Genomic DNA, 72,089 nt, shown 5'->3' on the forward strand with positions numbered 1-72,089 from the left:
TTTTTCTGCTGTGCTGATTCCTTAATGTCTGTGTTCTGTGGGGGATGGCATGAGGAAGAGAGTCACCTTGAAGAACACTAAAAAGACAGAGCCAGGGATTCCTGAAGCAGATTTTTACATGTCTTTTTGCAGCCTAGGGAGTTGTAATAGAACAATTCACCATGATTAGCTGAATAATCTGGAACACTGTGCAGGAGAACAATAAGAAAGAGAGGCATACTGTTATATTGCAGCACTAAATCCAACTTCCTGCTCTTTTCATGAAAAAACTCTTCAGATTCTACTTTATTAATATTCAGAAGATCTTGCAACAGCAGCTAAGGTATGGTATATATTTAATGCTATTATTCCAATAATCTCAACTGTAAAACAGGATTTAAGACATGAGGAAGTTCTCTGCCTCTTACTAACATCTCCTATCCATTTAATAGACAAAATGTGAAAGAACCTAGTTATTTATAGCAGTAAGTAATCATATTCCTTTATATTTTGGTAACTTTTAAGTTGCATTTTTATTAATTGATTTGCTATTAGAAGTCAGTTAATAAATATTTTATTCAAATATGAATAGAGAGCAAGTATGCTAGCTGCCTAAAGCCTTGATGATTTGACATCTGATTGCCTAAATCCTAAACAAGGAGACTTGTTACTATCCAATAACTGATCATGCTTATAAATAATTAAAGAATTAAAGAATTTCAATTTCAGAGATGCAACATCATGCTCCTTTTTGAGCTTCCAGACATGAACATTTGATCCTAATCATCACATAGGAGCACAATTTCCTATATGAGGAATGAGTGTAGAAGCTAATTCTCTCACTGCTATTATAGAAAGAGAGAGGAGAGGAGAGGAGAGGAGAGGAGAGGAGAGGAGAGGAGAGGAGAGGAGAGGAGAGGAGAGGAGAGGAGAGGAGAGGAGAGGAGAGGAGAGGAGAGGAGAGGAGAGGAGAGGAGAGGAGAGGAGAGGAGAGGAGAGGAGAGGAGAGGAGAGGAGAGGAGAGGAGAGGAGAGGAGAGGAGAGGAGAGGAGAGGAGAGGAGAGGAGAGGAGAGGAGAGGAGAGGAGAGGAGAGGAGAGCTTTTTAAAATCAGTTTGAAATTTAAACTCTGCTGCAATAGCAATTCATAACTATCTGCTATTAAACTCTCTTGGCTTTGAGCTTTGACAGATTTCTGGTATGCTGGATGACAGTCATATGAACTCTTAAAATAGTAGCTGAAAGATGAGAAAAAAAGTAGAATCCAATCCTGTAATGGAAACTGAGTGGGTGCAAGGATCTAGAAGGCTATTACAAACCCCCTCTGTCTGCAAGAGGCATTGATGGCACAAGCACTGACAGAGGGGAGAAAAGAATCAACCCATAGTAAGACATTTTCACTCATGATAAAATTAAGAATGGCACTCATATTTTATATGTACCTCATGTATGAAATATAAAAAAGATCCCCCATCTTGTATATACAAACCTTACCCTCCAGGAGTTTCCAGCCTGATTGCATTTCATGCACTCTTTCAGCTTTACAGCCATTGTTTTAGCCAAGCAGAAAAATCCTTTTATTGTGTATTTAACTATTTTCGTATTGCAGGACTGAGATATCATAAAATATTTTCATAATAACTGTTTTGTCTTCCTCCTTTCAGGAAATTCAGCAGATGACAAACTTATGGATGCAGTTGCACTGACTTTACTACAGTTGTTTAATTCATGTCTGTGATTTTAACTCTTACTTGCATATAAGGGCAACTCTTCTATATTTCAGTATTGAATCAGATCACAAGTTTAAAGAATTCTTTATTTTTTACATTGTGAGGAAGAGTTTATGTTGATATGTGTATATTTTTATATAAGTTCTTCTGAAATAAAAGAAGCAAGGTTAAGAAAGAAAGAAAGAAAAAGAAAGAAAGAAAGAAAGAAAGAAAGAAAGAAAGAAAGAAAGAAAGAGAAAGAAAGAAAGAAAGAAAGAAAGAAAGAAAGAGAAAGAAAAAGAAAGAAAGAGAGAAAGAGAGAAAGAGAGAAAGAAAGAAAGAAAGAAACAAAGAAAGAAAGAGAGAAAGAAAGAAAGAAAGAAAGAAAGAAAGAAAGAAAGAAAGAAAGAAAGAAAGAAAGAAATATAATTTGGTTCAAAATCCACACTTATTTCACTTAGAACAGGTCACAGATGAAAATTATTTTGTAAAAATGATTTTTTGAGGAAAACATATAATCAGATATTTTAATCTTTAGATCTATTTTAAATGCCTATAAAATGTGTAAATTGTAAATATTTCCAGCTCATCCTGTGTGAATTGAGTTCCTCATTAACATATGCTTATAAGTTAGTGCTATTCTACTTCTTTTTTAATAAATTCATTTTTCTCTTCATCTGAGCAGTAAGGTGTGTAAGCCTTTTGGGACTCCTTTGTTTGCATGAAACTTGCTCACCAAGTCAAAAAGGGCAGTGCTGATTATACATCATGTATACACAAGTCAGGCAGATGTATGAAAGTGAACAGTTATAATTGCATTAAATGAAGTAGTACAATTTTAGAATGTATTTATATACCTACATTAATCCATCTTTTTCTAGGCAATAAACCATTCAGTTGATAAAATGCAATGGAAAAAACTGCATGATGCTATTTAAATGCCCAAGTGTTAAGAACCACAGAGAATTCATCTTACCATGCATGTGGGGTCCATGGGGAGAACATCTCTCTTTTAACCTCCTCAGGCACCACTGTGGTGGTTCTGAAGTGTCCTCCTGACAGAGTTCAGACAGTGACCAACCTCAGGAATCTATTCCTCTGAGTTCAAGACTTCTCATCCATGTAGACAGAATGAATTTGGAGAATTAATTTTTCCAAACTGTTAGACAGTTTGGAGAAAATAAATGTCTAATCTATTAAGACTGGATATTCATCGAGGGCTTGGGGAGATAACAGTTTTGGTATTTGTCTCAAAACCTGTGTAACTCTTGTTTTAGTTCCCTATATCAATTTTTTTACCTGTTTCCAATGTGGTAATTAAGTCTAGTCCACTCTAATTATGACAGTATAAATAATCATTAATAATTTTACACATTTCATTAGGATCTCTGGAAAATCTTTCATTACATCTTTGAGAGTTAGCATATAGTTCATTTAATTGATGAGATTTCTATATATTTGCTACCAATAGGATGGGATGACATGCACTGGAACAAGACGGTATTGGCTGCTATCCATATATTTAAAATTGGTTGGTAAGGGTTTGCTTCTTATTTTCATTTTTGTGATTTTCTCACAGACCTTTCTCCACATGGAACTAGAGACAGAGTTAAGATTTCTGCATCACTCACATCAGAAATGTGTGAGAATACACTGTAGCAGTGAGGAAATTAGCCTACTGCTGTGGCTGTGCCCCTGAGCTCCAGTGTGGACTGGAATGAGTAAGCAGCTAAATACACAAAAAAGATTTTGAGATGAAAAACTTAAACACTGCTTTCTAAAAAGGACAAAAGCATATGCTCTATAATTTGTTATTTTTCCTGATTTCTTGATTTTGTTTTGAACTTTTTTTCTACTGTGAGACTGGGGAAACACTTAAACATGTTGAGATTCCAGGATGGAAGTCCTAACAATATAACTAACAAATACTAACATTTTCCTTTAAGGAGACTTTGTTTTATCTTTGCTTCCAGGAAAACAAACAAACAAACAAACAAACAAGAACCCAAAACCAACAATTGCTCAAGCCCGCTCTTTCATCTCTAACTATACTTGATACCAACAATGTGTGTCAACTTACATCAATAATAAATGAAATATTGAGAAGAAAAATGAGAATAGGACTCTTGAAGAAAATATGGCTCATCCCCTTTTGGATGCTATTTCTCAAAAGAAAATGTATTTTCATTTCACTCTTGCATAATGGGTGTAAGATCTGATAGCACATTTTAGTACAACTGCATGTTCTGGAGCTCACTTTCTATTTCTCACTTTTTAGACATTTTCTTTCTGGGCCTGCATGTCATGTTTAGGATTGTTTCGTGGCCAACAAAGGAGATTCAGTAGTGTCCAAGGCTGGTGTGTCCACGCTGCACTTGTGCCCTAGCTCCATCTTTACAACTAGGCCAACTGCCTGATGAGGTTGCAATAATGCCATCACTTTACAATGAGATTTACTGCTACATTAGTGAAACTAAAAAAGATATCAACTAACAGTGTTTTTGTCCTTCTGTTTGCCAAATAATAGTAAGGCACAGTTTATGAACTCTGTGGGAGCTTACACTACAAACAGTGCCTTGCACAGCTCGTACAGAGCCATGTTGTCTGTTGATGTAATCACCATGCCAGACCTAATTAAACTCAAAATGACATTTTCTGGATAAGGCTATTGCAAAGTTCTGTAAAGAAGAGCAAACTGTATCTGATCAGAAAACCTCTTGCTCAAAATGTCTTCCCATACATAAGGTCAGATCTGGCTCACTTTTCAGAAGCACAGTATCTGTAATTTTTCCTTTCAGCTATTAAAAAATAAAAAAAAATGCAATCAAAAAAATAAATTGAACAACAATATAATTTAAGAATGTCGTATTCTTAGCTTACCCTTTGTCCTGACATGATGGCAGACTATGGCATGGGCATTTCAAATGCACAAGGCTGGTGGGAGATTTTAATATTTTAAGACATAAAATCATTAATTTTGCAGAAACTCAAGGCGGAAGGGAAATTATCAGTTAAAAAAACTTGTAGCAGTGTCTGTGTGAAAAAAACTACTGGGCATTTGCTCTTCCACCCTGTCAGTTTGATTGTTCATCAATTGTCTAGGAAGCTTGTACTGGTGCAAGAAAGGGACTTTGTAAGAGCCTACAAAAAGAATGTGAGTAAGCAATGCTTGGATTATAGACTGGGCTGGTAATGCATGCTAAAACAGAAAATGTGGTATTTGTATATATTCATGTATATACATGTATTAATACAGAAGTAGGGGAAAAAACCTCCTACTTACTTATGTTGTTCTACAGTGGAAACGGTATAGTTTAAAGTCTTAAAAATTCTTTACAATTTTAATTGAAATGAATTTCAGAGAAGACAGTAGGGAATTCAAGGGCAGCATTATTTTGAAAGTGCTACCAGGCAAAAATCAGATCAATTTGCTTACTGCAACACTATCTTTAAGATTATTAACTAGATTCCAAATATAGCAAACAAACAAAAAAAATGGAACAAACTTAGTAATATATTAAGACTAAAAAAGTCTAAAATCAATTTATCAAACCCTCACCAGACAGTAGAAATGTTGATTCGAGTGAAATGGATTCTGCTGAGCAGTATGAGGGACATACATGGATTTTGCAGATGGCCTGGCAAATGAAGAGCAAATTGGCAATGCTGAAATAAAATCTATCTTAAATGTAATTATGCTATTGATATACACCAATCCTGAAATAGATTATAATGCAGTCATCTACTGCAAGATATTTACTCTGTAGCGATGTTTTGTTCTGAAAAAAATCTTTTTAAGAGCTGATTCCACAAATTCTATCTCCTAATACTTGTGTTTCACTACCCAGTCATGGACAGTCCTTTTGACAGTAAGCATTTTTTAAAATTTTTATTTTATTTCCTCATAAAACAACAAACAAACAAACCCACGGGAAAGTCTATGTGTGTGACTTCCACAGATTATTGTTTGTACCATTATGTTCTGATTATTTCACAAAAATGCCTATTTCCCAGGATGTGCTTTACAAAAAGAAATTGCTTCCCAAGCTGTACAAGCCTCATATATACCTTTTACATGGTGGACAACAGTCACAATCAAAAGATTTGATATTATGCAACTAAAATGATTATTCATGAACCAGTCCTAATGCTCATATTCAATATCTTTATGGATAATATTCAGGTTAAACATTTTTTGCAAATTATTTGATTTAACATGACACAATCCATGATGCTAGGTCAGCTAAGTTCATTGTGTTCTTTCTCACTTCCTAGTTACAAGAAGGAATAATTAAAAAACAGATATGGCAGTCCTTAATAGGTGATTTGCCTGGCAGAAGTTAGATGCTGTGTCTTCTGGATTGCAGATATTTTCTTGTTGGTAACATCTTACAAACAAACAAGGGCTCCCAGCCTTTACCAAATCTAATATTTTATGGTCATTCTTTTTGTATCATTTTTCCAGGTGCCTTTTTTACAGATTTCTGAGTTTGTATAGGCTTTTACTTTTATAGGACTTAATAATAAAATGGCTTAAAATACATGGAACTGAGTATTTACAAATGTTTCTGAAGTGCTATGTAAATGCTAATTCATTTTTATAGCATATGTAATGATTTCTACCAATAACAACAATCTAAACTCTGTATTTCTCTATAAAAATAATAACTAAGAATTAATTTGTTTACCTGTTCAGATACTGTAGTTAAAGTCCTCGTGAACCACCTTTACAGACATTCAAGAGGATATGTTGGTATTAAAAGAGTTTTTATACTTTTGTAACACAAGTTTATTGATTGTCATGAAAAGATATGTGGAGGACAGTTTTAAAAAATATCAGTCAAGGGCTTTCCTCTTATTTTTGGGTCAGGGTCAAGTACAGAGTAGAACAGAAAGAGTTTCTTAGTGAATTTTAGTCACAAACAGAGATTCCAAACAAGAAAAAGGCAACTGGTTGTGTCATTATCTCACCTAGATTGGTTAAATGTGTTCAGGAGAACACTTTGACACAAAATTTGCTTTCTAATATAATGGTATTTTGCTTTCACCTTACTCAAAATTGACTTTCCTTCTGCACCTGTTGTGCTGCTGTTATCAAAATAGAAAATGCCTAAAATAATAGTAAAACTAGATAGCATTTTGAAAGTGGAAGTACCATTGATTGACATCTGAAATATTATATAGAGAAGTATCTCTATAAATACAAATAGATACAAGTCTTGAAAAATATGGTTCAGCTGTGTCATGTCTCTGTGTTTCTATTCTCCCCTAGAGAATGAACTTTGGTTTTCCAGCACTGGAATACAGTGCTGGTAAAGCTCAGCTATCTTCCATCCTGAAGTCCAACAAATTTGTAAGATCCATGAAGCACCGAGGCAATACTTATATGGAAAAATCTGTATTCAGGTGGAAAATTTATTTAATGATTTTTTTTTTCAAACACTGCACTACACAGTTCCCATGCCCCGGTCTGTTACACAGAGGCAAAGTTTTTGAGATGAAAATGTCTGACGTAGTAAAGATCCCTGATCAATATTTTAGAGATTTTAGTGTGCTGAGAATTAAGAGGTTGTATTGGCTAAGAAGGCAGAGCTGTCACTGCCTCTCTTTGCAATATCAGACCATTCTTCAGGCATTCCTTAGACCATATGTGGCTCTGACAACCTCATCTTAATTTAAAAATCTGAGATCACTGAACAAAAATTAGAGTCCAAGCTTAGATAAGGTAATACATCCAAAGAGCAATCAACTAGTACACTGTATATTGTGTAATGCTAAAGAAATCATAGTCAGAGATCAAGGCTGGGAAAAAATGTATTAGTGAATTTACAATGACTGTGGTTGCTAAAAGATTTTTAGAAGCATTACCTAAACAAACACAAAAAAGTCAACTGAACCTTTTTATTTGAATATTAATTTAATATTTCATAAGGTTTTATGCCCAAACACATACCAAAATATTGGCTAACTTATGCCAATATTTTGATATGTGTTTGGGCATAAATCAATAAAAAGATTCTGGGTTTGTCCATCTTCTAGAGCCAAAGATATCATGCTCTACAGGTGTCTTGGCTGTCACAGCATTTCTGTAATTCAGTGCATTTATCATTTTATTCTTCAAATATACAACATGAGAACAAAGTGGGAGAAAATTAATAGGGACTCAAAGAATCTTAAGTTGTCCATGAATAAGTAAAGAGAGAAATTAGTAAAATTCTCATAAGCATCAGAGGGTAAAGTTCTAAATGGTTTTACAAAGACAGCAATTAGAGAATATGATAAACAGTTTTAAAATGTAACCACACAAATTGCTGAACAGGGATGTTTGGAGTGATTGCTTAGATGAAATCACTCTATACAATCCTTTAATTATCTTAAGAAAAAAAAATTGCAAATAGTTCCTTTCTCTTTGTTTAAAGTCTTATAAAAATAACTAGATAAAATGCCTACCCAGCAAACTTTTATGACTAAATAAAGTAGACAGATTTTTTTATGTTGGACACTTTTTCTTAGACAATATGTAAATTCATGATCTGAACAGCTGCATGAAAAATATATCTTTGAATATATATTAAGCCTATATATTATATGCATTATATATATATATATGTGTGTGTGTGTGTGTGTGTGTGTGTGTGTGTACTATATTGTGTGCCTTATATATTATGTATATGACTTGCATGTGAAGGATGAATTTATTCGTAGGAAGACATGTAACTGAGCAGTACAGGTCAGGTAATACAAGAGAAAAGTTACCCTTCTGTGGAGTCTCCTTGCTCATGATATTTTGTCATCTTTTGGCAATCTCTCAGCCCCCCATTCCCAGTCTCTGGCTGTGGAGGTTAGGTGATAAGGCAGGCCATCCACTGCTTTTCTTCAGCTACTTTTATTTTTAAAGCAGTGTTGATAACTGGAGATGTGGGCTATGCATTTGTGAAACACAAAGGAGAGAATTTTGTGCATAGTTTTAACTGCTTGCTGCTTTATTTTTATTTTATCTTTTGTGTATGTTCATATAAGATCACTAAAGGAATTTTAGGCTATGACTGTCAAAGAAATTTCTATTTCTAGAGAGGATGCTAGATATAAGAAATAATTAGAATCTAAGAAAACTAAATTGAAACAGATTCATTTGCAAAGAAGCAACCTAAGCTGTCAAATGGCAGCCTTCACAGAATCATCTGTGAAACATTCACTTTGAAGTTCACCAGAGAATGAAATAATAGTCTGTTAGGGGGATTTTGATTTAGCCAAGGGTGTGCTGCCCTGCTGGTGGCTGACATCTGATAAGCAGTAAAACTTCACTATGCTTCAAGTGTTGGGTTCTTACTTTCAGTCTGATGAGGTCATCCCATAGCCAAGACACCTCATATTTCTCTTCTCTGATACTCTCAGACTTAAAAGCTGCAAGATTTGTTCTTGCTGTCTTAATCCTGGAAACTAAATTTTTGGGGAGGATGTGTAAATGGAACACATAAGAAAGAGTTTTAATTTCATGTAATTTCTTGACCGATCTCTTCTGGCTTTTTGTCAGGGTGAGGAAAAATGATTTATGTGTTTACACTACAATCAAAAACATTTTCATTACTTGTGTAATACAATGTTAACTTGATAAACTAGCAGAAGAACATAGCTTTCAGTGAACAAGTTAGTCACTTTAACCAAGATGTCAGCTGAGATGTCAAAAAGAAAGTCAGGATATCTCTTTTAAAATAACATTGATTTAACTTGTCTGTTAAGTGAATTGGAAGAAATGTATCATTCACAGTAAAAAGGGATTAAATTCTATTAGTCAAGGGTCTAAAACCAAAATCTGACCCAATTTTTGTTTTGTAATTAGGGAAACAAAATTCAATTGAGGGTTTGTTCCACTTGGAACATGGTACCATAAGTCTCATATCTGAAGCTATCCAGGAAGCTCTCATCATTGTCTCTTTAGGTCAACCCTGCAGGACATTTACACAATGTTTGTATCCCTGTAGAAATCTTTTCCTCTTGTCTGAAGTGGTAAAAGTATCAAATTTGTTATCATTAAAAGATATGAATACAAAAATGCAGGCACTTGATGGAATATAAATTGCTGCTGGTGTAAGACACTTGAAACCAGGTCATGTCAAGCTTCACAGAAAAGTTGACCTGTGGGTAGATCTGTCAAATGCTTTAGGTGTGTTCAATTCCTGAATACAGGGGTACTCTGGTATAGACAAAATCTTCATTAGACTCCACAACTTCAACCTCATCACGTACCATTGTAAGGAATAAGAATTTTCTCATTCTATGTTGTTTGCATAATAAAACTGAAAGCTGCTTCTAAGGAGTCAGTGAACATTTCTGGGGAGATAGGTTATCACGTAAGATGAGCTCTTGAAGAATTTTGATGCTAAAATCTCTATAAATGTTAACTAGCTTAGGCTTTTTCATCCTCCACTTAGCCTCCTCTCAAACACTTACCCTGTTGGTATACTTTCTCTCCATGGAGAAATACATGTTTATGCTAAGTAGAAAATTAAACCACCTGGTATAAAAATAATTGTTGGAAGAGCTGTTGATTTATTTCCCACTGCATTCTAGTGAGACAAAAGTAAAAGCACAGATAAAGTAACATTTCCTCCTGCAGATATGAAAACAATTTCTCTGAGAATAGGTTCTGTCATAGAACAAAGATGAAATCTTTCATATTTTGAAAAGTAGGCCCTTTCTCTCTTTTGTTTTATTTGCTGCTATCCTGTTTCCAGGAAAAAAGATGCAAAGTTCTGCTAAATAGACTGGCCTATACTTAAAAAAAACCCAACAAAACAACTCATTGTTTTGGTGTTTTGGCTTGGCAGAGTGTTTTTGTTGGTGGATTGATTGGTTTGGCTTGTTTTTGTTTTTTTTTTAATGCAGGTATTTTACAACTTTCAGGTGGCACTTATGCAGCTTGAATCCAGCTTGTCTAAGATTTTCATCTTCAACTTTAAAACCTAGTCTCAAGACTGAAATTGTTATATTTTTGGTCTGAATTTTTCATCTTAGAACACAGATGATAACGTCATTAAAATTATGCGCTATTTGTGTCCATTTCACATGAAATGTGCCATCTCTAACGTATTGATGAGACCCATCTCGTTCACTGGTGTAGTTCTGTTCCTGCTCTAGGAAAGCTTCTTAACAATAAATTAATTAATATAGATAACAAGTGCAAATATTTAGTCATACCTGCTAAAATGTGCTTGAGTAATAAAATTATGCCAGGAAGTAAACAAGTTAAATTTTAATAAATATGACAGTAGTTAATCTGCACTTTCACAAATGGGAGCAAACAGGAAAGTGGGTAGAGGGAAACACTTGGGGTATAGTTCATGGATAAGTAACATGGAAAGTGTCACACCTTCCATATTACTGCTCCTTCTTTTAAACCTGATTTCTTATTCCTGAACATTTGCTGAAAAACAATTTCTGCAAGAAGTATCTCTTTTAAAAATTTAAAGACTTTATAAACTTTATGAGAAATGATAAAAATAAACAACATCTGTTAAAGAAAAACGGATATTTGTCAATGTGAGCAGTAAAACTTGAATGAATAGCAGTTGAAGTTTATAATTAGGAGCCAGAAGTACTAGATGAACCCAGATTAATCATTATTTCACTTCTTCTGATTTATCTGTTTTGAAGAGAATGGTTTTATTAAATACAATCAAACCTTTATTTGGCCTCATGTAACAACTACAGGAGCAATCAGAATTCAAAATGCTTACAATGACCAAATGATTAAACAAAGTCTCCTCAAGAGTTCCTCAGAAATACTGCTTACTTTTTTCATGGGATACTTTTAGACAACAGCTCTTTTTCCTTCCCTTTGTAAATTTTGTATTTTAATGGAGTTCAGAACCTTAAACAAAAAATTTGGGAATACAGGGAACAAAGAGAAGGTGAAGAACTTGCTATCCAGGTGATATTTCTGCCTGGTGTTACAGCAAGATCTTGTATATTCCATTCAGATTTCAGTACATGCCCTGTGTTCTCTTTACTGGATTTTAGGCTGCTTTTTTTTAAATCTTACATGTTCTACACTTATTAAATCAGTGGAAGAGCTGAAGAACACATTAAGTATGATGTATCAACTTCTCTTTTAAGGATGATATAAGGTCTGGAGGACCACTCACCTTCCATATGTCACTATTTCGGTTATTTCACTTCCCAGAGATTCATTACAAACCTCACTATTGTGCTGGGATCTTCCACAAGCTGTTTAAGTAAGCTATTCCCTTGGGGTTTAGATGTTATTCTATTCACTCAGCACTCAACTACTTCCTTGGTAGCAGGGAATTGTCAGGACAGGAAAGCAAACTTTCAATCCCTTCTTTAAAGCAGACCTGTATTTTTAATAGTACCTTCTCTTTTTATGCTAGTACTTGTACTTTGCATACTATTTGTATTTACTGCCCAGTTAAAGGGTACTAGGAGAGTTTACAGGCTTCTAAACAAATGCATTTAGTTCACGCTCTGCAGAGCACTAAAGCACCTACTTAATGCTAAGTAGCATTACCTACATGACCACATTTAAAGCCTCATAAAATTTGAATATGTCCATAAATGTCTTGTTGTATCAGCACCTTAATTCAGTTGGAAATGTACATAACTACCCTCTATAGAAATGTGTTGTTGATGACACATACAGAAAATTAGATCCTCAAATGAAACCTCTTCAAATGGTCCAGCCTGTCAAACAGCACCAATGAAATCAGAAAGCTATATGATTGACATCAGCTGAGAATCTGGTCTAAGAAAAATAGACAATAAAACTAAAAAATTATAGTTCATAACTAACTAACTCTAGAAACTCAGGACCATAAGAGCAGCCATTCCTATATGTACATCTGGGGATGAATAAGAAAGAAATAGCAAATCATCTGGAAACTTTTTTGTGGAAAGTGCTTACCAAGGAAAAATGAGGTTTACAGTAAGTCAACCAAAAAGTAAATATATGTGAAAAGACACACATGAGTAGGTAAACAGCCTAGTTTATATTTTTTTAGAAGCAATCCTAAAACTGTGCAGTCCCTCTAAAGCCATTGATTATAAAAAAAAATAATTCTTTGATTCAGGTGTATTTTTTTCACTATTTCTTCATTGTGCTTTTATTTCTAACTCAAAAAAAAGATTTATGCTACAAGTTGGAAGCATGTGTTGAAACACAAACCACCTTATGAAAACTATTTTTTTTTAATCTTTGCAGCTTCTCGAGTCATGACCCCTTTTCCTCCTTTTGCCCCACCACAAAATTCATACCAGTTTTATGGGAGTAACCCTTCAGACTGAAGAGACAGCCAGCTATGACAGGGAGAAATCTTGGGTGGTACACAGAGATGTCCAGCAGAATTCTAGGCATTTTAGGAAAGTCTTCTTGGGCTCCAGCTGCCATTTCAGAAGGAGATAGCACTCCTCTTGGTCCTGTGCCACAGCTTCCAGCAGTGTGATATCTCAGACAGCATCAGGAGCATGCACATTACCACCTTGTTAGATAAGAGTTAAAAATTAGTCTCAAACTTTAAGACCTTCCTATAAAACTGCTCTAATGCTGATCATGTAAGGGGTCACTGAAAAAAAATTAGCATAACATCTGGTTTAACATCTGAGGAAATATTTGCAGACTTCAAACTATATAGGGGTTTTAAATTAAAATTAATACCTCAGCCATTACTGGTAGTCAGTCAAGATTATATTTAATAAAGAAATGCATCCCTACTACAGAAAATGGACTGAAACCACTATAAAACTATCTGCATTTGGATAGGGTAGCAGATAGCTCTAAGTAAATGTTCATCTGAAACAAGAGATTGTAATACACAGATAAAAATGTATTAGTGCTCCTGAACTTCCCATCAGTGCATCCACCCATGACTTGAATGTGTCAGCTTGCTTTGCTCTGAGAGACTGAATCAATTTATATCTATAACATTAGAAGTGGGATTAGCATAGTTTAGTCTTCTAATATAGCAGGATTATAACACTCTCTTCAGATTTAGCAGTCTAAATTAATTTTCTTTTCTTTTCTTTTTCCTTTGTCTTTTCCTTTTTGCCTTTGGAAGTATGAGACAAGATATATGATTTATCAGAGTAGAATTTATTTTTTCTCAAAACATCCAAACATACTATCAACATTTGATACTACTAAAAGTGGGTTCAAAGGGCTAACTCTGATAATGAGCTTTAAGAGAAAGTAATGTTGGCTACTAAGATAGGAAGGAAGAAAAATGCATCTTGTGGGAACCTTAAGGTTGGATTAGCTACAATTTTTACAGTGGGGACTACACCTACAATAAACTTAGTAAGAAAGAGTGAATAATTCATTATCTATGTCTTTCACAAGTGATGAATTTTTTTTTGTCAGAAGAGGTTTATGCTTTTCAAACCTTATAAATAAAACAACAGAAGCTTTGACTACAAAGCCCTAATTGGATGATACTGTTTTTAGTAGCAATATATTTAGCAATCTAAAAGAAATAAGGTATTAAAATTTTATCTTTATATATACATGCAAATAATGAAAGAACAATAGCAATTATGATAAAGTTAATAAAGATTTGCCTTGGAATAGAAGGTAATACCTGTGATAATAATAAACTGAAATCTGCCAGTCAAGTAATATGTAAAAAAAGAAATGTTAATAGCAACCTAAAGGATGCAGCAAGACCCTTAAAATTCCTAATCATCTCAGGTTGCATAGTCTAATACTCCCATTTTAAGACACAGTAAATTTGTATTCCAGGAGCTTCAGGTGCAAGACTTGGAAATAGTTAACATAAAATATTATGTTATGGAATTTGTGCCTAAATTGAAATTAGTGGGAAAATTAATCTTTTTCTTGCTGTGGTTTGTAACTACAGTGGTTTTTTTTCTGGATGAACTGAACAAGCTATTTCACTGCAAGAAGACAAGCAGAGCAATTTCCTGGGAAAAGGCTCAACTAACAGTTAAAATCTTGCAGGATTCATCTTTAATAGTGAAATGAGTGAAATGCCTCCAAAGTACAATTATTTTTCATGTATCTCAGACATCTGTCTTTATTCATCTTTAATGTGCTAAATGGCCATCTAGAGGTGTCTATCTCAGCAGTGACTTTACAGAGAGGCTGGCATAGCCAGGATGCTTCCCTGAGGATAGCCAAAGGGAAGAGAAAAGGAAATCTCACTATGGAGGCTCACTTGGGTGCCTTCAGATGCCTGAAACTAGTCATGAGACTCAATCCATCCTTCACCCAAAAGTTATTTTAATTCACCAAAATACGATGCTACTATTTTTATCATGCTGTTTCAGCCTGACTCTGGTAGCTTAATGCATTTATACACTAAAAAATTAACTTTGTTCACAGAACTGTAAATAGTTTTATTTTGTCTTACAGAATATTTAGGTGTCAGGCAAATTGGAAAGACAAATTTCCCTCTATGTTCAAACATTTATTTTATTGTCTCTAGGTAACTAGCAAGGAAGCTGTGTAAAACTATAGTTTTTCCAATTTTCTCATGAAATCAAAAATGCTTTGAATTTGCAAGATTCTCTGATGCTTAGTTGAAACAAAGATTAATTCAACAATGCTGTCTGCAGAGTCTAAGGATACTTGGATACATTTACACTGAATGAATACAGAAACAGCTTTAAAAGTAATTTAAAGTAAAATGAGAACTAGGTCAGCAATTTGTTATAGATTGAAATCTCTCACTGAAAAAGGGAGATATTTTGATATGGCAGGGTGAATATATATATATCTATGTGTGTATATGTGTGTTTACATGTATATATGAGACAGAAATTTGCAAGAGCTACTTCGGCAAAAAAAATAAAGAGAGGAGAGGTTTAATGCATTTCTATAGTCAGATGCATTCTTCCTATTACCAGAATGTACCAGCATCCTTTCAGCAGTTGCACACAGTTATTTAAAAAGAAAATACTGTGAAATGAAGGACCAATGGAAGCTCATCTCTTTCAATTACCTGTCAAAAGGATCATAAAATCAACTGTAATATATATATATTTCTAATTTATAAACACAAACCAAGACGAAAAACATACCCAAATAAAACTGACCTATTGCTGGTAGCTATCAAAAAGGAATATCTCACATATTCATTAAAATTCAGCTCTAGGGATGAACATAAAGACATGCAATAATCAGATAAGATGCTGTGGTGTGGTAGTAGCATTTTTATATGTGAGGAGAGCAAACTATAAGAGACCAATTATTAGCCACACAAGGACAAACATTAATGAGTTAAATGGTTTACTGTTCTGAGTAGTACTGACTGCTTACTAAAATTATGAGCCATCAAAATAATGCTTGGAAAAGCTGACAAGAAAGTGAGATAAGCAAATCTTCTTTTTGCCTCTTTCATGTAGATTATTGCCATTAACATATAAATTAATAATGTACCTAGGTAATTTTAGTCCTTGTCATTAATCACTGTAGACCCTGATGCATGCTTGGCTTCCCTCCAAAAAGTCAGGAAAGTATATTTCATCTCTATCTGCCCAAACACCATTAAGACAGCAAAACTACTTCATCCCTCATGCTGTGAAAAAGCTAAATTTTTAAGTTCATCCCTAGCAGGGACGAAAAGGGAACTTCTTTCCTTCTAGCACTTCTGACTTCAAACATTCATGTGAGTACACAACATTGAGAGCAACTAGAAATTGCCAGTGCAGATAAGGTAGTTCTGACAGTTCCCACTGTGCTTTTAAAATTCATATGAATCTTAAACCATGAGTCAGAAGAGCAGAAGCTGTTTCTCCTCAGCCTCTGGAGTCATCTGATAAAGCAGTGAAAGTGAAAGGTTTAAATATCATGATCTCAGGAGCCTTGCAAGTATCAACTGCTAGTGTTGTTTACACATCCTCCTAATACTGCTATTCATTGGAGTAATTAGTAAGCAAAAATCCTCTTACAGGGCAGACTTTTTTTACAGTATTTCTGCTTAATAGATGTCCATCATGTCTCTTCATAAACTGAATAGTAAAGCTTCCTCCCATCTCTATCTCCTTCCTCTCCTTTCACACCAAAGCCAGGTTTGAGTGGGACGGATCAGTATCACTAGGCAGCATTTTGGGGATGTCACTTATTAGCATGCGGCCACAGCTCTCTGGAATTGCTTCACAATAAAAGATTTTTGTTGCTACACACTTCCAGCTATTGTTGCACTTCCAAAGATTATCAGAAATAACAGGAGGTGATCAAAAAACACGTCAGGCAAGGCTGAAAATTTAGTCAGCATTCATATGAGATTATCTCCAGTTCTTGGTCTTTGCAAAGTACCTCTCTCATCATTTCAAAATGCTCCTGAATGTTTGAAGGACAATAATTTACAAGAAAAGCGCCAAGTTGCTGTAAAAATCTTACAGTTAGCTTCATGGCAAGCATGCATCATATCTCAGCCATCCTTAAAAAAGGAAATATGAGTCAGCGTGTGTCAGCAATCAGACATATTTTTCCGTCAAACAGATAAATGTCTGAAATCTTTCTGTCACTCCTGACTCTCTGTCAGTTTTCTTGGGCTCTGTTTATCTGCTGTGATCCTAAAATTCCTGCAGGCCAGTGTGGAAAATCACAGATCCTCCTGCTGCTTTGGGCTGACCTAATTCCCCAAAAGATTAGGCAGCCCAAAATACTGTCTTTAACTTTCTGGGGCACTTCTGAACAACAATAAGCTTCACAAGGAGGAAAACACATTAACACAAGCTCCAATTTGCATCAGTTTTCTCTCCTGGCAGAGTCTCTGAAGTAGCAGTGTCACTGAGGGGCAGGCACCGCTCTCAGATCTTCTGCTGACTGGTGTTTGACTGGTGATCACTTGCCTTTTAACTGCTTTAGAAAACAGCAGCAAAGCAATCCTGTCAGTGCTGTTTTATTTACCCCAAAAAGGGGCCATGTGGCCTCTCAGTAAAAAAAAACACAAACAAAAATCCTAATTAGATAATGATCAAAGTCTAGAGGACACATCACCTCCTTTGTGCAAAATAGATGCTGGGAAACAAAAGATTCTCGCAATGTAGGCTCTGCTTGCTTCAGTTCACCAAACACTGTGTTCATGTACATAATGTTCCCTATCAATGCAATTAAAGAAAAAAGAAATTAAAGAAAAGTCCCTGAACCTCATTTGTGTCCTTTCTAGGAATCTTTCTGGGGATTCTGCTCCAGATTCATAGGTATGTAGATCATACATTAGGCATATAAAATAAGGGTCCACCTGTGTTACTGGGTGTCAAAGGTCCTTGCCTGGTCATGGAGATCTACTCAAGCTAGTGGGGGAACCTACAAGGCCATCTAGGCCCACTGAGCTCTACCTCAAGTAGACATCTGCATTAAGCCAACTAAACAGCTCTCCATTCATCATATTGCCATATTTTACACTCAGAATTTTTGAAATAAATTTTTCTTCAAACAAAAAACCTTTGCTTCATGTGTCAAGTTTTGAGAAATTTTGGTGATGAGGTGCAGACATGGTGATAGAGAAAAGGAAAAAAGAAGGAAAACTTATGAAATTGTGACATTTTGAAAATTATTTTTCACCTGTGCAAGTTAAAGGAAACCAAGAACAACGTGTTATAAGGAGACTGTTTCAGTATGTGGTAGCTTTCTGAGGCTGTTGTGTAAAAAATTGTGACTAGCAGAAAAATTGTGTTGATATGATTCACAATAATACTTAAGTCATCAAGTTTGCAGGAGATCTTTCTTCACAATATCCTAGTATGATTATATCCTAGTATGATTATATCATATATTATATTATTAGAAATGTAAATGAAAGTGGTACCAATAGCGGAACATGGCATAGAAACACTTTATGGATGAGTGACAACAGACAGGAATTTGGAGCCCTGTGATGGCTGCCCCACCTGAAATTGACTTTCCCTGCCTTCTTCATGAGCAGTTCTAACAGCAAACCCCAAACAGGGAACCAAGCCAAGCACAACATCAGGTCCTAATCAGTGGCAAAGCCTGTAACAGGGTGCTAGCCACAAAACTAGGCTGAGGTGTAAATACCCAGGGATGATATTCATTCTTGCTTCAGTGGTGTCAGGTATTAATGCCTACTTACCTTCTGTCTCAGTTTTATGCTTTTCACTTGATTTATGAATCCCAGTCTTAGCACCCTGTTGTTCAGCACAAAACAATCTGAAGAGAAAAAGGAGTTGCCAGAGAAACTCCAATGATCCTAGGAAATCCTGCAATGCTTTGGTGACTTCAAGATGCTTAGACCGTTATAATCTGAGCAGTATTGAACAACTTTTAGGCTTTTTTCCCTATCATGAATGAAATGAGCCCTAAAACTGTCATAGTCTCCCAAATATTTTTTTTTTTTTTACAAATATGGAGGTTAGTCACAATGAAAGAAGAAATATTCAATTCTCATAGTTTACCAAATCAAGAGTGAAGAGGCTTTTATTTATTAATAAAATTACTACCAACCAGTAAACTATACATTCAAAATTCAATAGCAGTAACACAAGCAAACCCTAGTATTAGATGCTCGCAAATGTTAATAAACAGCTACACATTTCTAAAACCCTTTCTGCAATTAACTCCCAGAACCATACACACCCACACCCATGCTTACAGAGGTACATGCCATCCAAACAAAACTACCTACACCATTGTGTGTCACACACATGTTCCCATTTTTGGGACCATGATGGTTTGTGAGAGATGTGGATTACTCTTTGATAAAATGATAAGCAGACAATGCAAAAGACTGTGCAATATAGATGTTTCAGCAAAGACCCATCAGCATTTAAAGAGGGCTGACAGTAGGAGGCCTGATAAATTTGTTAGAGGAGATTTAATTTGAACGGGGCCTGGGATTGTAAGGGTGAGGTGTGGTACATTAAAGAGTACTTTAAATCTTCTAGAGGTAGGTGGGTTGTAATTTTGTTTTTGCCTTAGAAATCAAACTTTAATTGCTATTAAAGAAGTTACTTAAACACTCCAGTGTTAAATCAGAATGGTTCATAAAAAGATTCCTTTAGGCAAAAATGCATTTCTTGCTACAAAGCTCACTTTGATATTTAATGTTCTACTGATTTCAAAAAAGTAAAAGGGATTGCTGGGTTGTTTTCTTTCATGCCACTCTTCTACTGGTACAGTCTCTTGTACAAAATGGTGTTTTTCTGCCTGAACAAAACTAATTTAACTCTATTGTCTAATATGATGAATCCAGCTAAAACGTATTGTGTGTTGCCCAAGATTTTTAAAGTGGCTGAGCTTTGCAATGTCTTACTTTGTACTCTATGTACTTTGAAAACACATGTAAGGATCAACTGAAGAAAAAAGAACACAAAATTACCTTAACCATTATAAAATACTGCTTTTATGAAAGTATTTCGTTATCACAAACGTCCAGTAGAAAAACATTAGTCAAGGTTTCAGAAAAAGAGCAGGTGTGATAGACATATAAAGATGGTGAATTACAATACCTCTATTTGCTTTGTAGATCTTATTAAACTTACACAAAACTTGTATTCTCTTTCCATTATGAAGATTCTTTGAAATCATTTTAATGATTCAGTTTGGTGATAAGAATTGAACTGAAGTTGATGATGGCAAAAATTTTGAACTATTTAATGTCAGTCAATGCAAAGTCACACTTCAGGACCTCACTACTACAGAATAAATCTGCCTGTAGAAGATAGAAGATGAGGTACCGTAGGAAAACCCAGTAACAAAAAGATAATTCATAAACCTGACAGGGAAAATCTTCCAGTTGTGTGTTTATTGTCTTATAATATTTATTGTCAACATAGAGAGGCAGAGCAACAACAAGGTAAGCAACAGCCATGGGGTAGGTTATGTTCTTACAAAGCAAAGAAACCTTATCTTACTGTGTTCTGAGCAGGCAGTAAAGACTTGAAGTCTCATAAAGGGTTCTTTGATTGCTTTTCATTTTGTACGGCTTTGCATTTTCTGCTGTCTTTTGGAAAAACATTCAAATATTATGAAAAGAAGGAGGTAAAATAAATAAAGATCAAAATGTAATCTGAAATAGACTGTGGCCATGGCATTTCTGTTCTGAGAAGCAAAATATAAAATAATAATAAAAAATAATCAAGAAGCATAGCACCCTATGGAAATTTCAATTTCCAGATGAAAGAGGTCTACAGGTGGGTATCCAAACAAAACAAATATTTTAAAGTTCATTAAGTGTGATGAATGAATTCTTATTATTAGATTGTGTGAGTGCCTATTTTTTATGGTATATAACTAATTTCACCACTGTGTTTGAAGCATGATCCTTTTTTTGAACTTAGCCTCATAAGAAATGTGCTTTTTTAGTGGAACTGCAATTCACTAGGCAGCAGTGCAAATTCTGTAGACATATTACCTGTGTCCTGTAACAAATGTAATGAGGCAACTTCACATGGTTCTAGGCCAAGCAATCAGTAAACACATGGATAAATTAAAAGCAAGACAGTTTCTGGAAAAAGTTCTTGAGGAAGGAATATGGCTTTAAGTTCCTCACTTCTGGGCTCTGACTTGGCATTCTGTTGCTCTTTGCATTCCAAAGGCTGTAGGAAAACTCATGAGACCTCCTTGCTTCCTTGAAAAGGAAAATATCACCTCCATAGAATAGCTATGCCTAAAAATAGCTTCCATTGAAAGATATGTAATGAAACATACAAAACATATCTCACATATACAGTTCATACATCTGCTAAAAATATTGAGATAATTCAGTTTTCCTTTGGGGGCAAAACTAGAAGCTTTTCTAAAATCTTTCAAAGTTTACTGAGTAATAAAGCCTCTTGCAAACTGGATCCAGAAACACATACAACATTAACCAAACTTCATATTTTCCCAGGGTTTGTTTCCCACCCTGCTAAGCCCTTGTTAGAAATGGCTTTGCCCTGTATAAGTCATCTTATAATTTTGATGACCTTTTTCAAAAAACCAATAGCTCATTCTTGAAAATAGAATCAGTGTGCTAACCCAGCTGTCATAAATAAGGTTTTCCTCTAGTTTCCAAATGGGAACAATTTCTCTCGCTTGTTTTACAGCAACATGCAGAATAATTAATGCAGTTTTGTTTAACAAATTAATTGCAAAACAATTCATAACACAAGCATTTACAAGTAGAATATTTAGGTTACAAAATATTTCACAGATAATGGCTACTTTATAATTAGAAATATTTAGCAGTTGCTACTGACTTCTTCCCTTCGTGAATGAAGATATTTTTGAGATGAGACAACCTTTGGGATGCAAAGAACAAAATCCAGCCCCAGCCAGACATGAAAAGCCAAGTTACTACCTGGATTCTCTATCTATTAGTATTGAGATTATCCCTATATGTCCTCCTTATAACATTGCTAGGAGGGTTGAAATCATCATTTAGAAGAATCTAAGTGCAGTTACAAGGACAGGGCTTCTTAGTATTCACTTTTCTGATTGTGTTTATTCTGTCTTATAAATACTATTGTCTGGGCCACATACTGGAAAACAAGAAACCATGTCAAGGAGTAGAGAGTTACTCTTTACTTGGGAAACAATTTTGCAGTTCTAAAATGTTGGAACAACAAAACCAATGAGCCATGTTATAAACAAGGGGCCATCTACATTGGGAAATTCCATTGTTTAGAATACCCAAAATAGATTAGGAATAGTATTTAGTGCACCTAAGACTGTGGACTTTACAAAATTAGACTAAAAATATTTTTTGCTTAGATCTGAACCTAAGTATCCCTGTTGCTCATTAATCTACAATACAGATATTGAATAAAGCCACTCATGCCAGTTTAGATTAGTTTAGATTAGTCCAGATTTCTGTAAGGAATATATGAACTTTTGCAACAAATTAGCATGCACTCACACACACATAAAGGCAAGGAAAGGTCTAAAAGAATAGTTATGGTCTGGTCCAACCTCCCTGCTAAGGCAGGGTACCCTATAGCATGTTGCTGAGAACTAATGGCTTTTGAATATCTCCAGAGGAGAACTTCACAACCACTCTGGGTGAGAAGTTCCAGTCCTCTGTTGCTCCTCTCTCACTCTCAGAGTAAAATTCTTCCTCATGTTCAGATGGAACATCTGTGTTTCACTGTGACTATTCAAGATGAGAAAAAAATCCCAAAACAAATCCCAGTTGTTGCACAGGTGAGCTATGAGCTCCTAAAACTGTATTTCTCAAGGGCACCCCCGACTACACCAGCTGAGCTATTGCAGTCCTGGTGCTAGGCAGTCCGTAGTGAAGCTCTTACTTGAAAAACCTCTTCAAACTTCATTCATTTAATAGACACAGTTGGTGTTTCTTCATTGCCCTACTGCTCATATTTAATACATTTCCTTAAGAATGTCCATGTGGTATCTGACAGCAACAGTTACTGCTTGGTAGCTGTGATCTCTTAACCATTTTACAGAGAAGCACAGATCTTTGGATCTGTCTTTCCCTCTCACAAAATATCGTTTTGTAAACTCTCCTTCCTCCCCTCATTTCTCCCAGCTCCAAATAACCCTGGAGATGAAAGGTTCATTTCCACATGACTTTTAGTCCCTATCAGACTTTTTATAAGCAAAACACTCCCAGCTGTTCCTTAGCTGCCATTCAAAGATGGCAATCTTAACCAGTGATTTTCACATGTTCTCCTAAAGGTCCCATTGCAGTGCCTCTATATGCAGACATCTTTAGGAAACTGCTCAGAGAGCTGTTCCTCACCAGCACATTGTGCATCTTTCTGCATTTGGGCTTCAGGTCTGTTTTTCCAGCACCAAAATCAGCTGGGAAATACAGGGAAGGGCTGGATAAATATTAGTCCTCAAAGGCAAATCCTACTCCACCTCATAATACTGTCTCCAGCAAATGGAGTGGTTTTCAAGACATTCTGAGTGAAAACGTGTAGGAAGCCGTAATTGTTCCAGTGTTTTATGTGGGGGGATTCTTATGTGTTTGAGCATATGTAGTTTAAAGGGTATGAAAATTAATCCATAGCTGGAGATAGCCTACTTTCATTACTGCTTTCTGAGGTTTTCTGGAAATAAACATTTACTTAGAGTTTTAAAAGTCAGCAATTGAATTATGGTAACTGCTCTTTGGATATGCTGTCCTTAATATGTTTGTCCTTTTAGTAGTGGTTCAGAAAAATAAACAAATAAAATTAAAATCCAAAGCCATTCTGTGTTGTCTCACATAGTAGTAACACCACATCACTTCTCTCATCCTATTATTTCTGAAGTAAACACACTTATACAATTACAAAAGGAGCAAAATGTTCAGTGCAAACAAACAAAATCAATCAGCTGAAGCAGATAACTCCTGGTTTGCACTCAGAGAAGGGCACGGAGCATTAGGTCATTTTACAAAGGAAAGATGAAAATAGATAATCACTAATCAGAAGATAAAAGATCACAATAAAGGAGAAATAGTGCTGCTACTGTAGCACTACTATAATTTAATAAGTGAAACAAAACTGCTTATTTTTTCTACAGCAAGAGTATAGATTATTTGACATGAGGAAATGCCTATCTTTTTAAATATGACCAGACTCCTGTAAAACACAAAAACTGTAGGAAATTGCTCATGGGGAGCACGTGGAAGCCCAGGTGCTGTGTTGAGAGGGAACAGGATGAGAGGAATGTGTTACAGTACATCAGCTGGAGGAGCTCACCCTCAAAATAGAGGACTCAAGTCTTGAACCAGGTATGGCACACAGTGAAAGTAAACAGGTAAAAATGCTGCTAAGAAGCAATTACATTTTCCACCAATGTTAAAAGTTGGTGCTTTGTAACATGAGTCGATGTCCTTTGAAATATTTATTTGTACACTCATTAGATTTGTATATGGCTGTTGAAGACACTCCTTTGATCTTGTTTTCTCTGCTTTGAGACTCATAGGTCTGTCTTGGTTCATAGTGGTATGCTTGGGTAGAGATAATAGGAAATATGAAGCAAATAACAATCTCCCATGTAGTCCAGGTCACTGTCTTAAACACATTTGTCAAATTCTTTATCAATGACAGATCAAGCACTCCACCATGAATTTTCAAGGCCCCTGGTAAAGCATTGTAGGTTATGTGGCAGATACACCATGCCAGCAAGAAACAGAGCAGATAAGACTGTGTAAAATTCTGTCACACATGCCAAGGTAAAATGAATGCACTTTAGAGCTAGTGGACTTGTAGTGGGTCATGTGGAAATTCTCCTCTGTCATTGGAGAGGTGGGGCTATCTACAGTATTGTGTCAACTTGCAGAACAGGGTCCTAAGGAAAATAAATTATGAACAAGGAGTGGTTGCAAATTTAGAACCAGGTAATCTGAAAAGTATCTGGTTTTAGGCAGCAAAATCCTATCCATCAACCAGCAGAAGTTTTGCTTAAGCCTTGTTTTAAAGGTAAATTCCAAAGAGTCAGTGGCTAACAAAAACACCACAAGCTTTTAGAAATATCATCTGCATAAGAAAGAAAGTTTAAAAATATCCACAAACTCACTGTGTAGACACTTCTGGTCACTGAATAAAATTTTATTTGCTAATAAATGATTGACCATTGCTAGACAAGCAGTGTGATAAGCAACCATGTTCCATTAATATAATTCATAAGCCAAAGCATGATCAGAGTCCTGAAGCCATGTCCTCTCTAGACACAGACCGTCTAGGGAGGATATTTCTGATTAAAATGGGGATTTGTGGATGAGTATACATACAGAAGCAATGGCAGCAGCTAATCCAAACAGGGAAAGAGAAAATTGTATCAAACCAGAAAAATGTCAAATTCAAAAATGCTGGATTTGTGTATCTGACATCCCTACACAAATTAGAACTAAACAAACTCTTCCAATTTATGTTTGAGTCTTTTGAGTTGCTCTAGAACTCTCTTGTCAAATTTGTACCTGCATAAATAGATCATATTTGCATGAATAAGAAGGTTTTGGTTAATCTCTGCCTAGCTGCAGGCTCATGTATGCATTCAGTCCCTGTTGTCAGTGCTCCAGACGTGAGGGGATGAGCTGGGAGACAAGCATGGCCCCAGGGCCACCTCTCCACAGGAGCAAGGCCAGGGAAATCATAGGCACAGCCTCTCCCAGGGGTCCCAGGAAGGATGATAGAGGAGCCTGGTCCCAGACAGGAATCTCAGAGAAGGAATTAAAGGAGATGCCTGAAAGCAGGAATGGAGTCAAGGGTTCCTAGGTCAGGTCTAGGACCAATCCCAGGAGAGCAGCCAGTGAATCCAGCCAGCAAAGTCAGGACCAAGCACAGGCACTCTGAAACATAGCTTGGGCAAGGTGGAGGGGGAGGCCTGATGCAAAACAGAGACCCTAGATCAATTGGATTGCAGAATCCTGTAGGGATGTTCAGGCTGAGGCCAGCACCTACTGGTGTATTAGGAGCTGCAAGAGTCTTTGAGTTTTACTATTCCTTAAGAATATTACCCTGTGACTAATTTTACAACAGCTGCAAAAAAAATTCTCCTGCAAATCTAAAACTTGTCAAATGGAGTAACTGGACCTGCTTGATCCATCTTGCCTGGACTCCCACAAGGACACCATTTGCCCATGGTGCCAGAGCTCCATTTAAGCTCAACCTGGGCACCTGATGGGTTCAGCACCTTGGTCTTTCTTGGGCACAGTGCCCCTGTCAGAGTAATCACTGTCCCTGCCCTGTTGCCAGCTCCAGGAGCAGCCCACTCGTGCTGCTTACAGACACAAAATCACAGCGATCCACAGCCTGATGTCTGACTGGGAGTGGATATCTGGGTCCAGATATCATTGCTGAGAAATGTAAAAGTAGAGCTGATCCAGACCCCAGGATCTCAGCCAATAGGAGTTGTGGACATGAGAGAGGCTCATTATGTCAACATATAATTTACTTCTACAATTATTAGCCCAGGTAAAACAGAGATCCTGCTAGTCATCAGTTCCAGAAAAGGCTCAAAATAAAATGAAATTAAATTGATTGACTAAAAATTTCAATTATGCCCCAAAATTGTGTTTCTTTCTCTTTCGACTGCCTATAGAGAAAAATTGAGATAATTTCCACAGATGCAGGGATATGTAGTATATGTGTTCTGTAGTATGTTAGAAAGTAATATGGAACAGTAGGAGAAGATTTGTGGACTAAAGCACCTGATGCTGAGGAGTTGATCTGTCCTCTGTGTCTGGGGTATTTTACATGGCTTGGTCCTAGTCTCACTGTCAGGAATGTAAATTGGCATGTCTATCATTAGCAGGTGTAGTAGATTAGGTGCATTCTTGGAGTAATGTTTTATTTTAGCTAAGGAAGTCCGTTTGTGTGCTTTGAGGCTTCTCTGTGATGTTCAGTAAATTCTTGATAACTGGGAGATTTGTTCTAAGACACCAGTATGGATGTTTCCATAGTTGTGTTAGGTGGATGAGATTTATGCCCCTGTTACAGACACAGTGTCACATTTAGCTGATTGCAAAGTAGTCAAATTTCTGCTCTATTGAAGTGTTACCTGCAGGTACAGGTAGATTAGATATCAATGCCTTTACAAAACTCTGTTTTCTAAACTATTACATTTAGTTTAGTACTGCAGTCTCTGTGCATCTGTACAATAGGAGCCAAACTCTTAGAAATAATAATAACAAAAGCCCCAAGTCTATTATTTCTTTCATGCTGTTACTTCAGAGTGAATGACTAAGATGATGAAGAGGTGAGACTCTCATCTTTGGAAAATCAGTTCTAAAAACTACTCTTCCAATATCCTCCAAATATACTTCCTTATTAATTTTCCTAGCTTTATTTTCTTGTTTAATGCATATTCAGGAATGAACACTGTTCCTTTATATTAAATGATTTCTTTTTACCATCACTCCCATGGTACATAATTAAAATGCCCTAATTCTATTTTACCATATTATACTATTCTAATAGTACTTAATGCAATTTTATCAAAGTCCCTGATGTACCAAAACCACACCAAAATAGTCACAAAAACACATCTACATATATGCAGTCAAATAAAAGCGATTAGTCCATACAGGACGATTTCACAGCATCAGCTGCCTGTGCTGCCATGTGAGAGGAGTCCTCACTCACTTGGTGTCTTTGAAGGCTTGTTCTTTTCCATTTGCCTTTCTATAATATAGAAACCCCATTATTATCTGAAAAGGGAAATGCTGCGGTGAAATTACCTTTGATAATCTTCCCAGCTGTCTTCATTTAAGAGTAATTTTGATGGAATGAGTACTTGTTGGGGAACTCCTTGTTTGACAGGGAATAACACAGCCAGGAAGAGGGGAAGGAAGTAATACTTTTTTGAACTAAGGAAAGTGCAACTCTACCTTTTTATGTCATCTCTTCACTTTCACATTTCATACTTGAAGTCTTATTCTGAGGATTTGCATTTCTGGAAAACAGGCCTTTAATACTGACATCCCAAACTTGAAACAATTCCTATTATTTAGCCATTCTAAAATCAGTATTGTGATATCTTAGGCAGTGACTCTTTCCAGTGAGCATGGGAAATAATCCTAAAAATCCTATCACTCTTTATCTTCTAGAAAGAGTGATAAGTGTTTATTTAACTAAATAATAGGTATGGATGTGTAGGATTTTTCTCAAAATAGCCAGATATCTACACTGTGGATTGAAATATTTAGTATTGCCATTGTAAAGTCAGATTTGACATTGAAATCCATGCAGACCAGAAAATGTCCCCTTTAAAAATTTTGGAACAGTTACATTTAGCTTATGTTGACTCTTTTGCACACAAATTACAATCATAAACAGAAATTCAACTCATAAAAATGTCCTCCATGGTTTTTTCCTACTTAGCTAATCTGTTAAATAACAAAGAAATTTAAAATGAAAAAAAAATAGAAAAATTTACTTCCATGAAAACAAATGAAGTCAACTTAGTGTAGCATCCAGCTTAGGAAAAGCTAAATCTTAAAAATTTGAGATCCATTAATATCTTCTCTGTGATATTCCCTAGGAGAAGAAATGAAAAAAAAAAAAAACCAAAAAAACAAACAGAAAAAGTAGTTCTGAAATTCTACGGGACACACAAATTCTGTGATAATAGCCGTCTGATTTTGTTATTTTTCCAAGCTAACTGTTTGAAGGAAACAAGAAACTTCTTACTGAGCCATCCAAGTCCAAGGAAGTGTTTACAACATTTGTTTTTAATTCTTATCATGCATGTGTTCGTAGTGGTATTTCACCAGATAACTAAAGTTATTTATCTCAAAGAAGACAAAAGTGTGCAAAAGTCCCTAATACCATAATATAAAAAGGGAATATTAACTTCATAAGAGGCTTAATACAATATTGTTAAAAGATTAATATTTGCTTTGAGATATGGTTGAGCACAGAATACCAGCCAAGTACTTATCATCTTTACACAGGAAACACAGAGCTGGAATTGTTCTTGGTTAGGCAAATGTTGAAGTAAGAATCATTTGGATACTTAGTCTGCAACAATTCCTATGTGAAGAGGTGGGAAGATTGCACAGCTGTGAAGATGTATCCTCTCAGTTTCAGCCTGGGTAATTGATGGCTTCCTCTGACAGCCCCAGCTATGGCTTTGGAAAGGCTCAGAGGTTGGAAGCTGGATTGCATCTGACCCACCAACTCCTAGGAAAGGATCCAAGGAATATCCTGCTAAGAAACAGAGCTCTTCTGATCTATCATAAACGACAGCAATGCGAAGCAGATATCTTGTTGGAGCTTTTTTGGCTGTGACAGGTGATAGTGAGGCAAGGTCTGTCCATGGCAGACTTACAGGTTAGATGGCATAAATCACCTCTGTCTAAGTGGCTGGTTACAAGTACTTTGTAGCGTAGCTTGTGGATCTCTGCAGCGCTCAGAATGAGAAAAGTCAACACAGAAATGCTGTAAAAACATTTGTAACAAGTTGGAAAATAACTATTTTAATGGAATTATGGCATGATTAACTGGGAAGAAAATTAAAATTTTTCATTGTTTTGATAATTTCTTTTGCAATCTCTTTAACAAATATAAGTATACAATAAGACATTTCTCTTACTCTCAATCTGCTGGTGCAAGTACTCACATTTTGCCTTTATGTTTTTGATATTTCTTTTTAAAGATGAATTACTTTCCTTTGCAATAGGAAATAGAGACAATATAAGCTGTCTGAGCAAACAAACTGGTTGAGTTAGCAACTGGAAGGAATGAAACACTACTAGCACCTAGAGAGATGTGTTTCCAACAATCACCTTAATGAGGTGATTTCCCTTTGAAGTCTGCCTGACCCATGGGTAATAGTTTTATGACAACTCCAACACCAAAAGCAGCTTACCAATATTCTTGTCCTTTAAGACTCACTGTAACAACCATGTTGTGTGTTTTAAATTAATGTTCTACAGATACACAGCTTCAATGCTTCTCAGACAGAAGAAAATTCTTTCAATTGTTTTGACAAAATAGGCCTTTCCCTCTTTATTTGCACATAAGTCAGGGCTTCAGATGTGTCCTTAGTAAAAGTTTGGATTGTGGGGCTAGTAAAGAATGAGTAGAAAAGTAGTGCACCAAAGGCAATGGGAGTCTTCATTCTGATTCATTGGTTCCATCCATGCAATTGTCTGAAAAAAAATAACAATTTATTTGAAGATACTTTCTTTCTCCTCTGCCATGCCTATAGCTATTCTCTATCTCATTTCTCTATCTTGTATACATAAATTTTACATCTCTGGTTAAATGAATAAACAAGATGTGACTTATCTGCAACAACAAGCCATTTACTACTGTGATGTCTAATAAAGTCTAACTCAAATAGCTTTTTGTATGAGAGATGTATTTTTTTCATTTTGTAATTTTCGTTTTTAACTAAGAAATATCTTAGTGAAGCATTTCAAAACAAATAAGTAGAGATAAAAACATACTGCAGTCTGGTATTTTGATTTAAACTTTGATTGAATATATAAATAAAAATGAAATATTGGAAATGGTGACAGGATAAAAATGTTTGTGTTGGACTAAACCATCGAGCAAGAAATTCTTTTAACTTTCGTCCCTCTCCTTGATCTTTCATTCATACTTATCCTACAAATTCAAAAAGGAGGTCTACACCCTGCAAATATTAAGGTCTAACACATGCCAGAGTCAGTGTCAATCTGAATTCAGCTGAACCAAGTATTCAGGAAGTTAAACATACATATGTGTGTGCTAGAGTGGGACCTTCTAGGAAATCTTACTGAGACAAAAATATAACCAATTTTTCTTTTCCAAAAATGGCAAAAATTACTTAGATTAGACTTAAGCTTACAAGTGATTAGCACATTTTTGAAAGTACTTTTCAGTATTTTTGAAAATGTGCCCCCTCAAAATGCCAATCACAGCTTCTGAGCACTTAATTTGCTTGGCAGTTTCAGTACCCTTGCTGCCAGTGGGACTGCCTGGTGTGAGGCTGTGGCTGAACTTCTCACTGCTGCTCTGGCAGGCTTCAGGCATAAGAAAGGTGGCATCACTTCTCTGCAACTGTTCTGTGCCACAGCAATAGTTGACCCAGCTGGAAAAGAAGGTGGGAAAAGGAAAAGATGAACTGAAACCTTTTAGAACTCAGTTATTAAAGAGAAAAAATAAAGTGCATTTCAAAGGCTTGCTTGAAAGCTTCTTATTGACAAATAAATATGTTAAGGAAAAAACAAAAACAAAGGGCTACACCATCTGAAAAAAACCTTTTAAATATTTGTCATTGTTATTTTGTAGAATAATTCCAAAATCAATTTTGGCTTGTTTTTCTAACAACAAAAGATTTACAGCTTCTTCTTTCTTGTTTTCCTGTTTGATTGTTTTATTTTTATTTATTTATTTGTTTTGTTTTGTTTCCCAGATGTTGCAGTAAATTATTTGTAAGAAAGTGTAATTTTTTTAAAAAAAGCTTTCAAGTCAGAAACTTAAATTAAGGTGGGCTTCAGTTCAAAGTCATTAGGAGTAACAAAGATTTTCAAACATGTCTAAAGAAGATGGATGACACAATGCCTTTAAAACAAATTTTTAGTATTCTGGCCAGTTTCTGTGAATCTTAGATACAGCACTATGTGTCATCAGGCAATATGATGCGAAGACAAAACATAAAATTTCAGGGCTGCAGACACTTATACAACAGAGTCAAAGTGACAATTAAAAAACCAACATCTTGATCCTTCTTGTAAAAGCCTAGATTTCCAAGAACACTCACTGCAAAAATGCAGATGTCAATTATGATCTTTTTTTTTCTCCTCAGAAGCCTTCACTTTTTTCTTTGAACAAAAACAAATAAAATCAGATTAAATTTCCTAGGGCTGAAAAGAAGGGCTGGAAAATATTCAGACAGTATTTTTTTTTTTTAAGAAGACATTAGAAATAAAATTTCCTTTTCTTCATTAGAGTTTGAATTTTTGTAACAACATTTCAGCTAAATTTGTTGAAGAATCTCTAAAACCAGTAACTATAGTTTCCTTTTTATTACTATTATTTTTGGTTAAAATTTTCTTTTAATGCTTTCTTGAACCAGCACAGGACTAGCAGTCATATATGTGGTATCACATGGAAATAGCAATTGTTATTGTTCATCAGTTGCCACATCAGCCTGTTTCTGCATCAATAACATTCTGTGCAAGGGTCTGCCAGGCTCCTCGGTGACTCTCTCAGTGAGAAAAGTTTAGAGTTCCAGGGCTCATGAATTTCAGTATTTTTAGTATCCATACCCCCATCTCTTTGCAGAGTGAATATACTTTGAATATTTCAAGGACATATATATATTTAATTAGATGCCAAAAATCCTACAAAAGTCTTGAGGAGATGGTTCTTCTTATGAATACCTGCTTTGGCCTGGTCTGGTGACTGTCAGTGAGCAGTAAAAAGGTGACAGCATTCCACCAAGCCTTACTATGGCTATGCTAAGGTATCTTACAAGCATGTTCACAAACAGAATTCCACGCTGTCTCAGTAAATAATGCAGGTCCTACATATTTGTTTGTTCCCCTGCCCCATGTCTGCCATGGAACCAAAACATAGTTGTTTCTGAAAATCCATGCTAAACTAAAAGAATGGTAAGCCATATGATGAGACTTAAAAAATAACGAAGGAAATTGTGCTTAAATTTTTTTAATAAAAATAAGTCACTCTTCAGAAAGATAGAGATGTTGAAACTTATATTGGGAAAGGTGAAAGCTTTGGATAAGTGGTTAGGAAGTGAAGAGAGATTGTAATAGTAAATGGTTTATAACAGAAATGCTAAACTCTAGAAAAGGTTAGGAAGTGAAGAGAGATTGTAATAGTAAATGGTTTATAACAGAAATGCTAAACTCTAGAAAACTGTGTATAATCCTTACCTACATAAGTCATCCCATTTTTAAGATGTAAATAATTAAAGCCATCTGATCTAATAAATATAATGGTCTGTTCATACTTAGTACATTATTATACTGTGGTTTTTTTAGGATAATTTAGCAAAAAGCACAGCAGCCGAAAACAAGTCAGACTAAAATTCACGTCAAGAAAAGAGGGGTTTGAAGTAACAACTCTGCAATCTTTGCAAGGGAAAAGTAATTGACATTGGAAAATGCAGAATTCAAAGACAGTCTGACCTTTGAGTCAGAGAAGGTGAAAAAAGTTATTCAGAAATGCACTTTTTTTAAGGAAAAAGAAAGAGAGAGGCACTGAGTGCAGAAAACTGAAAGCAGAATCTTAAAACAGTAAATGGGAATAAATGAGTAGACATGACGAAAATGTCATATTTATGTTCAAATGTAGAAATCACCAACTAGAACAGCAAGAAGATTTTTTATATCATATCCCCAACCAAATCCTAAATATGTCATTGCTCTCTCTCTCTCTGGATATTCTGCAGTTTTTGTTCTTAGTTTTTTGTTCTTTTGTTCCATTGTGATCATTTCTGATCACCTTTGAATTAGCCTTTGGGCTTAATTGCGAGATAATGATGGACCTGATGATTTTGGTCAAATTAAAATGTGTTTAATGAATCAAATTTTGTATAAGACAAACCATGGTTACTTCAGACAATCTGCAGATTATGCAGGAGCCATCCTCCCCCAGTATAAGATGTCACAGCTTCCAACCTCCATCATCATGGAAATCTCCCCTGCTCAGTCTCAGCACAGACTATCTCCACCTTCAGTACACCTGGGGTTCAGGCCCTCAGAGAAGATCAAGTCAAACTCATTTTCTCTTGATCCGTGCCATTCTCATACTTTATTTACAGATTTTAAACAACTCTCTTTAAAACAATAGTCCTTTTCAATTTGTTGTTGTAATATAAGCAAATTTAATTAAATCACACTAATTCTGAGCAGACAAGATGAAGTAAAGGAAAAGGACTGAAAGACTAAGCAAGGGATTGATTCTTAGTCTGGCTTTCACCAAAGTTCCTGCAGCATGCTATCATTAAGAAAGTCAGGATCAGTCAGAGATGATAAATCAAAAATAGAAAACTCACAACTAGTTCATAGTGAAATCCCTATGAAATAAAAAGCCAGTAACAATATCTCCTTGAGTCTGTAAAGTCATGTTTGAATCAAGGATCTCTTCAGTGAGGAGGTCATGGCCTCTCCAGAGGTCACCAAAAGTAATCATAGGGTTGTGAAGCATTGAAAATTTATTAGTTACAGTAGAAAAAAAATCTTTCCTTTTCAGTCCCATTCTATCCTTCTCCTTCAAGAACAAATGTCAATCTGTCACCAAGACCAGAAAATGTATTCATAGATAATTCTTGCAGGCTTGTCACTCTTACTATGTGTATGTGTTTTCCTGCTGGCCTATAGGAAATTCAAAAGTTTCCTGGCATCCTGCTTTCTTTTTTAATTTATGAAAGCTACACAGGAATTCTAATAAGATGGATAACAGAGCACACAAAATTCTCTGGAGGTTCAAGGGCAATGACTAGGCATGATTTCAGAAGTGAAAAAACATAAAATAAAGAATCATAGAATATCCTGTCTTGGAAGGGACCCTACTCCTGGCTCTGCATGGAACAACTAACAAGAATCACAGCATGTGCCTGAGAGAATTGTTCAAATGTTTCTTGAGCTCTGGCAGACTTGGTGCTGTGATCACTTCCCTAAGAATCCTGTTCCTGTGTCCAACCCACCTCTGAGTTCCTTCATATCCAACCTAAACCTCCCCTGATACAAGTTCACACCATTACTTGGTATTTTGGTATGTTCATATCAACATGAAATACTGTGGAAAAGCCTATGGCAAATAATATTCCAAGATGGTCTGCAAGGTGACTGGTTCAACCCAGACCATCCTATGATTCTATAAAATAATATAAGATAGATATACAACTTCATGAAATCCCAGAGGAAGGCAGGATGCAAAAGTAGTTGCAGCCAACAAGGAATAGCAAATTGCTTGTTCTGAGTATGCCTGAGGAAAGAAATGTGCCTTTCCAGGATGATCAGAAAATCCCCACCTCATCATTGCAATTGTGTTTCAGTTGCTGCTGCCAAAGACAAGAGGGAGGACTGGAAAAACATGAAGGATGGATTTCCTGACAACAATAGCTCTTCCTCTGAAACTCTCTTCTGGCTGTTTTCCCTGGCCTGAGCCTGAGATTCCTCAACACTGGGAGCTGGAGTTTTTCCAGATACCTGGCAATTCTTAGGAACTTGAGAAGAGAGTAGGGACACTTGGATGTCAAACAGTGGTGTTTAGTGGGGCCTATCACACAAAAGGGAAGAAACAAGAATGGGAAAGAGGAACTGAGATGGGAATGTGGACACTCTACTCCTAAGGGAAAGATGAAGAGGTTCCAGGAAAGACAGAGGAGGCATGGCCTCACTGAGGTCCCCTGGAGCTTCCTGACCTCTTGGCATCTTTCTCCACTTTTGCTTATTATTACCCCATGCTTATTATTTCTGATGGTGCCTGGGCAAAGCTGCAAATATCTTTTCTGAGATTATCTGTTCAGCCCCATGGGGAGGGAGGTAAAAAGTTGCTCACCCCAAGCCCCTGCAATTCTATTCTTGATCTCATCACTCCATGGACCAACACCTCCATTGGTTTCATTTAGATCTGTCTCACTTTCCCATGAGCTATACCTATTTTTCTGAGGGGCAGCAAGAGATCTTTGCCTCCTGGAAAGGGCATCTTGGGGAAGTACTACCTAGTTGCTAGAGCATAATAATTCTTTGTTTTCCTATTTGTTTGTCTTTTAATTGGTGCTTTCATCCAGTCAGTCACCCTGTTTCTTTGTCAGTACCCAAGGTAAGACATCTTGATGTTTAATCATTTGCTGCAGTGTACAAGAGCTAATTGTCTCAGCAGAGAACACCAGCTTTCTGTTACATTGCAAAACACATCTCCAGATATCTTGTCAGAGTTTGGTGCACTCCAAACACCCCTCTCCAACAAAATACAACAATCAGGAAACAGGCACAGCCAGCTCATACCAATCTAAGGATCAAAGCATCAAAGGAACCAGCAAGGTGAGAACAGAGCTCAAATGCACCACTCTTGGTCTAACAATAAAATTCGAAACGTATGGGTAAAAGATCTCTTAAAGAGTCAGCATTAGACTCTCAGCAATCTTTGGGACCGAAATCAGAGATATTTCTATTAGAAGCAAAACTTCCATCTGAACAGACAGGGCCAAGGTTTGTTCAGGGAAAACTTTTTATGTTCTGTTGTAAGGGAGTGGGATGAAGATGTATAAAGAAAGGCAGAGATTGGGTTGGGTAGCTGATTTACAAAGTCTAGTAAGGACCAGGAAGTTATCATGCAATGGGTTGAAGTCAGAAAGATGATGGAAAAAAAGGCACGCAACAACAAAGTCAATGGAGAGTCAATTAAGACCTGCTGCTACACAATAGATTATATGATATATACTATAGCGAATAAAAAAATATTTGTCCAAAGCCTATTGCCTGAAAGAACAAGTGATGAAATGGAATCAAGATGTGCCTTGAATTGTAGCTGCAGTTTTATCACTTTGTAAAAGTTCTTAAAAAAAAAAAAAAAATAAACAAGAGGCAATATTTGAAAGGCGGAACCATCTGAGTCCTGAGCAGGCAAAAGATGAACATTTGGGCCTTATGCACAACTCTGTGTCCATGTTCACACCCAAGTTGGGCTCTTCCATGTTAGAATTCAAAGGAAGATAATGTCAGAGCTGCTTCATTCCTTACACCAATAATTAGCTATGACCAGTTTCTTTATTTCTTTCAGCCTCAGTTTCCAATGCGAGTCCCATCCACACTGAATTAGGAGAAAATATCACTTGGTGTTATATCACCAAGTGATAAAATATCACTTAAGTGTTATATCATTGTAACTTAAAGTATCATAAAAAATAAGTCATACTTTAAAACAGTTGCTTTAGTGGATATCAGACAGCCATAGAGAGTAGGAACCATGCATAAGAAACTGTTGAGATGACTTCAAGGAAACATGTCCATGACATCTTAATTATAAAAACACTTTTTAGCAACAATAATGGCTTCTTTAAACAATAAACACTGTCTGATTACAGAAGAACCTGGAAGGTAAAATTCAGATCTCAGGTTGTTTCAGATACTGTTGAAAGCTAATGTTCTGTTCCAGTCTGAGTGTGGACTCTGATACCTTTCTTTCAATAAGCTAAATTTTTAGGGTTTTGACTTAATTTCAAAATTTAAAAGAAGGAAAATCACATGAGATGACCTTTTCAAACACTGGAATTCAAATCCATGAAATATGAATATGAAATATCCATGACCTATTCAAATCACTGAAATATTTATTTCTAAATATCTTAGGATCAAAATATAACTTCTCACATTCACATTGAATATTGGTTGGTAATGTACAGAATCTATGATTACAGTAATTAACATGGACTAATACAATATTAATTGAATTTCTAAAGCATTAGTTCTGGGAAAAAAGTTCCAGAAAATATTATATTTATCAGTAAATGTGCAAAAAAACAGACTAAATAAAAGAAAAAAAGAATGTCTTTTTAGTTTGTATGACAAGATTAAGATGGTAGTACATATCTGCTTTTTCTGAAAAATTAAGATTAACAATAAATTAGGGTCAGTCTCCCATGATGTAGCCAATGAAAGTACATCACAGATGTGAGAGTGACCCACAGGTTCATAAGTTTTAGGTTTTAAGGGCAGAAAAATAATTTATCTTGTATGACATCTGCTATAATATAGACCATAACCCCTCATCCTGTTTTTTTTCTTCATGCTAGTAACATACCTTACTTTAAAGTATTCCAATAAATGGTAGAACATTTCTATAAAACTCTTCAACCTCCCTTTTAATTTTTTTTTTCTCATGAAGTATGCTGTGGTTAAATATTGGGCTGTGGGGAAACTTTGGGCTATTTATAACATTCACTGGAAGTGCTGTAATTGTACCTCTCATTCCAGACCTTGCCTGCAGGTTTGCTGTAATTGCATGGGTCTTTTGGTCATTAAACCAATGAGTTTGAGGTGGATAAAGTATGTTTTATGACAGGCAATGAGGCTTCTCAACTGATTTCTTCATAAGAAAGGGTTGTTTTCCTTTTTGTCATTGCAAATGGCATTAGGATTTCAATATTAGGGCCAAGATAACAATTTACTTTGGAGTTTTACAAGACTTTAATATGAGGAAAAGACATTTCCTTTCTGGTGCAGACTATCACAACCTCTTTCCCCAGCTGGACCACCATAGATGTAAAAAAAAGCTACAGATCCACTAATGCAATGTTTTCAAAAATCTCTGACTAAGAAAACTGAAACCACATATAAAACTTGTGTTTAATACACAGTAATTGTTGGGAAATTTGTATTTGCTTTCTCAAAAGTTTTGGCAGCCAAATTTGTCAGGTTGCATGGGTGAAATTTGGTTTTGAGTGGTGTTCTAAATAGACCTGTCTACCTGATCTAGAAAGCAAGCCAAGGTCCTGCTAGGTCTAACTGTTGTACTTTCTACATGTATTTTAAGTATAACAAGTGAGAACATCTTTTAAGATGCTTACATACAGTAATCCTAGTAACAGTGTCTGTTCAAAAATGCTCAGTGTTCTTCTGAGCTTTATATAAATTGGAAAAAAATTATGTCCTTCAATCATGTTATGATCTGGCTTTGTCTTCAGCAAATGCTCAGAGATTGAGAAAGCCAAATGCAAGGAAAGTAATTCAGATATGCCTATGCTGACATGTTTTTATTTCTCTATTCATAAAAAAAAATTTTAATGCCTTTAAAAAATATTCTCCCATTGAATAAGGAATTGGATTCTGAGGCACAACAGAAAAACAAATCTCTAAATGTAGAACACAAAAACTTGTTCATACAAAAGTGGTAGCATGTTATTTCTCTCAGAGACTGTTGCTGGATGGATTTATTGGGAGCCTTCTACAGCAGAGTAGCTCTTGAAACAGCTCTCAGTTCTATAAAGTGGACACAAGGTGTAGATAACCCCATCTGTAGCTGACACTACTGCTAACAATGGTCTTGAGAAAGTCAAGATTAAAAGATCTCTTTAGATGACTGCCCACACATTAGTTGTGTTATCAATGTGAATGCTACAGATTACACATGCTAACTTATAACATTATTTTTATAACCATGGGAGGACGATGGGTACTGTACTATTTTTTTTAGCTTTCTCAGAAGTCTCTAAACCTTTCATTCTCACCAAAAGTTTTGATTTTCTCCTTTCTTTTTACCCCAGAGTCAAACAACAGAAAGCAAAGAAATGGAACAGAAAGTTCCTAATGGAACCTCTTCCCCCTGCTAGCTTTTTCTGAAGCTTTTGTTACAAGGGCTGTCATAAGCAAAATTCTCAGTCTTATTTAAAAAACCAAGCTTTCTGTAGACACTAATTTTAAGGAACTATTAGCTATAGTTTTTACATGAAGGGGCATTACCAGACACCTACCTACCCACTCTATTTAGCAGGTCTTCATTCTGTCATGGTTTCTCTTTAGAAATCCCAGTAAGAGGTACTGAAGTGGCTATTCTAGCAGTCACATCTTGAAAGCCATTCTGTCTGTGGGGGGAACTCTTCTGAAATGTCGTCTGCCATGTCTCAAGATGGATACAAAAACCTTCTGTCTTTTAGGCTAATTTGGAAAGTAATGAGAATGTTCAAACATTTGAATCCAGCTGTCACCACTCACTCAGGGTGACCTCACTGTGCTAAGGCAGAGTTATATTAAGAGCTGCTCTGAGACAGCTCCAAATGAGAAGATATGTCTACATGATACAAGTCAGGGTCCATAGAAAGAGAGAAAAAAATTCATTAGGGTAAGTGAAAAAAAAAAATAGATACACTTTCAAGCAATCAAAAACTTTCGAGAAAAAAATTCATTAGGGTAAGTGAAAAAAAAAATAGATACACTTTCAAGCAATCAAAAACTTTCTGTTAATAAAGTCAGCACACTTCAAAGATAAATACAGTTCTACGAAGAACAAAAAAGATCAGTCACAAAAAAGCTCAGTCAAACAATTTTTAAGTTCCACTCAGGTGTGGTCAAAACCAATTTTTACTTTGTTTTTCTTAGAAGAATTGGTTGTCAGAGCTAGTTCATCCATTGTATACAGCTCTTTACAATGATGAATCTGCTGCTTTTTTGTCAATTATTACTTCTGTGTTATCTATTTCTTTATTAGAGCTGATAAATAAACTCATCTGCAATGACAGTGAAGGACTATTTCTCTCTCAGATCACTAGGAAGATTCTTTATGTTTATACTGTCTTTTCTGTCAGTCATATCTATATTTCTCTCTGCCATATTTTCCATTTTTTCTTAATTAATAGAGAAGCCAGTTCCCCACCAACTGGTAAGACCATTACTGCTGGGATCTTTTGTAAGAGGAAACACCTAAGCCACCTGTTTATATTTTTCATTTTTATGAGCTCTTTGTGGCTCCATCCACACAATTCATACTATAATTTATTGAGATGCACACTGAAAGCAATGTGACAAAAAGGACCTGTGTATTTCTAGCCTTGTTTTTGTATTTCCTCTCACAACACTAAATTACTTAATATAGTCTTTGCAACTTACCTTAAAAATTTAAGTGGCTAGGAAAAAACACTGTGTAGTGTTAGAGCTGCATTGTAACAACAGACTGATGCAAACTAAAAAAAAAAGATGATGCATAACATGATTTTTTTTTTTTTTGTGCAGTCCATCAATGTTGCTGCTGTTAAGCCCCACACAAAATGCATCAGTATTCACATTTCCATTCTCTGCTATTGAAATATTTGGGTTACAGAACAAGCTTAGATGCCAGCCACCTGCCTGCATTTCAGTTAGTTACCTTACTTCATTATTTGCATTTAGCAACTGTTGACAGAGCAGCTGTTGAAAGCACTATTGAAAGTCCTCTATTAAGACACAAACCTTTTTAAGATAAAACTGTTTATCCAAGGCTTACATACAATCATGACATGACATACTGCTACCATATTTTGACAGGATTTCCCTGTTACCTGTGTGAGTTTTGAAGGGTGCATGGACAACAAGATCAGATTTGAGAAAGGTTATACTTCTATACAGCTTCTGAGTACTCAAGTACAGCTAGTAAGGATAGCCCAATTTGTGAGATCAGTTATCCATTTGTGTGCTTCTTATTGACATAGAACCTGATTTTGCAGTGAGGGCAGCTCGAGGATGCTTTTTGTTACTGAAAGCAGATTGATCTTTTAAAGTATTATCAATGTAAGCCTTCATGAAAGGCCTTTCATAGTTTTACCAACTTGATGAATTTGTTTTAACTTTTTTTACAGCACGTATTAAAAATTTGCAGATTTATTTAATTTGTCATAAACTTCAGTACAAACTGTCTCCAACAGTGACACTTTCATTACTGCTAAGGTAAGAGCACTAATAAGACCCACTTTTCCCTCCTAAGCAACACTAAGGAACAAATTACTGTTTTAAAATTGCCTATACAATAGCTTTCTACAGTCTGAGGGTGATATGGCACCACTGGATGAAATTCTAAATTAAAGCTGTTTAAGTGTTTTACCTTCTGGAAGCTGTATTACTTCCTCTTTTGTTGTGTTGATCTAGGACCTGACTTACAGAAGGGGGAAGAGCAGTGAGACTTTCATAAGATAGCAAGCGAAGAAGATAAATGCAAAATTGAACTGACAAGCTTTAAGGTGGTAATGTTCTTGTGTGCACTGGTGACGGCTGGTTGGAAGATTTGAGCTGAAAAGAAGTGGCTCTCCAGCTAAAATGTATTTGATAAAAGAGGAAAAAAATCTGGGTTTGGCATATACCTTTGAAACTAATCACATTCCCCAAGAGAATAAAAAAGACTGTTCTTTTCAATGAGAAGACATGTGCCTGTGTTGCTAAAAATAGAGTAGGAAATAGTAATAGTAATAGTAATAGCTAATAGAGTAGGAAACTGCAGTCCAAGTGTTCTGAAAGCCTACTTCATGGGTAAAGCATGAGAAACATGTCTTTATAACAGAGCTAGAGACAAGCAATAAATGAACTAGTTACTATCTACACTAAGATAGATAACATGACTCAAAAAGAGAAAAGTATCTGGAAGAAGGAGTGTCTGCAAAGACTTCAGAATTCCAAGTACCTTCCAAAGAGATGATTGATATAGATTCACTGTGTATATTTTTAATAAACGTAGTCGCTCATCTCTACTTAGATTTTTAAATTTTACTCAGATCCTTTTAGTATCTAGTTAAATAACATGTCAGTCATGCACATACAGATAAAAACCCCAGCCATCTCTATATTTATGGCTGCTGCCCCAGGGATTTTGAGGGCCAGCTCTTGAAAAAGGAGAGCTAATCAGTGACTCATGAAAATGGAAGGGGTCAAAGCTTACCTTTTCCACTTCCATGAAGTCTGAGGATGTCAAAACATGAACAAATCAATAAAATGAAAGGCTATGTATTTTGCCAAGGCACATTTTACTTTACAATAAAGACGATCATACAAAAAATGTTTCTAAGTCTTGAAAAATTTTTAAAAGCCCCACATGTAAAAAAAATCCAGCAAAAAACCAAAACACATCACAAGACACCTGTATTAAATTTGAGGAAATATGAAATTTTTTTATGAGCGACTGTCCTACAACAGTTAAAATTATGTTACTCAATATGATATTTGTGTTTTAATCTACTTTAAATATGAATATATATGTTTTTAAATCTTATGTGAATCTAATCCAACTTGAATATATTAAGTTGCAAAAACTTCTCTCAACTTAATTTTCCTAGACACCCTACTTCTTTGTCACTGTACCCTTTAGTTAAAGTTACTGTCCTTTTAAAAAGGATTATCTGTCCATCTAGTCCTCTACATCTTCACCAATCCAGAGGTTTGTGCTATAGAAAACCCTTTAAACTACTCATTCCCATGCTTTTGTATCTCATTGAAATATTCTGGAGAAAAAGGATTCATACCCCAGATTTGAGTGAATGTTGATACTGCAATTAAGCTTTGTATTAATTGCAAAGTTCTGTGCTCTCTGTAGGCCATCACATTGTACACGTGCATTAGAGGTCAACATACAGCATTGTCAAAGTGTAATCTCCTTTGAACAGCAGTAATTAACCTTGAAGTATCACAGAAATGATAACTATGTTCTCCAAAGAAAAAACGGCATTTTTCTTTCTACCCTGAAAATGTCAAAATAGCTTCTTTTTTGTTGCCTGGAAGGAAGATGCTCTGTTCACACATTATACATTCAAATGATTGAAAAGGAAGAGGAAAAAGACAAGTTGATAAAATTATCAGATCTGTTATTGAGGACTATTTGTGGATGACACTTTTAACTATATATTCAAAAAGAATCTATGACAAGGCTGAACATAACCAGTTATCTCAGGTTATTTCTGAACTGTTACTTACTTAATATTTTTGGAAGACAAGCCCCTTGGGGCAGACTATATTTCTCAACACATGTGAATACTGTGGAAAGCACAATATGCAACAAGCATGATAAGAATATAAGAATATAAGATTGGAGGGTCTAGAACAAGGTGAAGGAAAGACAGAAAAGTTCCTATGAAACATTCAGTTACTAAACAACATAAAGTTAAGACACTAACATATAAGTACCTTCTTTTAGAATAGAACATATAAAAATTCTCAAACAACTGAGATATTTTACGTAAGTGTTGTTATGGGACTTGTTTTTCATTCTCATCAAGCACAGACAGAAACAGAATGCATCTGCATGTCCACTGTGTCTATTTTTTACACATTCCATTAGACTGATGCTCACAATTATTTGGTATATTGAATTTCTTCAGGACATGCTTTATATTATTAGAATTTGCACTGAGCACAGAGATGAATGTTTTTTAGCAATGAAGTTTGTGAGCTAAACTACTGTACATCAGATCAAACATTCCTCCCTTGTGATGGATGACTTCCCTTCAGCTCTACACTTCTGAAGCTGTTCTGTTTATTTCATTTCAAGCTCACTTTAATCCACAGTTGGAGGAGCCAAATCTATATACAACATTGAAACTGCTCTGTGTTCCTGTCAGATCTTTCCTTTTATTTTTTTACTAATGCTATTTAAAGATTCTCTGCTAGAAAGCTTAGACTATAAAAATGCATGCATGTCAATTTTACATTTTCTGTGCAATCTCTATGATAAAATAGCAAGTGATTCAGTAACCTTTAACCACATACTATGTCTTGTTTCTCCATCTAAGGATTGCTTTTGCCTTTGGTAAATTGATACATTGGGTCTCCAGTTTAGTTTAGCAAAAGAATCTTTTTTTATTTGTTACTGTCCTATAAATTAACAAGAGAGAGGCTGTATTTATACTTACATCTTTTATTTTTTCACCTCCAAATTCAAGAAAATTGACCTCATACATTTGAAATGTCTGCAGAGCTTTCAGCATTGATAGTAACTGGAAACCTCTGGGTTTTAATGTTAATCCTTTGAATCTTCTGCCAAGATGATATTAGGCCAGAAGAAACACTCATTAACTGGCCATCCTATAACAAACACAAAGTCTTGAACACCAGCCAAAATTAAAATGTGTCCCTGTTGTGTTTACACTTGGTAGCATTTGTGAAAGACACAATCATAAGATCATAGAATTCAGCTTTCACCATCTCACTGCTCCTGCCTGTAAGCTCATCAGGAAAAGCTGCACAGAGGGGTGTGCTCAGCAGCATGCATGGTACAGATCCTAAGCCACTGGCCTGGTGTTTTGGTCTCATAAGCATATTAGTCAGCTTTATGGGATTTGTATTTAACAGAACTGTAAGGAGATTAATTACAGCTCCTTAAGCCACTGAAATATGATGTAAAATCAATTACTATGTTATTGGCTAGGCCAGACCTCGTGGTGGCAGGCAGGATGAAAGTCAAATGAGCACAGCACTTTCACTCTCCAGATTCCCATTAGCAAAGATTTTTCAGATATGTGAAGATGATAATGAGATATGGGATAATGTTGGCTGATTTTTAACAAGGCAATTTGTTTTTAATTTTATGATGGCTATCCATATGGCTTTTGTGGGACTACAATGGTCTTTTGTGTTTTACTGAGGACTGCTGAAAAATTCTGCAGATAAAGAATAGAGGTTCAATGTTTTCTTCCTGTAGATAAACAGCTATGGATTTATCATTTGATAATCGATGCATAGTTCAGTGTGAACAATTCCATTTGTCTGCATCTGGTACAGTCCTTATACTGTACTGAATTCTTGAGACATTGTAAACAGTTTTTCATGAAGAATCAGATAAAATTTTACTTCTGGAGTTTTGAAAACAGGATTGGAAATATCTGAGGAGTTTTATTTAGGAATAGGATTGTAAAACAAATAAAAGTATAAGCACTGTTCCCACTTAGGTATGGTTTTCTCTCAGGACATATGCTTGATGTTCTCCATCTTCTACAGCTTCTTTCAAACTCGGGATATTTTATAGTGCTGTAATACATATTTAACACAGACTAAAGTCCTACTGGACAGAAGTGCACACAACCAAAGCAGGAGCAGGCTGAGCTGAACTTTTCTCTCTTCCTTCTCCTTGGTTCAGGTAATATCCCACAGCAGAAGATCCACTCTGCATGGTAAATCACACACAACTGCAACACAGGATGGTGCAAATCTGTATGCATGGGACAGAGACACACACTTCCAGCTGCTGTAAAGCAGTACAAAGTCTCATTAGCTGTGAAGGAGGCAGAGAGCAGCTAAAGTGCTGTGAAAGAGCCAATTTTGTGTGAATTGCTAGAGGGAAGATAATGGGGGGTAAATCTAATAAACCCAAGACTGCTATTAGTATAATGCCTATTAAATTCTTTGGAATTTTTCATGTTCAATAGTGACTCCAAATCCAAGTATTTTGTGACCCATCAGGGATCCTAATTCTTGGCGTAGAACATATGTGCTAACTGGAAAGGAAATCCTGCTGGGCTTTATCTCATTTCATTATGACACAAAATATGTATTTGGAAAAGAACACTTTCAACTAATATTTTGACTGAGGTGAACTATGAACAGGGAACTAGGAACAATGTTCGTCTAGGAACAAGGCTACCATGAGTGTTCAAAGATGGTTGAGTCGTAATTGCACTTGGTTCTGATCAATGAAATATAATTCTTAATGCTTGTCCAGACATAAATGTTCTAAATAATTCCACACTATTTTTCTACAAGAGAGTCAGGACAACATTAAAAAACATTAAAAATACTGGGACTCAAACAGTTCTATAAAATGAGCTTAAATTTTCTGGATGCATTGGTGACTCAACATTATTTTTTTGTACAGCATATTAGCATCACTTTATAACAGTGCATGGATAAAGTGAGATAATTTTTGGCAATGGGAATTTAAAGCATCTTCACAGCAGTGAAGTCATAATAGGATGTAAATATTCACTGGTAGAAGTCTCAACAAAAGCAGTCTTTAGATTTAAAAGTGTAAATATTAAGCAATTCTTGAACCTTATAGATAAAGTGCACTGGGATGAATTCAGAATAAATTAAAAGAGAAATAAATGAGCAACAAACCCGATGAAACTCACTGAATTAATTAACATAATTTTGTAATGCTCAGGGCCATTAAATACAGATTATTTCAGGACATCCACACACCTCACTGTCTGTGTCAAAATAATTTTGTCTTCCGGTTTGAAAAAAAAAAAGAAAAAGATTCTTATAAAACAGCACTGTCTGACCCCAAATAAGAAGAGTTTTTGGCAGGAAAAACAATAATGGTAACCAAAAAAGTAAATTTTAACAAGCAAGAATCCTGAAGAACAAAAACTTTCTGGTAAGTTCATTATGAAAAAAGAGACTGGTATCTGCTCTTGTACAAAGCAATAAATTTTAACAGTTTGAAAAGCAGAGGAATTATTTGGTTCTGCTGCTTCCAAGCGGGTTAGAGAGCATACCCTGCAGATTGTAGCTCTGTCCTGGATTAAAGAGGGATGGAGACTCTGTGAGATCTCTCATTTGGATGCCTCAGCTGTTCTCTCATTTGGTCAGTGGAAAATAGATGGGTGCGAACAATTATGTAAGACATTCTGGAAAAATAAACAAAGCAGCTGGTGCTGCCTTCTACATTCGCTCAGTCAAAATACTCAAAAAACAAGGCAGTGATTAGGAGGAGACTACTTCTCCTGTCATAGGTCAGGAATGTGACTGTCTGCTTTTAAGATAAGGCAAAATCATTTCTGGCCAGAGCCTTGGCACACTGAGCTAGATAGAAATCTAGTTGTGTCCTTTTTACAGCTACTTGTCAAATACTTATCTGATGAGAGAACTTGTTGAAATTTCCCATTCAAACCACTAAGTGTCATAACAGTCTGAATACCTCAAAAGACTTCTTGGATTAAATAAATCTCTTTTAGGGGGAAAAAGAAATTAAAAATACTCTTAGATTATTCAGGTTTTGGTCACCTCCTGACTAATCCTCCATAAAGCTGAAATCTCAGTGATTTCCTCTTACCCCCTTCCTGATTGGAAAGTCATATTCTTTTAAAGAGGAAACAGGAGCAATCTCATGTGACATACACAATTGCTAACAACACTTTGAAAAATGAGCAAAACCAAAAGCACACTCTGAGGTTACTGTACATTTTTTCCCTGTAAATTATTCCCTCATTTCTAGCATATTTGTAAGAAGAACAACACAGAATGTGTTGAAAGAGATATATTGTGTCTGCTTAATTAAGAACATGCTGATAAGGAGTGGCACACGTCATGACAAGTATTTCTCTTCACCTCATTACCTCATTTTTTCCAGTTTCTCCTCTTCAGCAAAATGCTGAAATGTGACTAGAGCAGAAAAAGTGATTAAAATGTCAGATTGCTCTATCTTTCACTTTTTATCTTATTTTTAGCATCTACTCAGATAGGTACAGACGGTTGTTTAGGGGAAATGGTTACTCAGTGAGGCTGAAGTTGTTACCCTTTCAAAAGATGAGCATCATGCTTTGCTGCTTATTCCATATGAGGGCCTGCAAGTGCAGAGAGAAAGAGGTGAGAGGGTGCATGTGTGTGTGTGTGTGTGTGTGTGGTTGTACACAGAACAATCTTGGAAGCATCAGAAGGCTTATTTTTGGTGATATGGGTGACACCACAAATTTGGCAGCAGAGATTGCCTCCTTAGAAAACTGCAATGCTAATATTAAGCAACATTAAGAACTGAAGGATTCTGCCTATCTGTAATATAAAACATTCATGAAAATTTCATAGATCCCTTTTTGCAGCAGGCATGCTAAGAAGATTAGCATTATGGCTGCATTTGCAATTTTACAGTTAAAAATATGTTAGTACTTTAATTATTAATCCTAATACACAGGGGCTGATAGCATCTGATAAAATTCTCCAGAGCAGGCAATGTCTCAATGAGAAAAGGCAAAATATATCTGGAATAGAAACCAACATGCTCTTCCCCTTTGAAGAATGCAAGTAATCTTCACTATACTGAATTCATATGAATTTTATTCATTCTTTGGTTGGATACACTAGTTTGTGTTCCATTCTTCCCCAAGACATACCTATCTGGAGAAGGACACTACAAATTTCAGCCATCCATTGGAGATGTCAAGGAAGGATTGGTCATCCTGTGCCTTCACATAAGAGAGCTGCAGTCTGCTACACCTTGGGAACAACAGAGTTCCTCTGTGTCTTTGCCACTGTGAGTGCTCCTGAGAAAGGGTAGGATACAGTGAGCCATGAATGAATTGTTTAGGTCCCCCAAAGGATCACAGGCAAAAGCATGTTTAATACAAAAGTGAAAGCAAAGTTCATTGTCAAGGTTCACATGACCCAAGCACACAGAGAAAAACCAGATTAAAAGCTATCAGGCTAAAATTATCTACATGCAGGCTGGGGATGAAGAAAAGTAAGCATGGGAACAAGTAAGGATAAAAAAGAAATCATTGTGGAACAGTATTCCAGCCTGAGTCTAGATGCAACCACAGCACTGTGGAGTACTGAGATTTAGACTTTATTGTGCAGTGAAAGTTTAGAGGTTTAGAAGAAGATCTGGTAAGCAAGTCAGAAGTCCTTCCTGCCTCATTGTTAGGCTCTGTGTCTGTGTTTCAGGGCAGAAAAATGCCCCTACTGTGTGAAAGGCAAATCAAATGATCCTAGTTATTTTCCCAGTGACTCCGAAGTCTTACAGGCCCCGAATAGTTTGTAGTATTTGTGTTACTGCTTTAACTTGATACTTAGGCTGTGCCTCTAGCTAGTCTATAATCACAGCTGTTTCTCATCACATTTCTATTGAAGGCAAGATAGATATATCTTTCTTATTTTCTTAATTTCCCATGGAAAAATTCCTTGATTCAAACTGGATACCATACAGATAACTTGGCATCTTCTTCCCTTTCTTATGGGTAGTTGTAAAATTCCATTATCAAAATAATACCCAGTTTTATGAATTTCTTTGATCTCTTTAAATCATGGGAGGCTAACTTTTCTGGATAATTCATGTGAGTGTGAAATTTGTGATCTTTATTATATTTGAATCAGAAATCTCAGACTCTCTGCTCACTTGTCTTGGGGAAATTTTACCCCTATGAAGGGAAAAATGAAGCAATTGCACAGCTCTTTATCCCCCAGCTGTATTCTAGATAATAAGAAATAGAAAATTTATTTCCAAGAGACACAACTTAAGGAAAAATTAAAGCATTGGCAAACCTGGCAAAAGTTGAGATAAAGTCTCTTTCCTAATGACAATTTGCAAACCAAAGTGGAGTTCTTTCCTTTTAAACACTCATCTTTGCTCAGACTGCACATAGTGTTCTGATCAGTGCTGGGGGGGGGAATCAGATTCAGAGGGGGAATCTTCAGTCAGAAGATTGCATTTTCTTACAGTTTTCTATTAATTTATTTGATTGGTTATAATGCCAAAGTACAAAAGTTATTGTGACAAGATAGTTAATCAGTCTAAAAATATTGGAAGTTCAATAATGCAAAGAAAATACCTATAAAATTTGAAATTGTTCATTAGAACTGAAAGTTGGTGGGATTTTTCAGGTAAAAATTCAAATTTGCACAAAATTGTTATTCTCCATGGCTCTCATGCCACTTTATTTATCCTATACATTTTAAAGTTCTTAATTTTACTGACACAAAGAGTTGTGAAAAAAGCAACAAGGCTGTATTCAGAAGCTTTTGTTAAAACTCATTCTGCCATGCACTTTTGTAGTCAGAAACACATGTTCTTCAAGTTCTTATACAATCTTTCCATGAAGCAAAAGAAGCCCTGTGATTTATCACCCAGTCAGAACTGAGTTGCACACCTAGCAAGATGAATATTTATGAACTTTTCACTGTCTAGATCCTTATCCTGTACTGCATGCAGTGAAAACATACTGACTTACACTAGTCGAGACTCTTTGCTTAATACAGGAAATCTTATCAAAGATGTTTTATCAGCAATTAAAAAAAACTAAAGACAAATAATTCAACCTGAAATATTCAATTAGCTCCATTAGTAATATACCTATAAATTCTGTATTAGTATAAGTCTATTTTAAGTCTTTTAGCACCACAGTTTTCACCATGTCCTACTCAAAAGTAATCTCATATAAAACAAAAACTCTGTTTCTGAAAGCATATAAGACTGTACAATATACTGATGAAATTTGGTTTTAGCTAATAAGCTTCAAAAGATTGGAAATAGGGGTAAGAGTGAAAAATAATATGCTTAGGAAGTAAATAAATAAATATTTCTATTAATTTGGTTGTGAAAATAGTTTACATGGCTTAGGTCAGCTGGAATTTAGTGGTGATTTCCTCTGCTTAGTGTCTAAATATTCAGATGTCAATATATTTTAACTAAATGAAATTTTTATTACTATACTTACTCAGTTTTTAATTTATTCAACTTTAAATGGACATTCCAGATTTCATTATTTACTGCTCTGCATGGTAATAATCAAACTTGTAACATTTGAAGTGGTGTCAAATCTAATACAAATTTCTGTTCGAAATATGCTTTTTTTCTTTAGTCCTGAAATGCACCTTTAAAAATGAGAAGTTGAAAAAGAGCAAGCACCAATCTATCTCACTTCAAAGGATATTGCTGAACACAAAAAGCCCTTAGTAAAGAGCAAGGAACAGTTTGCAGCAAAATATATCTGCTCCTGAAGAACCAGACCAAAAAAAAATATAGGCCATTGTAGTCAAAACTCTGTAACATTTGTCTAAATTGCATAAACTCCTATTTCTAAAAAGCCCAAGAGACAAGGGGGAAATTGAATGAAATTCTGCCTCTTTCAAAAGGGGAAATTATGCCTGACATATGTCAAAATTCCATCCCAAGAAATATAGTGGGATGGATTATAAGAGAAATGATCTCTACACTTTTGCAGCCAATTGGTGTTGGCTCCAGCTCAGGTATGTGACAGGAGGTCACAAACTTGAATTGCCCTGCTTAAGTGCTGACTTGATAGAAAAATCTAAACTTTGTTTGCTGCCATAGTTTCCTCCAGGTAATAGCCATTTATCTATTTGCATGCTCTACACACCCTCTCTTCTGTAAAGCTGTGCACTTTTGTCAGTACTGCCATAAACCACAGCCAAGGGACACCGGTTAATGGATTGATTTATGTTGAAAGACTTACCTCATAAAGAATTGATATACTGCCTTCATAATTTTACTTTTTCCAATCCATATTGCAGCGTGCTAACCATAATTCCTTGGAAAAAAACTTTATTTACTTTATTTACAGTTGTTATTTGGATATAGAAAAATACACAGCACAAGAACTTTCCCTGCTCTTTTAAAAGTGTCTTGGGAGAGCAATATATGACCATAAGTTAAATACAGCTTCTTTAAACAATCCAACTTGTGAGACTTTGCTTTCATAACTGATTAAGTAATGAACAGTCTGGGTGTTTTGTGGCTAAGAATGTACAATATTTTCTTTTGTTGGAAAGTATATTTTATAAAGATCAAATGTCTGGACTGAAAGCAAAAAAGAACAGAGGCAAAGTAAAGCAGAATGTCATCACGAAGTGTCTAACTAAAGCATTTGATTTACTTCCTTCTATTTATTTTCTTTAAAATTAAACAAAGTCTGAAACTCTGTGTTAAGTAGAGATTTTTGGGAAACCAGGTTTTAACAGGCTAATTGGTCACCCATTTCTTAATACATTAATGATATAAACATGACTGACTGAAAGATTTTTTACACCCATAAATTTTGAAAGAAAATGGGACATTTAATATCAAGCAAAATATCTTTAAGGGGGATTAGCTGAGACGCTCTTCAAGATAAGTCTCATTACTGTTCTGTTTATACAGAAACACTAGAAAGGATTGCTTGTCACTGAACTAATGTTTGTGTCCAAGCCAGATGTACACAACACCTTCAACCAAATGTTTCCCTGATGGTGAAAGCTGGTCACATTAGTACACATCTGAGTCTGGGATAAGTTTTACACTAACAATGGAAACCTGCTTCTAGACAAAGCATTAAAAAGGCTGTACTTGGTGTATGGGCATTCTGTTGATGGCTGCATACATGTGACACACTTTAGTTCTTTTTAATGAGAGGTCTTCTTGCAGGCAAAAAGGAAAAGGAAAGAAGAAAAAAAAAGAAGAGGAAAAAGAAAAAAAAGGAAGAAAAAGAAAAAAAGGAAGAAAAAGAAAAAAAGGAAGAAAAAGAAAAAATAAAAAGAAAGAAAAAGAGAAAAAGAAAAAATTTAGATGGCCTTGATTTGCTTTTTGTGCTGACACATCATACAGAAATAAAAATTGCTCACTTTCTTAATACAAACACCTCCATAATTATTTTTAATCCAAGCTTCTGTGTAGACCCCAAAACCTCTAATTAGGGTGGCTTTCAGATTTGGCTGACTGATGTTTTCAGGGCCATAGATCAGAGCTACAACAATTTGAATACAACGTGGTCTTGTGACTAACCTCTTTAGCAATATTGGATTCTCTTTTATCAATTGCAGTTTGGATTCCTATCTTCTATTACTTTCCAAAAGTAGATGGGTGTTTCTGCCTACTATCTGCTTTTTTCCCCTTCAATTCAAATCACTGATCTGCTTACATCCCTGTGTTGGCCATGTTTCTGCATTCATACGAGCCTCACGCCTGAAGGCAGAAAGCACCTGAGAGCTCATGTTTCTGTATGTTGCAGACTGGTTCAAAAAGCTCCCCTTGAAATCCTTAGAGAGCCTTAATTCAGAGGCATCTGATTCAGCTCTTCAAGCATATCATGCCATCTCCAGAAAATTAGGGAAAAAATTGATTGTCTGGATGACATCTCAGTGTGCAAATGAAACCAAATACTATGAAGCTGAACAGTTCTTTGGTCAGGAACCAAAACAAGGAACCAATGATTATTGTGTGATGTGCTCTTGTCCTACTCTTCTTCGTTCTTAGATGCTACCATATTTTGTAATATTCAACTATCTGCACTGCAGTGTATCTGTCAAGCTGGAATTATGAGCACAAGACAAGCAATACAGCAACACAGGTTATTAGCAGTCATATATGTCACCGGGTGTGGTACAAGTGAGGCAAACCCTCATGTGTGGCTCATTCATGCAAAAAATTTGAAATAATTTTCCAGCAGAAGGTAAAATCCCTAGAAACAAAATTACAACATTTTCTTAAAACTCACACTAATAACAAAGAGTGTCCATTGAAGGTCATTCAGCAATGACTGCTAACAATCAAAACAAACCATCCCAATTATAATTACATACAAGAATGGGCTGAGTGAAAATGCAAAACCTGAAAAAGCAGAAATAATTATAACTGCATTGAGAATATAAATCTATTTCAGCATAAGGGCCCTGAAATGACCAATGTGTTTCCAGCAGCACAAAAGAACAGCTTGCATGGGGCAGTTTAGCTCAACATTGAAAGCCGGCAAATTGGCCTCTTGAACCTCTCAAGCTTCACATCAGTGAGCAGAGCACATGCTTAAATTCAGCACCTGGCATGTGGCCATTCACACATAGCAAAGAGTAAAGCAGGTGCTGGGACCTCAGCACTGATACATCAGGTTATTTCTGCAAGAAAGGTAAAAATGGCACTATTTCCCAAATGACTAAGGCATTTCTGATCCATAATGACTCTGGTAAATCCAATAGCCAGTCTGTGCTGTGATTAGCAGTAAAATAGGGAGAATCGTGGGATTCACAGAATGCAGACATCCTTTCTTTGTCACATTTTTCTCTCACTTAATTTAATAACACTGCAAATAAGAAGACTAAGCCCAGTATTAAAAAAATAGGGTGGAGAAACTAGAGCTGCCTGAAGGAGAACAGCTGTGCAGCCCAGGTTCTGCTCCCAGGCATGTTTTGTGTAAAGTGAAACTGAAAGCTTTTAATAAAAGACCAGTGATCTGCAAGATTTTGCAACTTGTTAGGTAGTTCATAGGAGGTTCGCTAAAAGCATGCTGGCACAGATGACAAACAGAAGTGAAAGCAGGGAGGAATTTGCATACAGAGTGCAGATTTCATTGTTCATGACAAAGCTGCCCTTGATTTGCTTCAGTCATCGTAACAATCAGCCCAGCCAACTGTTTACATGCTCTCCATTGTGCTGGTGTTGGCTAGGAAACAGCAGGCCAAATGAGATTTGCTTTCTGCTTGCCCTCTGGGGAGCAGCAGGATCTCACACACTTGACAGACAGACAGACAGGCAGACGGGCCTCTCTTTCCAAGAAACAAGAGAGTGTCTTGCTTGCTCTTGAGCTGTGTTATTGTGATGATGAAGACAGGAGCATGTGTGGCTGAAAGCAGGGTGCGCAGCACTGTTTGGGTGCCAGGGCAGAAAGGGTGAAAATTAAAGCAAAGTGTTGGGAGCTAAAACCTCAGAAGGCTTTAAGCAACTTCCCCTCCCTGGCCAACTACTTGCATCTCAGCTATCTTGAGAAACTTTCCCCAGTTTCTGGGAAAGAAAGACAGGTGAGAGGGAGAGGCAAAGTGTATTCATTCATAAGTCACAATGGAAATCTCCGTAAGAAAGGAATGAAACTCAAGCTGTATGAAGGGATATGGAAGTAGTGGCCCTTTTACTGTGAAAGGAGTGGTAGTGTTGCTGCTGTCACAGCAACACAGTCATAGCTGTAAATATAATAAGCTCTCAAATTTAAATATAATCACAATCAAACAGAAGGCTCATGAAGGGCAATCCCCCTGTTGTCTCTGCTGCCTTCCCTTCATTCATGACAGTCTTAATGGGTTTAGGTTGATAGGCTTTTCCTTGGCCCACCCTGGTCTCATTTGAAATGCATGGATAAAAACACTTCTTTAAGCTATTTGAAAAACTTTCTGGTGTGTTTAAAATTGAGATTTTGTAGGTCGTGCAGTCATTTTCTTAGAGCTACTTTCTAGAACATCCCTGCCACCCCAGGAAGGCATCCCTGAAGAATAAAGAAAGGATTACAGTTGCATGATTGGACAGTGTTTGTAAAACGATTTGGTTTTGCAATTTGCTTTGCTTAAAGAATTAAAAAAACTATCCCATGGCTGAGAATCACGGTTGAAATGGACTTGGAAGGTTTTTTTAGTTTGGTTTTTTTAATATATTAATATTCCTTTTCCTTTAAATTCTTGATAATAGCCACTTTTATTAAGTCAAGCTCCAAACTCACTGCTGGGAGCGCTCACACAATCAATGCATTACTGCAGACAGCAATCAGCAATGACCCACATTCAAATACCTATATTTCTCTTCCAAAATGGAGATGAATCTTCACTGATTCTTGGTGAAAAAACCCTCAGCCAGCAGTAGTCGAACTCTTTCTCATCAGCCTACCTGCTAGATTTATATGATATGCACCCTGAAAAGCATATTCTGCTCTCCAAGTAATTGGGGAAATATGATGACTAACCCACAGGATAGAAGAGCGAGGGTTCCTCAGCCAAGCAAAACACAAAGGAATGTATACTTGAAATCAGGGAAATAGGACCGGTGCTATCAAAAGGCCAAATTCCCTGGAGAAACAAAATATCCAGGAATTTAATTTAATAAGCTAGAAAGCAAAGTAAGCATTTTACACCTCTATTAAATTTTCCTTATGAGTTTTCTCTGCAAATACAGAAAAGACAAGAATGCCATTTCCTTTATATGGATTATTAACATTTTGTTAGTTGTGATTTATTTATACAGATCTGACTAATGACTTAAAGTGAAATGGTTATAGCAGGGAGATGATAAATTATCTAGTGTATAACACTGCTTAAAACCTAAACATGTGTTTATAGTTGCTGTTCTAGGATAGTTGCCAAAGGGACATTTTACTCAGCAAGTTATATTAGTGTATTTTTTTCCTATAAACAACAAAAAACTCTCCAAAAATAATATAATGAGGGGAGGGGAAGGAATCTCATTTGTTTGCTGCTAGGAAGCACCATGAATCAGATTTTAAAAGGAATTTCCATGTTGTCTTAATTAAAAAATTCATTTCTTGATACAATTTGGGTAGAATTTTCAGTAAAAGTACACATTACCTACTATATACTCTATTTATATGACAAAGAAGCAAATCCCTCAGCAGAGAAGGCTGTCACTGTCTGTGGAGTCACTTGTAGCACATGGAAGGAGGTGGTGTTTTGCTTTTTGGAGTTAGTTGAAGAAGAAACTTACAGTAACGCTACTGAAGTCTAACAAGCCCAAGTGACGTTCTCAAAAATTCTGAGAAATAAAGGAAAATAACTGAAAAACCATAAGTCCTATTCTGGAAGATTTATTCTCTAACAGTAACCATCATATACGTGAATGAAACAGTCTTAACCAATGAAGAAGAAGAAAAAAGTCTGAAATCTACTGTGTGACATTTATTCTTAAGAATCTTTACTTCAAGAAGGTTTTTATGATATAAAGAGAGACATTTTCACTTGAAAGGAGATGAGAAGAAAAAAGATGTAAAAGTCATCAAATTAGAATCTCACAGTAAATATGCTCACCATGAAGCCACCAAAAGAATAAAAGGCATGCCACAAAATCAGAAGTAATATTTAATTGAAGAAAATGGAAAAGAGATTAAATGTAAACTATAATAAGGTCAACAACAAAATATTTTTCTGGTCAGCTTGCTAAAGGCATAAAATCTATTAATAAAACCATTTTTAAATTCTCATGAGCAGGTAGCTTGCTGAGAGCTGGTATGGGCAATTCAGTTGAAAAGAGGAACTAAAGGAAAATAAGAGAGAAAAATTAGGTGGACTCTTTGTATGCATTACTGATGGAGGGGTTATAGGGAGTTTCCATACCATTACCTGTCTGTGCAGGGAAAAAAATGTCAAAAATAAGTAATAGAACCACAGAATGGCTGAGGTTGGAAAGGACCTCTGAAGGTTATCTGATTCAAACACCATATCCCTCTCACAACCCCCCCTTCCAATTATAGAAAGGATTTTGGGAAAAATGAACATAAAGAATGCTATCAGATCATAATTACTAGACATTATTTACCCAAAAAGTCAAACAAAATTCTAATACAAAATAAATGATGTACCAATGGGGTTAGCATATTATTTTAATTTTCATTATAACACATTTGATACAAAATCTTTCAGGGTAGTCAAACTTAGAAATGACTATTTAAAATATTAATTTGAATTCAGTATTCATGAGTGCAAATCAATGTACATTGTAGACAAAATTATCCTACTTACATACACTTATGATGGTTTCCATTAAAGAAGGTAGAAAAGATTTCCAGGGAGCACAGTTTGAGGGAAACATTTGTGCAAAAAATTGCCATACACAAAGTTCAGATACATTTAAGAAGCAATAAAGGAAAACATTCATACAAGAAAACACAGAAAATATTTTGCAGCTTTTCTTGAATGCTGCATGCAATTCTAGTTTCCTAATCCTGAAAATTATACAGTTAGATGCAAAAGGAACAACACTGAATCAAGAATGACCAGAGGTACTGCACAGACTTCATCCAAAAAGAATCACAAAGTAAAAAGCAATAAGTGCAAAATTCTTAGCTGACAGAGAATATCTAAAAGTTAGTATAGTTCAGGTCAAGAAAATTATGATTCATAAAATTGTGAATGAAGTTGTGGTATTTCTCACAGTGCCCAAGTATGAAGTCATCCAATTAAATTAGCAAGTAGCACAATTATAATAAAAATAAAAGGAAGAACTTCTTCTCACACATTGTGCTAGTAGTGCCACAGGATCAGGATGTTGTGTAGACTAAAAATAGATATAAACTAGAAAAATAATAGATGGAAGAGAGGCCGTGAGCAGGCTTATAAAGTCAAAGGCCTGGACACAATCTACTGCAAAGGAAGTCCTTAAATTGCTAACTGCTACAAGCCAGGAAGCCATGTAGAGGGAAGAACTTTTCCATACCTGCTTTCTTTCATATTCACTATCAATGACTACCAGAGGGTTAATAAGATAAATGAATATTTGGTCAGAACTAATGCACTCATTTTTACTTATATTCTTAAAGAAACTTAGTGAAAAGTGATGAGCAGATGGGAAAGAGAGAGAAATAAGAAATTAATGAAATCTATAAATTTAGGAAAGCTGTGAAAAAAATATGTCCTAAAAAGATAAACTATCACAAAATGAGTTGTTAAAGAAGAGAAACTAGACCAAATTAATAATTAAAATTGCCAGCTGTCTTTGAGAAAGCTCTTTAGATGGCATGACTCCAATACTTCAAGAGAAATATATAGGTGAGGGTAAAAGATGATCGAGGACAGATATTAAACAACATTTGTTTTGGAGTCAGATTTTTGTCCTTCATCTCTTAATCGGTGTTTTTGTAATGAATATTCACAGTTCATTTCTCTCAGCAAGAGTTTCTTCAGTTACCAGACATGGGTCTGTTAGGCAGCTCCATTCATTCAGTCATGTCATTTCCTTGTTTCATTAAAGACAGCTTTCATTTCACAGACCCAGCATGGGTTTGTGTTTGGAAGGGAGAGAGGAATTCAGCTCACTGTTAATAAAGCTATGCATGGTTCCAGCTTGTTATCTTTAAATTTCACCCGGCAAGGACAATTGCTTTACATTAAAAATTATAATAATAATAAACTCTAACTCCGTTACTGTTGAAGTGCAATCGTTCTGATCACTTTCTGCCAATAAACAGCTACAGATAAAAATGAATGTTTTACTGTGGCTGTGGGTGATATGGTTCTCTTTTTGATCGGTACACATGGGAGGAAGGACTCTGTGTCTGAGTGGATCTGTTTGCTTTTTCCCTGGGCCTCAAAAGGGCCACTGAGATTGTAGAAGGGAGCAAAAGGTCCATATAATTTCCTCAGCTTAGCTTTGATGGCATGTTTAGTCACCCACTGTTCCTACTAATGTGTTTCTTCAGTGTTACCCGCCATAAGCAGGAACAAACAGGCTTCCTCCAGTCCCTGTAGGAGCAATGTTTGAGATCCATTCCTTCTGTACATTTTCTGAACTCTTCTGCAAAAACATGCTTATATACATTGACTTTTCAAGCCAAAAGTTCCAGATCTCAAAAGAACTTGAGCATTGTGATGCAGAACTTAGCAATATTTAAAAATGTGAGTAGGAAGACATTTTCTACTCTGAGGGTGGTGAAAAGGTGGAACAGGCTGCCCGAGAAGTTGTGGTTGCCCCATCCCTAGATTTGTTCTAAGTCAGCTGGATAGGGCGTTGAGTGACCTGTTCTAATAGAAGATGCCACTGGCCATTGCAGAGGGATTGGAGCCAAATGATCTTTAAAGTTCCTTCCAAGCTAACCAATTCTATGATGCTGTGGTTCTGTGAAGTCAAGCTTGGAGTGTGGTTGCATTACAGCTTGGGCATGACCCCAGGCTGTGTCTCTGCTGCATGCTTTTTGCTGGCTGATGCAGTCCAGTAAAAGCTTTTCCTTAGTAGTTGGTGCCTGGCAATCTAATCTCAGCTCTGAAGCTGTCCAAAGTGTTTGAAAGCTCCCTCAGCCCCCAGCCCTCCTTAATGTGTGCTGTGTTATGGGTGTCCCTTGCGATTGTTTTAATACATCACTTTAATTAGGTTCACTGCTACTAGAGATGTATGTGCCCTGGACTGACAGCTACTACTGGGTTCATTTTTAATATCAGACAGCTTAATGGAGACAATGTGTTGGTTTCCTGTGGAAAAACAAGAAGTGAAGATACCAACTGAAAATTATGAGATAGGGTCACAGAGAAACAGACCAAATTTTATTTTGGAACTATCAAAATGGAACTATCTTCTCAAAACAGAATTATCTTTTTCTATCCATTTATCACTCTTAATTTCTTAATGCCAATTTCTTTCTCCTTTCAAGTCACAAGGAACAGCCAGCAGGACTCTGCATGAAGGACAGAGGTGCATTAAGTTTACTATTAAATCAATTCCAGAGATGCCACATATCCAGACTGCTTTAACACCATCCTGGCTCACATTACATGGAGTATCACTGTACCTACTTTTTAAATGGCTCTCAGATTTCTCAGTTTTAATATGCCACTATGCATGGAAACAACAAAATACATTAGCAATGACAGTGGCAAGGTCCTCTGACTTCAGCTTGACTGAAAATTTTGTTTCTCCACTGTTGCTTTCATCAGTGCCAAGAACACAACTTTTCCATTCAAGCGCCTCATACAGGCCACAGGGAAGCACAATGATGGATATTCTGTGTGGTCCAGATCGCTTCTTCAGTGTAATGTGAATATCTGTGTGCTCCCCCCAGCACTGATTTCTGTGCTAAGCATGCATTCCATTTTTGGATCCTTCTCTTCAGCTTACTGCCTGCATGCCACCTTACCAATATATGCCATCTGTGGTAATCCTTCCCTCGATGCCTTCCTTTTCCCCTGAAGAATGGGACTCTTTTTTACACTTCCCTTCTCTAAAAGACATCCTCTAAAGGTACCATTGACTTATTTTTCAATATTTGATAACATGATCCCATCTTGGGTAAGTTAGAGAATTGAATGGAAACTAGATAGAATTAAGCTAATATCACAGCTAGTGCTAGCAAGCTATACCAGGGGAGGGGAACCAAAAACAAACAAAAAACCAACCAAACAAAAAAACCAAAAATAAAAACAACCATCAAATCAAAACAAACAAACAAACCAACCAACCGCAGGGAAATAGAATAGATGGAAAAAAATACAGTAGCAAAGCAGAAATGTGTGAGAAAGAGGATGAGAGATAAATGAAAAGATAAACTCTAAAAAAAACTTTTTAAAAAGCAAAAAGAGACAAATAATAATGTCAGCCCTTCCAGAGAGATTAAGAAATGGGAACTCAGCCAACACAAGGAATAGAAGAACAATATTATAATTGTTTCTTGAGAGATCTGGCAATGGGCCATTTAGCCTGCTTGTTTTTACCTTGGGTCATTGCCCAGACTGGACAATTAAAAGGATATTTTTGTCATAGAACCAGTCATTTTATTTCACTGCTGTTAAAAAAAGTGTCGCTACCAACTGTGCACATTGATTTTATCTGTAGTTGTAGGATTTTGTGGAACAAAAAGCACTTGCTATAGTTCAAAAATCTCAGAAGCACAACCCTTTCTTGAGGTCTTCTCAAATTAAAATAATGACTTCATAGAGAGTAGGTGAAATCTCACCTTCTCTACCTCCCCTTCCCCCCCCCCCCCCCCCCCCCCCCGCCACTTTTCCCCAGAGGGAAATTTTAAATACAAGCTGACAACCAGATTCTCCTTTTATGATCACCTACACTTTCCTCTCTCCCATCCTGATTGTTGACATTTGCCAGAAGCACAATGAATCTTTAAATAGGAACTTCTGAAGACTGGTGTCATTTATTTTCCATCCTAAGCTAGAGAATGGATGGTGGTGAGTATATAGTGTTTTCCATTCAAGACTATTGGCACATCTGTTTTCCAGGGCTTTTTAAGGGTTGCTATGTTTAGCAAAGAAGTTATTTTAGTTGCATCAGATCCCACAGGATTTCAACATTTCTGACATTGGCGTTTTCTTACCGGTAGAGCTTTAGGAATCTGAAAATTCAGATTGTGTAAATGTTATGTAGTGGAATCAAACATTAAAAATATTGTAAAGGAAAAAGAGGAATTGAAAGGCTGGATTTGCAAGCTATCATGGTGTAGGAAGTGACTAAAGCCCCCTGTTCCACATGTACCTGAAGGAATTCAAGTCCATAGCTCCTAGCTTCCAAAGCAGTAGTTTGTTCATTTAACTGTGAGCTCATCTGCAACAACTGCTGTTCCATATAAAACCCTGCATTTATGATTGAGCACAAGACTTAGAATGGGTCTCCTGCTTGGAGAGCAAGAGCTAAACCTGGAGGTGAGACACCTGTATTTGAGGACACTTTTTGAACAGTCTAGTAAAAAGCAGCCTAAAAGTTCCATATCACCAAGGGACTTAAGTGTGACATTTAAGTTACTGTTTGGGAGTCCTGAAAGATGGTTTTAAACAGACTTGTATGGACACAGGAATGAGAATAGGGCAAAGAATTTAATAAAAGGAAAATAAAATAATCCCCACATTTTTCCCAACTGAAAGGATTTGCCAAATTTGGGTTGAAGTCATCATTAAAAATGGTAACAGTGACATGATGGCTTTAGGTAAGTTTTTATTTCTTGAAGAAAATTTTCCTTGCTGTTTGATAAGGGTTTATAATTGTATAAATATACAGAAAATGTTTAAAAATATTAAGAAGTAATAAAGTAATAAAGTAATTGGGTTGTCTTTTCTCAAAATTTGTCTTTCTCATACAAGGAGTTTTGAAGTACTATCAGGTTCTTGTGGTTTATATTTATATTTTTATATTGCAGTTCTTGAAGCAATTATATATGCCTGACTGGCTGTTAGAAAAGAGATATGGAAATTTTTCAGTAAGATAAAACAAGTAATTAAAAAATCTCATTGTCTATAAGGTTTGAAGTATGAAAAATAAATCATAGAGTAGGATGTCATAGTTGGTTCTGCCTGAAAAGGGGTGGAAGATTGCTTTGTCATTTGTCCAACATTTAGTTAGATTTGATTAAATAAAAATATGCAAAATCAGGCTGAGATCCAAGATCAACACATCTTATTCTAACTGTTTTAATTTTCTGACCATATATCCAGGACACATATCAGCAGGTCAGTGACTACATTCCAAGACTATTGTCACTCAAGAGAAACGTAACTGGTTTATATAGTTATTTTTTTACAAATTTATCTAGCCAGCTTGTCAGGAAAACCAGATGTGGGAAAAAAATCATATTTGAAAATATTTTTTTTTCACTCATTATCAATGGGACCATTGGAAAACATTGAGTACATTTAAGCCATCAAACAGGAGTTTACTATGCATCTTGGGACCCTGTATCCTGGTACCCTCTAGCATTTAAAATCTGGAGTCCCAATTGTTTTCCAAATGCCCTAGAAGCTCTGAGGGATTGTGGACTTCCCTTTGCCAAAGGATTACAGAAAGATGTAACCCTCTGAACCCCCTAGATCCACCCCGTACTCAAGGCAGGGACAGGTAGAGCAAGTTGCCCATGGTTGTGTCCACTTCACTTTTGTCTCCAGAGAGGAGAGAGCCCACCAATTCTGGGAAATGTGTTCTAGTTCAGACACCCTCACAGTGATTATTTTTCCTTTTTGTCACTGCTTTCCCCTTATCTGCACAGCCACTTGTGTCACCAGCTGGGTTGGGCATGACTTGCCCTGGTTAAACCTGTGCTGCTCATTCCCCGTCACCACCTGAGTCAGGCCTGGAAATGGCTTCAGGGAGAATTTGCTTCACAGTCTTCCCAGGGACTGAGCTGCTGATCTCCTTGCAGTTTTTGGGTTCTGTTTCCAGTAGATAAATGTGATGTTTGTCTTCATTCCATGCCTTACCTATGTTCTCCTTTGCTGTTTCTCTCCCACAGGTGTGGTCAGCGTGCTTGTGTCTCCCCTTGGCAGTCAGTTTGGCACTCTGAGACAAGTCCCCAGAAATTCTGGGAGCAACATGGACTACAGCCAGCTGTCCCATGTCCTTACAAGCCTTCTCACAAGGAGAATGTGAGCAGACCGTCTTTCACTGAAGAAAAAGCTACTAAATGAAAAGGAGTCTCAACTGTTACACACTGTAAAAATGCAGGGTAAAGGGCTTCCTAACACCTGCCCAACATTACAAAGTGTAAAATCAAGGTTATTTACCTATATTATAAAGCCTTTTATGACATCACTCATAGATACTAAGGTACTGAGGTGATGAGACACATGAATTATATAGATGCTTCAGAGCGCACAAAAGGTGAATGATGCCCATTAACAATTGAAAAGGATAACGCCTACGCTGGCTGCCAGGTCTGATTTTGTGTCATTCTGAGTGCTGTACTCATGTGCCCTATTTGGAGAAGGCCTGTCCAATCTGTAAGCCAATATGCAAAATTTACACCCAGCTGTGAGGTTCTGGCCAGAAGAAAAGGCATTACAAATCAGAGTAAATACCTGATCTCTGCCTTTTGGACTGCAAGCTTCTTACATAGTGTGCTTTTACCATATACCTTTACAGTATTTGGCATGTTGGGACAACCAAACAAACCCAGATGTGCTACTATGTGCCATGGTTTAGTCCTAGATGGGAACTAAGCTCCACACAGATGCTTGCTTACTCACTCACTCACTCCTGGTGGAGTGGCAGAGAGAATCAGAACAGTTAAAATAGGAAAAATCATGGGCTAAGATAAAGACAGGTTATCAAAATATGAAAATTTTCCTCTACCACTAAAACTTAATTTTAATTTGCTTTTTTAGTTCTTTAGAATTATTCTTCTAACACAAGGTAATTAAAGCAGTGATTTTCTTTTGAAAATAATGAACTGGCCATTGTAATTGGACAGAGAAGTATGAGATTTTGAGGTAAAAGCATCCCTGTTCAAAAATATATACCTTTGTTTAAGTATCTTGAGTGGCATGCAGCAGTTTTTAGCATAATCCTCTCTCCATCATTTATGCTTTATTAAAGCAGTCTCAATTTCAAACCTGTTTGATATCCAATTCCAAGGGAAAGTGATTTAGAAAAGAATTATCAATCTCACAACATCACCAGATAGATTTCTTGCATGTGTGTGTACATACTTGTGTGTATGAATAAATGTATGCATGGAATTTCATGAAACAGGTTTATCTAAATCAAGGCATAAAAGAACCAAGGAAATAATCTTCATATTTTCCCTCTTGGCCTTGTGAGTTCCTTAGTGCTGCACATAGAACATGCAGAGTTAGAAAGGATACAGGACAAAATTAACCAGACAGTATTGAGCATTCTTTCTCTTCTGACCAGACAATTCTTTTTTTTCTTTTTTTTTTTCTTTTTCTTTTTTTTATGACACTGTCTTAATTTGTGTGAAAGTAGTTCAGGTGAGGTAGGCTGCACCTGTGTAGATGAAGGTAAATGTGGGTCTTAAGCAAGAGAGACGTGAGTTTATATTGCCCTGTAACACTTTTCCATTTTTAAATTGAATATTCTAATAAAACTGCTGAAGTATGTGAGCTCTCCTCAGCAGTCAGGTTAACTCCTAACCACTGGCGACTTGGAGGCTTTTCCATTCAGCACAGCCAAAGACAGATTAAATTAATAAAAGGGAGTAGGCTAGTGGTATCATCTGATCTGCAGTAAAACAGTTGGGTCTGGAAACGTCTGACTTTAACATGAATTAAAATCTGAAAGTTTTTTTCTGAATTTTCATTTCCTTCCTGTGTTCCTACAGAGATTGCAGTGTCATGTGTCACAGCACCAGTCCCAGAGTATTTCCTTTCTGTGGAAGCTCTTTCCTACAGATTGTGAGTATGCTAAGAAAATTTATATGATATAAGCACACATATATACACTGTATGTGACATTCTGCATCCAAGCTGGAGGCTGAAGGGGAAAGGACAAGAGAAGAGGAAAGGCCTCCCTTTAACAAGCCAGAATAACACCAAACATGAGGCTAACTGGGAGAGAACTCTGCTCTCTTAAAAGTAGGCAGCTCTGTGTAACAGCATCCTTTTATTCCGTGTAATTGGATCTCTTAAAATGTGTTTAAATATCAGTGAGTGAGTATCACAAATTATGTCACTTGGCAATCTTTGAAATCTCTTTTCCCTCAGGGTCAGCAGCAGGGGAAATGAACCTGGAAGATGCTAACAAGGCATTTTAAAGCCCAAGTGGTCTCTCTCCAAATTGAAAATCTATTAATCTACTCATTGGATTTTACAACACAAACTCTTTTCTCTGTATATTTATTTCTTTATATATCCTGAAAAGTAATAAGAAATAGCTTTTAAAATAGCTTCCAACTGCTACATGTTAGCTTGGACAGTACAGAAAAAAACCCACGGGAAGAGATTTTCCCTTTCCAAAAGGTTCTAATTACTGCCAGAAAAGACATAAGGTTCTACAACAGTTCTGATTATGCAAAACTATTTGGGATTTTGGCTGCAATTTTCCTTCATATTCTTCCATTCTTCTGCAACCCTACCCTATCTCACTGTCTTTCATGTCCTTTTATTTATGTGTTTCCTCAAATAGGACCATCACAGCCCTTTAGTTTTATGAGTTTATCAGGGAGCTTGGTAATTGGAGCAGATTTTTAATTGAGTGTGCTAAGGGGCACACACATTCCCAAATGATCACATGACTGCAGCAGGGTTTTTCTCTGGGCAATCTGTGCTCAGTGGCATGAAGGTCTGCTATACAAACTGCCTGGAGTGGTGCTGCTCAGGTCATTTATAGAAACAACTCTGGAGTCTCTCTTTGCAAATTGTCAGAGATTTGAGCTTTGCTGAGTCAAAGTCCTCATCCCCAAGTTCTTCCTCCAAAAGGTCCATATCCTCCTTGTCCTGGGTGCCCCAGAACTGAAAGCAGCACTTCAGATGATTACCTGAAGGTCCCTGCAGTATCCACGTGGGTCTTTGCAACTCAGAAACCCTACATGGTCCTATAGTGGCATTTATGGAAGACCTTTATAGCATGATTTCAATGTACTATATGGAACCTGCAGTTTACACAAGAATACCCACAGATAGGTTCTTTGCATATATTTGCAAATAGAGGGAGGAAAAAAAGAAGTTGTTTTACCTTTTGCTTATAAAAATAATCATTGAGAGCAACCAAGAATTTGTGCACAATTAGGCAAGGCTCACTCAGAGAGTTTCTGAAAATGAAGGAGAGACAACCTGAATGCATGTGCAATTTTTACCATTGGCTGCTTTCCTTTCTGTGCTATTTTGATCCCTAGGCATATGCTTTTTTGCTTCTAATATGTTTATGCAAATTTGCTCCAATTGCTACTTGCAAGTGTTCACAATATGGCAAGTATTCTGACATATTTATGTGACATACCTTTTGAAAAGATGATAAGGACATTACAGCACCACATTTGCAATGCTACAGATGAGGGCTGTCATGCTTTCCATTCTAAAACAATATTTTTAGAGGGTTTATAGTCTTGGAACAAAAATTATTTTGGGACCTTTGTTTCACATACATGACTTTCCAGTCATATCTCTGGATACAATGTGAGAAAATATAAGTTCAATAGAATTCAGACATTCAGTGCCAATGAATATTCACAATTTGCAAGAAATAGTTTCCCCATCACTATTCTTTAAAATTCTGTTTTGCAGCTGGTTTCAACTCTGCCATAGCTACATACATTTTAGGATACAAATATGTGCACATCTGTTGTAATTCATATAAAAGAAACATTCCTGTAAGTGTGAAGAATGAATGCTCCTATGATGCAGGTGGTTTTAGACAAAAGATGGTAAAAATTCAAAAGACCTGTTAAAATGCAACTGATGATTAATGGAAAAAACAAAAAGGAAAAAACCATAACTCAATGGTTTGTTGCTGCAAGATCTCATATGTTTCCTCTTCCACTTAGGCACATGTTAAGGATGTTGCAGACAATTGCTATTTTTAGTGGGGTTGTTTAATGTTCTTTAGGTATATGGAAATGTTCTCCCCTGAAAAATACTCCTTAACCTCTTCTCTTCAAGAAGCAGTTTTAACAGACATTGTTTTTCTGCCATTTGAAAATACTATCAGATCTCCTTTGGATTCAAACATAGCTGGTATCAAAGCTTGTGGATCTTTGTCATTCTTTTTCAGGTACCTAATAACCGGAGAAAATGGATGATGGATAGCTAGAAGTAGTTCTCTTTAGAACATCATCAAGCGAGGGAAAAAAAATCATCTTCCCAGCACCCTCTAAAATTTGTTTGAAAGGAAAAGCCAAAGTCAGCAAAAACAGTGTTCTTCTGCTCACCTTGATCTTCTGCAAAACCTAGTTGTGTCAAATTCCAGTGAAACGTTTCCGCTTCTACAAGAATCTAATCACCCGAAGAACTAGCAATGTCTTAATACCATGCTTGTGCCCAGAGTCTCATGGTTTTGCACCAGCCATTATTAGGCCACACATCAATTTCTGTGATATGACTGAGCCACTGCTGCCCTGTATGTTCATTTAAGACACCCAGAGTGGTGCCACAAGTGCCTTTGGCTTGGCAAGTGATGGCATCCTGTAAAGGGTGGGACACATGGAGCAGACTGACAGTTCCAGAATGAAATACCACATGTTCAAACAACCTACACGCAAACATGCAACCACATCACAACTTTTCATCCCAGGTGAGCCCCAAGCACCTTTGTTCAAAGTCAAGTCACCTCAAAGTACAGGCAGATGAGGTACAGGCAGCTCCCCTATGGAGAGGAACAACAAGAGTTATCTACCCAGCCCTGCAAAAAAAAGCTGTTTGGTGTTTTCTCTGCTGAGATATTGAGCAGAGGACGGGGGTCTAGTCCAGGTACCATCTTATGCCCATGAAGTTCTGTTCCTTTGTAGATGTCCTATCCCCCTAGGTGCTCCTTAAACACTGCCACTCCTCACCAGAAAGCCTCCAGAGCCATTAGCTTTAGGTGCTCATTCATGCCAAGGAGCACACAGAAACAGTTTTCTACTTACTAGAGAGGGAAATCTTTCACAAAAAGCAAGTGTAAGTGGGAGCACTGGGCCAGGAGGTATGGAATCACACTGAAGTCTGTTTACTCACAGGAGTGCTAGTCAATGGACCAGGAAAGGCAACAGAACACTGTACCCTGGCCAATACTTCCAGGCCACTCTCCCCAATTATCCTGAAACAAGCAACAGCAGAAATTGTGCACGTGGAAGGAAAATGAGAAAAGAAGGAAACCAATCTGTTTTAAAAGTCATTTGGCTAGCAAGGGGAAACCTGCCTCTGGCTCCTTTCTCTCTTCTGTAGGATAGTATGAGACTTCAGTAGAGAGCATATTTGGGAGCCCACACACTCCACAGGTCATGGGCTGCTCCATGGCTTGTGTCCATGATGATTCATGAGTCTAAGTTCACCAGGGAGGTTGGAACATAGCCATTCCTTTTTGTTTCTACCATCCAAAGGTTCATAAACTGTACTGCATGTGCAGGACACACCATCACCCCTCCTCCATATATATGCAGATACACACAGATCAAGGTATAGCTCAAAGGCAGGTTCCTACCCTAAAGTAAACAACATAACTGGAAGGTCACTAGAGAACAGCAGGTGATAATCCTATTTCTTTCTTCAAAATGAAGCTAGGCCTGATCTATTATGCGTTGCCTATATTTCAAAATGCATGTGGGTGCCTACCAGTCCCAACTGGTAAGCTCAGCCTTCAGAAGGTTATGTACTAGCTGGAGCTAGTGTACTAGCTCTTCCTTTGAGATCTGCTTTCCCCTTTTGAATTTAAGAACTTTATACAAGGACACTTGAACTCCCTCTCCATTTTCCCTCTTGCAACAGATCTCAGAATTTTGCTACCTAACACTTCCTTCTGTCCCGAATAGACTCCATGAAAAATGGAGTTTTATTTACGTTATCCTTTTCAGGATAATATGATTTGAACTAATTGCTTCTACCTGACATTTGTCCTTTTAACTTAAAACTTTATTTTAATTCTAGGAGAAAATGAATAATAATGAGGCAAAAAAGAATTATTTCCTCAGATAAAAAAAAAAAACAAACATTTATGTGCATTAGAGAGTAAGAAACACATTCATTGAGAGAAAAATAATTTAAAAAAATCTTTGCATTTTAGATTTTTATGTAAATCATGCGAATCATTCCAACTTCAGGAAGGAGTAGGGATGATGTACCTTGCATTATACTCTATGTGGGGATTTTTCACAAAGAATAAATAAACAGTCCTGCATGGAAAGACAGTCTTCCTCAGTTTTTACAACCCCACATGTCCACTGGTAAATTTATGCCCTGGTCCACCTGCTACCATGGCATCACGCCCACTCATACCAGGTGAGTACCTCACAGAAGCCAATCAACAAATCTCTGGATGGTTTGGGGAGGTTAATACACAGAATAGCAAGAGTCAGGTTTTTGAAGAGGCTCCTGGCACATCTTGTGTTTTTAATGATTAGGATCTCACCCTCAGGGCTGTGTGTTACCAGCTCAGCCCTTGTAGCAGGGGACTAGAGCAGATGGCTTGGCAGAACCAAAAGGTTCTTGCCTTTACAAAAATTAAAGATTAATTTGTTGTTTTCTTCTAATAGGAAATTTCATGCTGATGAACAGTATTGAGCTGACAGGCGTATATTTCTTCATCTTCTGTTCAGAGAAAAGCATAACCATCCTTATGTTAACTCCACTATCTGTCTACATCCTTCTATGCAGTGATGAGAGAATATTTCAGCACTCCCAGCCATTTTGCCTTTGGCATCTCCGCTGTGGTTTCCAACAAAGATGATATCACCATGTGTTTATAGATTTATTTGTTTGTTTTTCACGATGCGGGCAATGGTCTACTACAAGCTGGCTTGAGCTCCAGTTATATCATACAGACCAACCATCTGGCTCAGGATTAATTAAGGGTAACATTTTTAGCCATTGCTGCAGGTATGTAACATGAGAGGAAAAACCTTCTTATTGGATAAGCAATCACCTTGTCACCTGAAGCAGCCAGATTAGTCAGTGTGTGGTGCTGGTCCTAGCAGACTTTGATGGTCTGATCACCAATGGTAAGTAACAGAAGTGCATTTCAGAATATTAGACAAGTGCAAAGGATGAAAGGGGATTAGCCTTTTCTGAACACGGGCAATGGGAATTAACCATGGCTCATAACCATTTTCTGCTGGAAATTTTCATGTTCCTATGTGAACAATGTGTGTAACAAGAAAGGGTTTGTGAGATTCAGTGTAATGGAATCTGGTTTTATATTTAGCCAGTTTAATCTATTTCAAAAGACAGAAGGATTGAAACAGTGTTTTGCTGAAAATGACAATAGATATCCACACTGTTTATCCAATGCTGGTAGCTCTTTTTAAGGCTTTTCTAAAGCCCACACTCCAAAATCTTTACCATTTTGAACCCCAAACCCTCTTAGGAGGTCATTAAGCATATAGACAGCAGAACTGCACAGCTGCTCCTCCAGTCATACTAATCTCTAGACAGATGCTCTTCATGTTCATGGGCTGTGATGAATGCCAAAGAAGCTATTAGAGAACAGATTGACTTAGACTGGACCATGATCCTTGGAGAACTGGTTTCAGACTGCAAGAAGAACTGAGGCATCACACAGTAAGTTGCAATGCAAATGACAATGTGATCAGACAGAGTTGTCTTTCAGCTAGATTTTCTCCTCCAGCATTCCTGAATGCAATCTTGCTTGAAGAGACAAAACCCAACACTAAAGCAGAATTCAATTATTTTCTCTTCTTGCTTGCTGAATTTTCTGCAGCTAGCTTGGCTTCTCAACCTTGCCCAAGTCTGACTTATAAAGAGATTCCTGGACATTTCTGCGTCAATCCTGTGTTCAGCTCCTGTGATCTGCTACCATAACTCTTGGGAGTATTTAAAAAGTAGTCAAGAGTGGGCTAGAGGTACACAGTCATTCCCCATCGCGCCCTTCCCTTCCCTGCAGAGGAGGCCTGAACCCAACCTAGTTGTTACAAAACTCAGAGATCACATCTGCTCCCCTCCTTGGAGGCTCACGGAAAGATCACATGCCTTTATTGGATCTGAGTCCAGGGACCTGTCTGCCCAAAGAGAGGTGTCATCTGTGGTATATCCCACCACAGACCTTGCTTTCCTGACCTTCA

The sequence above is a fragment of the Agelaius tricolor genome, unplaced genomic scaffold (assembly GCF_023055355.1).
Source record: "Agelaius tricolor isolate 1412-34295 unplaced genomic scaffold, bAgeTri1.0.p SCAF_1, whole genome shotgun sequence".
NCBI lineage: Eukaryota > Metazoa > Chordata > Aves > Passeriformes > Icteridae > Agelaius > Agelaius tricolor.